This window comes from Magnolia sinica, chromosome 12, assembly GCF_029962835.1.
Source record: "Magnolia sinica isolate HGM2019 chromosome 12, MsV1, whole genome shotgun sequence".
Taxonomy (NCBI): domain Eukaryota; kingdom Viridiplantae; phylum Streptophyta; class Magnoliopsida; order Magnoliales; family Magnoliaceae; genus Magnolia; species Magnolia sinica.
The window spans coordinates 49,326,788-49,398,876 of NC_080584.1; the positions used below are offsets into that span (position 1 = coordinate 49,326,788).

General features: G+C 39.5%; 1 protein-coding gene across 4 annotated transcripts; it reads right to left on the bottom strand.

Annotated features, from left to right (window-relative positions):
- Positions 1–12,608: 12,608 nt before the first annotated feature.
- On the bottom strand, positions 12,609–54,891 carry LOC131221345 (probable LRR receptor-like serine/threonine-protein kinase At3g47570). Of its 4 annotated transcripts, XM_058216577.1 has the most exons (5): positions 54,858–54,891; positions 54,404–54,621; positions 28,998–29,086; positions 26,061–28,820; positions 12,609–13,344 (listed from the first exon to the last, which is right to left on the bottom strand). In XM_058216577.1, the coding sequence occupies exons 4-5, from the start codon at positions 28,795–28,797 to the stop codon at positions 12,947–12,949; spliced, it is 3,135 nt and encodes a 1,044-aa protein (XP_058072560.1). In that variant the 5' UTR covers positions 28,798–28,820; positions 28,998–29,086; positions 54,404–54,621; positions 54,858–54,891; the 3' UTR covers positions 12,609–12,946. The 4 variants fall into 4 exon arrangements, with proteins under 4 accessions (XP_058072560.1, XP_058072561.1, XP_058072562.1 ...); XM_058216578.1 differs by lacking the exon at positions 54,404–54,621 and having other exon boundaries at positions 12,610–13,344; XM_058216581.1 differs by lacking the exon at positions 54,858–54,891 and having other exon boundaries at positions 13,257–13,359; positions 54,404–54,830.
- Between the last annotated feature and the right edge of the window lie 17,198 nt (positions 54,892–72,089).

A 72,089-nucleotide genomic window follows, 5' to 3' on the forward strand; every position in this document is an offset into this window, starting at 1 on the left:
CTGGACAATGTTTGGATAGTGCTGATCATCATTAGTGGGCCATGTGCCCCATAGAATGATAGTGTACAGTGATACACATGTTACACCTACAACTATTGAAATGATTTTTGGTGTGGTCCAAGCCCACATAAGGCCCATTGGTGCGGCCCATCCATAAGGCCCATCATGATGTATATTTGAGGCCCATGTGATAGGGCCCACCTACCTTGTATTCGAGGCCCATGGGCAAGGCCCATTATAATGTATTCGAGGCCCATTGTAATGTATTCGAGGCCCGTTATATTGTGTATGAATCCCTTGTGTGGGCCACTCATTGGGAGCAATGTTGGTTAAATGACCACATTGATGAGCAATGATGGTTGAAAGTCCTCATTGTAACCTTCCCTTAGGCATTGTTAGGCCCATTCGCATCATTCTCTAGGTGGGTTGACCTTAGTCATTGGGCCCCATTTGCATCATCCATCTATTCTCATTGGGCTATCCCAAGATGTTGGGCCCCCATTGGTTGTTAGGAGGATTACTTCTTTTATTTTGGAGTCTATTTAGGACTCATTTGGGCCTCCCAGGGCATCTAGCGGGCCATGCAATAGTATGGTGAAGGAACCCTTTCCGGATCCTTAAGTTGTTGGTAGGCCGCTTAGGCCCAACCTTGATATAAGGGGGGATACATGATCATCATAATATGCTTAGTATAGCTCCACAATCCATGCCCATACACATCATATGTATGCGTAATATGAGGAGTAATTGATCATAGCACATGCCATTGAGCAGATTATTATGGTACTCCCTGATAGGGGGAGTTGCCCACATGAGCGCGTAATACGTGCAGGATTGCTGCATGAATGGATAGTGTGGTTCATGCATTTTGCATTGTGTAACATAATTACTGTATGCCCTAGTAACATCAGGGTCATAGCCTCCACAGGCATATCGTGGTTAGCAGGATTGGACACCAAAAATCTTGTTCTACATAGGGTATTATAGATGTCCTTGGGTGAAATTCCCTAAACCCTTATAGTACCAGGAGGTTACTCCAACATCTATAATGAGTGGATGCCAATATCTAGACTGAGTGGATGCATGAATGCTGAGTGCCGATTACCAGAAGGCTGCGCTTTCCACTGTGTCATGGTCAGTTGGAAGGGGGTGCGGCCTTACCCGCCCGAGAGGAGGGGGCAAAGCTAGGTTGAGTTTGACCAGCTTGAGGAATGTGTCCGCTATTAATGAGCCGAGCTCGATATTGACAGGCAGATAGTGAGGTCTCTTTCACTCATCTTATTGCGCGTGATGGGGTGGCAATTTGGTTTGGAGTGTACTAGACCCCGATGATATTCCAGAGTTGAGTTATATTGATATGTTGACTCAGATGAGGATTGGTATGCTTGAGTTACATCTCGCTTTGTATGGTCTTAGTATAGTTGACATCATTCATGCCTTGCATCACATAGCCTTGGTACGGCCAATAATATTCATGTATTAATCAGCATATTCCACATTACTCTGATATTGCATAATTGTATTACTACATTGCGCACACACTTTCACCACCCTCTAAGCTTTCCGTAAGCTTATACATAACTGGTACATGCAGGTGACGTTGGACCGCAGCAGCGCTGAGGCAAGAACGCATAGCAAATCATCTTGGAGCTTCTGTCTATCATCATTGTATTTCCCTTTATGCACACTATATTTATAAGTCTTTGATCATAGTGGAAATGTGATGGAGTTTTTGGTTGTTGTTTGTGGGTTATGCCTTTAGTTATGCTTATTGTGAATCAAACTGATGTTGAAAATCCTCCTTGTAGGATCCCAGGATCGGAACCTAGCAAATGGGTGTCAGGAGCCGAGAATGGGGTACTACGGAGGCTGTTGGTGCTGGATTCAGCGATCGGAAGTTTTATGAGCCCGATTTCCAAGTTTGGGGCGTGACAACTTGGCTTCCTTATACACACATGTGTGGGCTTAGGCACAACACTTGTAAATAAGCTTATTTTTTAATTCGTCATCTTTGGACCTACAATTAGATGGCTACAACTGTCTAATGGGGTATTCTCACGTAGCATGTGCACCGCTGAGATGCAGTTGGAATTGGATTTCAGCCGGAATTATAGAGAGGGGCATGGGTTTTTAATTGAGAGAGGGAGAGGGCTGTGTAGAACAGGAAAAAGTTTTTTTTCTTTGTATATTACAAAAAAAAAAAAGCCCTACTTGACGATTGGTGACACATATCTCCCACTATTAGCTTTTAGCTAACTATTCTGGAAGTTGGTTGGCTGAACGCGAGTTGCCTGTGCACCAGAGGATGTTCCTGTCGTTGAAAGCTACGTGGAGTCTACAAAGATTTCTAAGAAATCCACTCTGTTCATCAACTTCTTAAGACCATAATAGGATAGTGGTCCAAAAATTGTACAGATTTAAAATTCAAGTGGGCCAGACGACATGAAAAAAGAAGAATGAAAACATCCACAGTTAAAATTTCATAAAGCTAGTTGTGATGTTTATATCCAATCCAAATGGTTCATTGCTTTATTACCACTATGGTGAGCTTTGATTACCACTATTTCTTGTCATGTGGCCCACCTGAGTTTTAGATATATCTAAGGGCCTGTTTGTTAACGCTAAATTTTTGTACTTAACATGGAATTTGGAAAATGTTCCATGTTTAGTGGTGTTTGTTAACGTGGAAGAAGGAAAGCGCTCTACCATTTATGTAGAAATTTTTCTGTTGTAGAAGTCTAGCTTAATGGAGACTCAAGAATGCACTCCATGATTTTATTTTTTTTAAATTTAAAGTTGTTCTTTGCTACAAAGAGTTTCTCCCTTGCGTTATACACCTCCCAACTTTTAACATGGGGCACTTATCTGAGCCCACCATGATTTGTGTTAGATCCACACCGTCTATCAGCTTTTCTATATCATTCTAAAGCATTATCCGAAAAAAGATTCACATCCAAAGCTCAAGTCAACCACACCACATAAAGTAGTGGGATAGGAACAACTACCGTTAAAACTTTCATGATGTCCACCATGAAGCTTATTTGCCATCAAATCTCTTTACAAGGTCACATAGAACTAGATGAAGGAAAAACACAAAAATCAGCTTGATCAAAGCCTTATGTGGCCCCAAGAAATTTTCAATGATAGACACCCAAGTCCCACAGTTTCTTGTAGTGTGGCCCACTTAAGCCTTAGATTTGCCTTGTTTTTTATCTTAATTTCTAAAATTATATATATATGTATAAAATGAGTGGACAGTATGGATAAAACATATATATCATGGTAGGCCCCACAAAGCCCTTAATTGTCCATATTTAGGTAGATCTTGGTGGGGTAGTACCCAATCCCCTTCCAGATTTGGGGTATAAATTATGTGCAAATACCTTTTGTAGGAAGTTCCTGGGCTGGAATCTTAGGTGAAACCCACCGTTATGTTTGTAATAAATCTAATCTGTCCATCCATGTTTGAGATCATTTTAGGACTTGAGACAAAAAAATGAGGAGGATACAAGACTTAAGTGGGCCACACTAAAGGAAAAGATGGGTAGTAAAATTGCTATGGTTAAAGGTAGGGATTTAATCACAATTATTGCATAGGGGTAAATGTGTTAAATTAATATATTTCAAACATTTCAGTCGTTAGTTAACAAACAAGTTATTCTAAATTCACTATTAGTTTTTTGACTTTAGATTCAGATTTCAGATTCAGACTTTGGATTTCAAATTTAACAAACAGGCACTAAGTTTTGGAATGGTATCCTATTACAAGCTTTGGAAACTAATGGACATATTGGATTTCTCACTGGAGTCTATGTTAGGACCACGTAACTTCTGACCATGGTAACTTACATTGGTGGAACGAAAGTCTCCAAACCCAGTCTCATATCTAACAGTGAACCCTCTTATACCACCGTTAGGGCTAGAAAAGCTCGATGAGATCTTACATGATGTTTGCTAGTGCTAACAAAATGCCTATACAAGGAAGGGCTGACCACAAGAAACGGCCTGGCCGAACATTTACCAGGAGTGGATTAGGGTAGCCCTAGCCTCACCGAGATGATGCAGCCCTTACCATGGTTCCCGCCTTGATGTATTTATTGTATACCATGCCATTTATCCGTTTTGAGTCTTTTGACAGATTTGCTTATGGCATGAGCCCAAAAATGAAGTAGATCTAATCTCAGGTGAAGCATATATACAGCAGGAAAGAGCAGTAATTGATCAGATAAGTTTTAAACGCTAAGTTTATGATCAATCCAATATTTATTTTTCCTCCTCATCTAGGCTTTTGTGAAAATAAGCATTACAATGGGCCCTAATAAGTTTTTAATGGTGGAACGTTCAATCACCACTATTTCTTGTAGTATGGTCTACCTAAGATTTTGGTATGCTTATTTTTTAGGCTCATGCGCTAAACTGGTCTAGCAAAATGGATGGACGACATGTAAGAACTCTATTTAGTGGCCCTCACTGATCAACGGTCTGGATTGTCATATAGTTAGATTGGATGATTGAGTAGACTAGTGGGCCCCACTTCAGGTGATGTGCTGCGCAGTCTATCTGCGCAGTTCTGTGTACTAGGGCTGGAATGATATAGCTGTCTTACGCAGACAGCAATTTGAGTTGCACTAGGATGCTATAATGTGGAGCGTGGGAGAGAGTTGTGATGGGTTTCAAACTCTCTCCACAGATTCTATAAAAGAGAGTTGGGTCTCCGATCCTACACCACAACAGAAAGTCGAGTCCCATCTTGTGAATTGCAAAAAGGGTGTGAAGGAGAGGAAGATCCTAAGCTCTACAGGTTTTCTGGTATTCTTATCTGGCTTTCATGGCGACGCCTCAGCTAGGTAAGTTATCCAACCCCTGATCGCCATGTACCATGCACAGACAGATCCGTGGGCCTATTCTACATATAGATTAAGTCCCATAGTTGGTATTAGAGCTATCTGTGCATAGGTATGGATGATCACATCTAGCTATATTTGCTCATATCAGGGATTTCCGAATCTCTGAATCCAGAAATATTCAGATTAGGGATTTGAATTTCGAAAACCCTAAAGTCAACTATTCGAATTAGGAATTTCAATCCCCAAATTGTGAAATTAGGGTTTTCGATTTCGAATCCCCAAATCAGAGAATTAGTGATTTTTTCCTGAATTCAGAAATCAAATAAATAGGGATTTCGAATCCCAATTCCCATATTGGGGATTTCAGTTCCATTACCCTAAATCCAGTTTTAATTAGGGATTTTGGATCCAAACCCCAAATCCAGACAAACTGTTTGGGATTTTGATTCCCAAACCCGCCGTTAGGGTTTTGTTTTTCAGCCCTTACCTGTATCATCCATGATAATAGCCATGCTCGACGGCAACACCCGATGGATGCCGGAGATTCGACCACCCTTTCTGATCATGACCCTTTCATCCAAGGCTCTTGATAGTCTCGTCCTATCTCCGTCAGCCATCAACATCGTATTTTGTGGCCGTCCGATCCTTTCTTCAGCGGCTGGGTGCTGCTGCCATTGATCACGGCCACCTTCCTGGATCTGATCTTCTCAGACAACGGCGATACTCCTGCGGCTTATGGATTTAGCCACTAGATTCTAGCCGCGATTGCAGTTCGTCTCTCAGATGGAGTAGCACAAAACTCATTTTCGAAATATTACGGAATTAGGGCTTGCAGTGGCTGCTGGTATTTTTTTTCGAACAGATATGAGATTGAGATTATCCCTGCCTGCCTTTATTAATGGGCATTAGGACCCGATTGCTAGTCATTTGGATCTGCAATTCAGGACCCGAACCGGATATACTAGGATCCAGATTTCAATTAGTGGGCCCTGATATCATTCAAGGCCCATTGATATGATAATCTGGTCCACTTGATATCATTCTGTTATAATGTTTTTGGTCTGGGCCATCTATGGGTTCAATCATGAGCGTATAGTCTAACTCATTCAGGAGGATATGGACCATCTATTATGATTTGACCATTTATTAGTTTGGTCAGGAACTTTCATTTACTCATGTGTTCAAATTATGGATGGTCATACCTAGATCTACCCATCAAATCATCCAATCCAACTATCTGTCTATCATTAGAATGTCAGGAGCTTGATTTAATTATGCTCATTTGAACAAGTACACAGATCAAATAAGAGTCCTGATTCGGCCCTATTATTGGCCCATCACCCATCTTTAAGTATTGATGTGGACTGTTGGAATATTAGGTATGAAACCTATTTATAAGTTTCACTTTAAGGATTTACAAAAGGTCAGAATCAACTGACTTATGGACCGCATCGGACTAATTAAGATATAATCCATAGAGAGGTAGGATTATAATAGCAATCCTAAAGTCTATATTTGTAGTTTTGGATTCAGTTGTGTTAGCCACCATAGTGACCTGAATCGATGAAAACCTTACAGGTACAGACTCGTAAAATTGGGATAAGGAGGATTGCATACAGTTGCGTTTAATTTTTTCATGCGTATGGTAACGAAAACACAGATGATTACCGTTTGGCAGTCAAATGAACGGGTGAATTAAATGGTGCTGGTAATGTAAAGCTGAAAGACTCATCTCACTCACAGGTGTTAAGTGTCTCAGATTTACATGACTGACATCACTTAGCTTCATGTTCAGGAGAATCACTAGCATATTATTATTACCACCCACAGGAGGAATGATGATGATGTAACAGATTCTCACCAGGATGAGATGGTTGAGCCCATCGTCATCCTGGATGATTCATTTGATGCCTCCCTTAGCAACTGAATTGATTAACTTTGCCTGATATTTGTTTACATTCACTAAATTGATTTGTGAAATTATGAACTAATGTGAGTATAAATGCCTCTCTTTTATTTTAGTATCAATTCCAACTAACTAGAATCAAGTCCCTGCCCTTAATGGATCTAATTACGCTCAATGGAAGAATGTCATTGAAGTTGTACTGGGCTATCTTCAATTAGATCTTGCCCTGATAACACCAGAACCGTCAAAGCCATCTGATAATGCCACTGAAACTGAATATAATCGATGGGTTGCATGGTTTAGATCAAATGATATATGCCTGAAAGTTATTAAGTATTTAATTTCTGAATCAATAAAGGGTCATGCCTGAAACAGATAAGGCTAAAGTTTTCCTAACTGAAATGGGAAAACGATTCAAGAAATCTGATAAATCTGAAGTGGGCATTCTTTTGAATAAATTGACTCGCTCGTCCTACGATGGAAAATGCAACATCCGTGAATACATTGTAGAGCAGATCGAAGTTGTTTCTAAGATCTGTGCTCTAAGGCTTATACTCACTGATGATCAACTGGTTCATTTGATCATGAACAACCTACCTCCCCAATTCGGCACGTTCCTGGTAAACTATAACACTCTAAAGGGCATGTGGACATTGGATGAACTCATCACTTAGTGCGTCCAAGAAGAAGATAGGATCAGACAAATGATAAAAGTTCAAAATATTAATATGGTGACTTCAGGACAAGGGTATGGGCAAGGGAATAAAGGTAGAAGGAAGAGGAAACAAGGTTCTAATAATGGATTCTCTGGTCCAAATGAATCTAAACGCAAATGGGTTAAAGGCAAACCGTGCTTCTTTTGTAAAAAGACGGGTCGTCTAAAGAAAGACTGCGAAGGTTTTAAGAATTGGCTCATAAAGAAAGGTAATTATTCTGTTCTTGTCTGTTTTGAATCTAATCTGACCGATGTGTCAGCGGATTCCTGGTGGATAGATTCAGGAACTACTATTCACATATACACTTCTATGCAAGAATTACTACAGGCCAGGCCACCAACTGATGCGAAGCGCTCAATATACGTAGGCAATGGTGTCAAAGTTGACGTGGAGGCAATATGAGGCTATAGGCTTAAGTTGAAGTTTGGTCATTTTTTGAAATTAGTAAATACATTCTGTGTGCCGTCTATAAGGCGCAATTTAGTTTCAATTTCCTATTTGGATAATTTGAGATATTCGTTCCACTTTGGAAATAAAAGTTTTAGTATTTACTTTAATTCGATTAAAGTTAGAACCAGCTCTTTAGTAAACAACTTATATCAGTTAGACTTGATTGCCTCTCACGTCTATAATATTAATACCTTGCATGGAAATGTAGTGGGATTCAAGCGAAGACTAGACTATGAGAATTCTTCCATGTTGTGGCACAGGCGGCTATGCCATATATCTCGTGAGAGATTAGACAGGCTTGTGCGAAAAGGAATTTTGCATTCTCTAGACTTCTCTGACTATAAAGTATGCATTGATTGCATAAAAGGGAAACAGACTAAAATGAGAAAGAAAGGTGCAACCAGGAGTGTAGATCTATTAGAGGTTATACATACAGATATCTGTGGACCATTCCCTACAGCCTCATGGAGTGGCCATAAATATTTCATTACCTTTATAGATGACTACTCTCGCTTTGGGTACCTATACCTTATTAGTGAGAAATCCGATGCCCTGGATATTTTTAAAATCTATAAGGCCGAGGTTGAAAATCAACTCGATAAGAGAATTAAAGTTGTCAGATCTGACCGTGGTGGTGAGTACTATGGCAGATATGACGAATCAGGACGCAATCCAGGGCCATTCGCTAAATACCTGCAGGATTGTGGCATTGTTGCTTAGTACACTATGCCTGGTACTCTAGAGCAGAATGGAGTTGCTGAGAGACGTAATCGCACCCTTACGAAGTATGGTTAGCAATTCAACATTACCAGAATCTCTGTGGGGTGATGCGATTAAAACTGCAATTCATATATTAAACAGGGTTCCCAGCAAAGCAGTAAGCAAAACTCCTTTTGAGTTGTGGAATGGGAGAAAACCAAGTCTCCGATATTTACATGTTTGGGGTTGTTCTGCTGAGGCTAAAATTTATAAGCCGCATGAAAAGAAGCTTGATCCTAGAACCATAAGTTGTTTCTTCATTGGATACCCAGAAAGATCAAAAAGCTATCGATTCTACTGTCCTTCCTACTCCATCAGGATTGTTGAGACTGGGAATGCCAGATTCATTGAGGACACTGAAAGCAGTGGGAGCACGAACATAAGAAATTTTGTATTTGAGGAACAAAGGACTGTGACTCCTGTCATAGTCAATCCAGATCACGTGGACATTAATGATGCAGTTAATTTTGTAGTCACTGCAGAGCACCACGTAGAACCCCATATACAAACCACTGATGAGGAAATTCAAGATCAGACCCAACAAACTGAACTATTACGAAGATCTGAAAGAGAGAGAATGCCTGTAAATCGAGATGATTACATCGTATACTTACAGGAACACGATTTTAACATAGGGGTGGAAAAGGATCCTGAATCCTTTACACAAGTCAAACAAAGTGTTGATCCTTCTCGTTGGTTTAATGCCATGAAAGATGAGTTGAAATCCATGTAAGACAATAAAGTATAGGATCTTGTAGAGTTACCCACTGGAATAAGGCCGATTGGTTGTAAATGGATATTTAAAACCAAATGGGACTCCAAAGGTAATGTCGAATGATATAAAGCCAGACTTGTTGCCAAGGGTTTTAACCAACGTGAGGGCATTGACTTTAAGGAGACTTTCTCACCAGTATCTAAAAAAGACTCATTCAGGATCATAATGGCTCTTGTAGCTCATATGGATTTAGAGTTACATCAGATGGATGTAAATACTGCATTTCTCAATGGGGATCTGAATGAGAATGTGTACATGTTACAGCCCGAAGGTTTTGTAGCTACTGGCTCAGAACATTTGGTTTTCAAACTTAAGAAGTTCATCTATGGGTTGAAACAGGCATTGCAACAGTGGTACCTTAAGTTTCATGAAGTAATTTCTTCATATGGCTTTGTAGAAAACACTGCAGATGAATGTATCTACATTAAAACCAGTGGGAGTAAGTTCGTCATGATGATTTTGTATGTTGATGACATTCTGTTAGCTTGCAGTGATACCGGGATGTTGAGCGACACCAAGAAATTCTTATCTCAAAGGTTTAAAATGAAAGACCTTGGTGAAGCTTCTAATGTCATCGGCATTGAGATTCGTCGTGACAGAACACTTGGACTGCTCAGCTTGTCACAGAGGGCCTATATTACTAGGGTACTCGAAAGGTATGGCATGCAAAATTGTACTTCAGAAAAGTCGCCCATTGTGAAGGGCGACAATTTTGGTTTATTTCAATGTCCAAAGAATGATTTAGAAAAGAATCGAATGAAAGAATTTCCGTACGCATCAGTAGTAGGGAGCATCATGTATGCTCAAGTTTGTACGCGACCGGATATTGCCTTTATCACTGGAATGTTAGGAAGATATCTATCTAATCCAGGAATGCAACACTGGATAGCTGCAAAGAAAGTATTACGGTATCTTCAGAGAACGAAAGACTTCGGACTCACATACAGAAGGTCTGATCAGTTGGAGTTGATCAGATATTCAGATGCAGACTTCGCCGGCTGCGTTAATACTAAAAAGTCTACTTCAGGATACATCTTCATGATGGTGGGAGGAGCTGTGTCATGGAAAAGCGTGAAACAATCTACTACAGCCTCATCCACTATGGAAGCTGAATTTATTGCCTGTCATGAAGCATCTAATCAGGCACTATGGTTACAAAGTTTCTTCTCAGGTTTGCAGGTACTGGAGCATATCTCGAAACCATTGAGAATATTTTGCGATAATTCGGCTGCTATTTCCTTCTCTAGTAATAACAAGCATTTGTCAAGGTCGAGGCATATCGACATCAAGTATCTTATTGTAAAGGAAAGGGTTCAGAATCATCAAGTGTCCCTGGAATTCATCGGCACTAAGCAAATGATTGCAGATCCGCTCACTAAAGAGCTCCCTATCACGCCATTTCAGGAGCATGTAACATCCATGGGAGTCATTGATCCCACGGATGTTTTCAGTTAGTGGGAGTTGAGCGTACTTTAATTTTCACAGACACTTAGAGATCTCATTTTATACAGTTTGTTTGGATGATTTTGATATAAAGATTCATTTCTGCTTCTCTATATATATGCGTAAATTTTGAGTAAGTAGAACTACAGTCGTGTCTAGTTGGAGACATGTAAAAGCTTCAGACCTCTTAAAGATGGGCACATAACATCACACTAAAGTGCGTAATCCTTATACCACATTTCCTAGTTCGTGATCTATGTCGTTAAGATTGAAAGTATTGTGATCGCGCTTAGACTCACTTCGCCTAAATGTTGTGATGAATACTGCGTTTCAATACTGACTGTCTTGATGGACCAGATTGAATAGCATTACTCATACTGTCCAACTGTTTTCATTGGTTAACCATTTGGATATTTTCTTAAAAGATCAAAACTTGTTTTCTAAATAATTCTATATGACTATCACTAACGTTGCTCAATGAGGCCCAAGTGGGAGAATGTAAGAACTCTATTTAGTGGGCCTCACTGATTAACGGTCTGGATTGTCATATAGTTGGATTGGATGATTGAGTAGACCAGTGGGCCCCACTTCAGGTGAGCGCTACGCAGTCTATCTGCACAGTTCTGCGTATTAGGGCTAGAATGCTATAGCTGTCTTACGTAGACAGCAATTTGAGTTGCACTAGGATCTACAATGTGGAGCGTGGGAGAGAGAGTTGTGATGGGTTTCAAACTCTCTCTCCACAGATTCTATAAAAGAGAGCTAGGTCCCCGATCCTACACCACAGCAGAAATTCGAGTCCCATCTTGTGAATTGTAAAAAGGGTGTGAAGGAGAGGAAGATCCTAAGCTCTACAGGTTTTCTGGTATTCTTATCTGGCTTCCATGGCGGTGCCTCAGCTAGGTAAGCTATCCGACCCCCGATCGCCATGTACCATGCACAGACAGATCCGTGGACCTATTCTGCATATAGATTAAGTCCCACACGACATGGATATAGAATACATACATCAATTTGGGCCGACGATAAGGGCCACACATGTCTTGGGTAAGGCCGAACCAACGAAAAATCACTCTACACAAAACTACACAGAACCCAAACAACTACATGAACTAAAAAATATATACAAGAGGACACCACTAAACCAACCCACAGAATTCCATTAAGGGACTGAAAGGGAGGAGAGAATTTAGAGAACTTTGAAAACAGCTGGAGGCTGACTAGCAACTGAAACATACCAGAAAAGGGCTTCTAGGGATACGCACGCATTAGCTCCTCTAGCCACATTGCACCATGGCTAACAACACAGGTCCAAGTACCAACAACCTTTCTCAACAGGCACTTCAGAAACAGATTGAAAACCAAGCACCCAAGCATCCAATGGGAGAGAACTGGATATCCACCCAAGATTGAAGGCCAGAGAAACAGAGACCCTCTGCTCCATCCTAGAGGCGATACACCATGCCAGAGTAAAATCCCTACTAGCTAGAGCAAAGCAAACATCCGAAAACAGTAACACTCATGTCAAAGCAGCAACAAACAAATTACCTTACAACAAATAAAATCACATCAACAGATGTATTTTATTTTGACAATCAAGGTTCATAGAACTTCAGAAAAAAGGGACAACAATCTGGTGGGACTCAGTATAGATGCATATTGTTTAAAGAATCAAGGTTCATTCAATCGAAGACAATTTTCAGAATAGAGGTGAAGCATCCATGCTGCTGATTTTGGGCGGGAATTAGTTCCATCCAATTGCATTCTCAAGGTGACCAAACTTAGGCTAAATGCCTTAGACCTTCCTATCCCTGCCTCATTTCTGACTAAACAATTATTATTTACTACTCATTTCATTCTATCCATATTAGCTTTTAGTTTAAAAATCATTTCTTAGAAAGATAATATCTTACAATACAATCCTTTAATAAAATGCTGAAAAACTAAGTAGAACACTTGATGCAACTTACTATACACTACATATATATCTTTCATCCTTAGCCACCCAAAATATGTCAAGATTTACTAAGAAAAGATGAACCTTGGCCCCTCAATCGTGGTTGTCTCGATGGATCTCGAACCCAATATATAAATCCCTGATTGCATGCATTTCCACAACAATATCTCTCATGTTCATTCGTTCGCTTGGAGATTCCACAGAACACGCTACACCAATTTTAACTATAGAAACCAGGCACTCTTGCATTTTACTCGGGAAAGTGTTGCTTTGTTTCTTATTGCTCAGAGCTTGAACTTCTTCTGAGAGCAGTTGTCGGTCTACAATCCTCATCACTTGATCAGGCAAAGCCATTTTAGCAAATTCATGAAGGCTCAGGCCGTCTTTAAATAAGTAATCCGTTGGTCTCTTCCCCATGAACATCTCCAAAAGAAGGATCCCATAACTATAGACATCTCCACGTGTAGACACCTTTCCGCCCATTCCATACTCTGTCATTCATGCATCTTGAATTTTTCAGATATTAAGGTTTCATTCCAATAATTAAATAACAATGGAAGATAGTTTTGGACACAGTAGAAGTAGCAATCATTGAAAGCATATCAAACAATTATCCTATTAATTTTAAACTTTTGAAGCATCAAGTTGTGAAGGTACTTTGTAAGCTAATATAGACTTCTATTAAGAAATTAAGAAGAACTTTGAAGAGAATAGGAGAGTATTGATTTTCTTGTTGTATTGCTTCTTCATACTAAAAATGAATTACACACATATTTGTAGGCTTTTAGGTACATTTAACAAATAAAAGCTACTTAACATATGCATCAAAAAACTAAAAGTCACGTGCCTTTTCAACTAAGAGACATACACCCACAAATTTTTAAGCATGAATACATCCATATTCGAAACCCTTAGCATTATTCTCATGCATGTATTGGGGTAAATACATGTATTCTGTAATGTACATGTATTAGAACAAATACGTGTATCTCATAAAGTACATGTATTGGAGCTAATACATGTACCTCTTAAGTGAATTAATTTACCACTTCCCTTTAATGTACTTTCTAAATTAATTCCTACATCTCTTGAAGTTAACAAAACCTTTCTTTTAAGAGTGCCTTGGTGGATGTTAGCCATTTGTTCTTACATCTCGCAAGACTTCAAATCGATCTCGCCACTCTAAACAACTTCGTGAATGAAGTGATGCTTGATTACAATATGCTTTGTCTTATTACGATATTCTAGATTTTTTGTAATTGAGATGGTTGACATATTGTTATAATATATAGTGGTTCCTATCTTTTTCTTTTTACCCATATCTCCAAGAATTCTTCGTAGCCATATTGCTTGAGAAGCCACAAGAGACGCCACCACATACTTTTCTTCTCTTGTAGATTGAGCAAATGCACTTTGTTTCTTTGATGCCAAAGAAAATATGTTGAATCCAAGAGATAAAGTGTATGCCGATGTACTTTTCATATCATCTAGGGATCCCGCCCATTCGCTATCTATATATCCTAACAACTTTAAGTGTGGGATAAGAGTATACATGATTCCAAAGTCCAACGTTCCTTGGATGTATTGCAACACCCGTTAAGCAACTCTCAAGTCTGTTTTGGACAATTCATGAATCTCGAGAGTAAACTGGTAGCAAATATAATATCAAGCCATGCAGTAATAAGATACAAGAGGCTTCCAATGATACTTCTATACAATGATTCATCCACTTTCCTTGAACTATCATCTTTCACAAACTTTTTTAAAGTACCCTTGTTTGTCAATATACGTAAATGGTGAGTCCATCTTTCAAGTGAGCCCCAAATTGAAGATCACAAGTTCAAGACTCATCAAGATAAAGATGTATGAATGTGCTTAATAGGTAAACTAAGCTTCATCTCCCTAAACCAAACTCTATTAGGTATATGCCTCAAAATAAAATGAACATATATATCTTACCCAAAAACATATTTACAAACTCTGTAGTAAGTTTAGATTAGAGATATCTTAGAGTTGGTAGAGAAAGAAATAAAACAAGTAAAATTCATGTATTGATGATTACATCGTGCTGCAATCGAGGGAAGTTTTAATGCAATCGAACAATGTTCAATGGAATCGAAATCCATGCATAATTGTCTAGCAACATCTGTAAAATCAAGCTAGAATTATCGATTGCACCGAAGGAGGTATGATGACATCGAACCCACTTCTATTACATCGACCTTAACCACGTCCTCTATCAACTTTGATTTTTCTCTAAGTGTTATTCAATGTAATCGAAATCATTTCGATGACATCAAAAGTAAGTTATCGATGACATCGAAAGTAGATTTATCCCATCGAAATATGGACCAGTTTGTCCAGCAAGTTTTCTAGGAAAATCTAATATTTTCGATTGCATCAAAGACAGTTTGATGACATCGAAGTTCTTATCGATTGCATCGAAATAGGGACAAATTTATCCAGCAACCAAAGTAAATTTTACAAAGAAAATTAATCTCGATGGCATTGAAGGATGCTCGATGGCATCGGACAGAATCTGTCCCACACCTATTTGAAAAACCTTAGTGCATGAAGTCGATGGGATCGAAGACCTTTCAATGGCATCGACAAGAACATAATTTTACCTTTTTTTTACCGTTGGGATTCAACTTTATATAAACTCTTAGGTTGCTTCTTGGAAAAAAGAGCAAGAATTGAAGAGAGCTTGAGAGAGTTATTGTAATAGTTAATACCCTTATCCTTAAGCCCTCTTTCCCATAAGAGTTCATCATTCAATCCATTGCTCAAGCATTTATTGTCATATTTATTGCTTGGATTGAATTATGAACTATGACATTCATTAAGTTTCTATCAACACTCTTTAATGGTAAATCATTGTGCTAGAATCTTTGAATGCTTAGCTCATGGGATTCTTCTCTATCCTCGAAAGAAAAATCATTTATTAAAGAATATCACACCAAAACCCTAAACCAACAACATCAGAACATTGATTGGAGCATCAACAGACGGTTGCGATTTTAGGGAGTTGAAGACTCTTCATCAACACAAAGTTCTTCACCAACATGTACTGACAAGGGGCTCACTCACTTACAAGTAAGTAATAGAGTCCATAGAGTCTGAAGCCCCTCCCTTGTGTAGGATTGAGATTCAAAGTTTGTTCATAAGCTCATTAAGACCTTTCGTAGGCCTCCGACGGGAGAATACGTATAGTGCTCTTGTATAGGACCTATTGCCTTGTATAGGTATGTGTATTTGCTTTGTGTAGGCATATGAACTTTCCTTGTATAGGTATATGAACTTGCCTTGTATAGGTATATGAACTTGCCTTGTGTAGGCATATGGATTTGCCTTGTGTAGGTATATGAACTTGCTTCTACAATGATCCAAGGACTGAAATTCGATGTATACGGTTAATTTATGATACATAGTCATGGTGTAAATTTTCACATTAAATGGATTGTGGGAACCACGTGATCTAAAATTTAGTAGTCTAAGTTAATGGCATTTTTGTAATTATTGTTGATATGTGAGTTTTGGGAAATCTAATGACTCCACATAGTTATAAGCATGTTTCTAAGCAATTCTTACGAAAGAACATATATCTAATTTATTATGAATAGATAGTTATTCGTCATGTCATTCATGGGAAAGTACTTGCGTCAAATCACGTGATGGATAGTCTTGTCTTGAAATTAACAATCAGATGGTTAGATCTATTGAATGAAGGTAATTCCCAGTGGCTATTTTTGTATTAGGGCGAGAATGTAAGAGTGGGATGGTGGATTGGTATTGTATGCATATATATATATATATATATATATATATATATATATATATATATATATATATATATATATTGCATTCAATCAATTGTTAAAAAATAATCTTAGATACAAATATGTACAATTAAACCATATTAATATTCAGATCTATGTTGATGATATTATTTATGGATCTACATGCACTGACTTGTCTATTAAGTTTGTAGATCTAATGAAATCCAAGTTTGAAATGCGTATGGTTGGAGAACTAAATTACTTTCTTGGATTTCAAGTAAAACAACATGAAGATAGTATATTCATCTCACAAACCAAGTAAGCCTTGAATCTTATAAAAAGATTTGGGTTTGAGAATGAGAAAAATTTTAATACTCCTATGAGTACAACTCTCAAACTCTTTAAGGATGAATCAGGTAAGAGTATAGACTCTCGTTTATATCGGAGTATAACTGGTAGTCTTCTATACTTAACTGCTAGTAGACCTGATATTGCTTTTAGTGTTGGAATATGTGTTAGATATCAATCTGATCCTAATGAATCACATCTAATCGTTATTAAATAGATAATCAAATATGTTGCAAGTATAACTAACTTAGGTCTATGGTATCTGTATGATACAACTGTATAAATTGTCAGATATACTGATACAGGTTGGGTAGGAAATATCGAAGTAAAAAATCTACCAGTGGTGGATGTTTCTACATAGGGAATTGTTTAGTTTCTTGGCTCAGCAAGAAACAAAAATCTATATCGCTCTCAATAGCTGAAGCCAAATATTTCACAGCTAGTAATTAGCTGATCTAGATGAAAAGAATGTTATTTGATTATGGTATTGCGCAAGATACAATGACATTATACTGTGAAACATTATACTCAACGCAATTAATGTTTCAAAAAATCATATTCAACATTCTCGTACAAAACATATTAATATTCGATACCATTAAATTTGAGAATTAGTTGAGAACAAGAGTATTACGTTAAAATATATTCAGATTGAGAAGCAGCTTGCAGACATAATGACAAAACCGCTCGACAGGAATATATTTTTCAAATTAAAGCATGATATTGGTTTGTGTATTTTTAATTAACTAATCATGTTGTTTATGCATTTTCTTTTAATTGTTATATGTTTATAATGTTTAAATGCATAACATGTAAATAAAATTAAAATTTTTTCAACTTCGTTTTGCACATTAAAGGGGGAAAAATCACTTTTCTATTTTCATTTCCCACCTTCTTCTTCGACTAGTCGTGCCTCTCTCAACGAACCCATCTCCAAATCTTTATTGTAAGTGGTCTTTTTCTATTTCCCTTCCAGATTTGGGTTGTTCTTTGCTGTCTATCTTGTATTTGTGGTGTATTTGTGATTTATAACCTTTTTGTAGTGGGTTTTGAGAAAAAAATTTGATCTAGACTCAACCCATCTACTTTTCTTAATCTTCTCTTGTGCAATCACTAAATGGAGTATCGTACAAGGAGGAAGACAACTCACAAGGGCCATGGAGGCACCTCCTCTAGGTCGACTCCCATTAGCGTGAGAACCCTAAGGGGCCCCGAAGAAGATTCGTAGCATGTTAGGGATTTCCATACTAGAGAGATTATAATTGAAAGGACTGTGAATGTTGATCACATTGCACCATTTCAGCTTTTGCCTGTCCTTACCAATATCGGTTGGGAAAATATTCTTGGTTGGGGCGGAACAGCTTACCGTTCCACTGCACAAGCCATGTATGTGTCCATAAGCGACTTGTCCCTTAAAAATCTAACTTTTTCAATTAATTTTAGAGAAGGGATAGTCCCTATTGATTACCACTTGATTTCAGCTTTGACTGATGTAGTCGTCGCTGATGTGGCATTCTCATTGCCAGTCTCCCTGAAAAAATGACTCATATTAAGTGACGAGTGATCACTTGTAGACTATGTCACTTTAACGCTAAATGAAAATCTGGTAATGTTCTCTGTGCTAACCAGATGCTTCCCAAATATCGTGTCCTGCATCAAATTTTTACGTCTAATGTTTATCTAAGGTTTGAGAATATGTCTGAGCTTACTCCCTCCATGGCTCGTGTCCTTCATTCTATAGTAACTGGTATTCCAATATATCTTCCTTCCTTAATGTGGTATTTGATCATTTAATTCCATATTCATCCTGGTCATGGATCGATTCCTTTCGCCTATCTCATGACTTGCATTGTTATTTATTGTAATGTCATCATACCTTCGACTGAGGCTCCTGAGTCGAAGCTACCTTTTGATAATGTTAATTTGAATAAAATGAATCTGGAGTTTCTTCTCAGCCAACGAGATGAAGAAGAGGAGGAAGCACCTATACCAAAGGACACGTTGATGGACGATATATTTGATAAGCTTGATGAGCGGATGATCCATCTTATCTAGACTATCAACCTTCTCAGGTTGATGATCGGCTAAAATCCTTGGAGGAAAAGGTTATTGAGTTGAAGGTCTCTCAAGATAATCTGGCGTAAAATAAAAAATCTTTAATGAAATATATGCAAAAGTATTTTCATCAAATCCCCAAGGGATTGCACCAGATCGATCCTTCTTTGTCAGCTCCCTCTTCCTTTCGATCCGATTAAGTTCATTTATGTTTTTAAATGCTTGGTCTGTAAAACTTATACTTTGTGTGTTTACTTGATGACTCTCTTTTATAACTCTCCTACTTTCCTTTGAATGCTTATTTCCCTTAAGTTGACATTTTTCATATGCTTATCTCCTTATATATTCATATCTTTATATCTTCTTCTACTTTAATTGATATGGTTATTTGAATGTTTTATTTTTTCTCATGTCAAATTGTGACAAAAAGGGGGGGAGGATTTCTTATTATTGGTAGAATGAAGAATGATAAATATGAATGATAGATGATGATTATATGCTTGGAGAATGCGCAACGACTTTTTTGCCTATAAATTGAGGCTTTCTCTCAATCCGAAAATAGAATTTAAGTCTATCAAATCCTTCATCAAGTGAGTGAAAAGCCCTTGTTATATTCAAGCTATTGCACGGTATTTATTAAATATTTTTAATAACTTTTTGTTTAATTCTTTGATTAGTTAGTCTGTCAATTTTATTTTATAAAAAGAGTAAATACTCTTCTTTAAGATCTTAAAGGAATTCAAACAAGTAGTCATTGGTTTGAATCAATTTAATATCAATCTAGAACTTTGAACCCTTGTCTATATGACTGAACATTGAACGATCTATATTCAAGAGAAGTGGTTCTACGACTACATCGACAGATACGTTTTCAAGGTGAAGATAAGTATATAATTCTTTTGTATTTCGGTTTTATTGAGATAGTCAGAAAATCATATTTGTTGGATTTCCTGAGATAGCCAGAAAATCTCAGTGAGTGATTTTTTTGTTTGTGATAGCCCTCTAAAATCACAATTGTATCAGGTTTTAAGGTGCTCCTATAAAAACCTTATTTATAGTGAAAGCCAATATCACGTGGAGAGTGATTATTGGGAGTGGAGTAGGTGTGGCTGTTTGAGAACAATTGGTTGACACACCGAACCACTATAATTCTTAGTATTATGGTGAATGCATTTATTGTTTATGTGGTGAATGGTTGTAATCATTTTAAGATTATGTGGTGAATGCTTGTAATATATTATCTTTTATTTACTCTTGGTTGGTTTAGAATATTGATTCTAACCAGTTTTGTGAAATAAGGTTGTCCTACCTAAACTTATTTGGGTGAAGGTTGTCATATGAATCAGTTTGAATCAACGTTTCAATACTAGTGCAATTGAGATATATGATTTATTTATTATTTCTGTACTTTATTGAATTATTTGACATAGTCCTATTCCCCCCAGGACTGTTTGCTCTCCTTTTCAAAAACTAATTTAGAAACACAGAAAAAGTTAAACCTAATCTTATATTAATTCTAATACTAATGTATTTCAGAAAATTGCAACCGAAGTCCTTGGCAACAGTGCCAAAAACTTGTTGACAACCCTAACTGTAGGGGTATGATGTAGTAATAACTCGGTGAGACCGAGGTCATACCCATAGGGACTTGCTTTTGAGAAATTTCTAGAATACTTTAGAATCAGAACTAGAATCTAAACTAACTACAAAAATTATGTTTAAAAGATTAATGGTGTAAGAAACTATCAGAGATAAAATACTAGAGTGTCAAAGATCCACTTATAAGTTCTTTAGTGTTAATTTACTTGATTCAATCGGATCAAATAACCGGAATAAGTCCTATCCTATCCAACTGATAATGAAGCAGTTAAATCATTATTCATATATTTTAAAACAGATTTGAACATTCATTGAATTGATTCCCTCATAAAGCATCAATGTATTGATCGCAGGAAATTCAAAGCATCTATCATGCTCGGAGTCAACGATAGATTAATGGATTTTACAGAAAAACGATTGCAAAATATTTTTTAAAATAATTTAAAAAAAAAAAAAAAAAAAAAACTCAGTCTTCCTAAGCATCCAAAGTACCCGGAGTCGACAATGGATCAAAATAAACTAAAAATATTTATCCATTCAATCCAAATATTAATGAATTGTTTAACATGAAATCCAAATAACTTAAATCAAAATAAAATAAACATTAAGAAGAACTACAAGCTTCACCTATTAGCTTTAGATAAGAGATTAGCTGACCATAGATACGATTAAACTAAAACTTAAAAAAAAAAAAAAAAAAAAAAAAAAAAAAAAAAAAAAAACTAACTAGAATTAAAAGATTGGAGGACTCCTTGAAGCTCCACAACTCCTTGCTCTACTCTTAACCTAATTCGTGTTTAGAAACTCCTAAAATATCCCTTTATATAGGCTTGAGTCGCACTGACTTCAAAACTAACTTGATTTTACGCAGCTATCATTTTTTTGATGGCACCTTCAATGGGATCGATCCTCCTTCGATGGCATTGAACTCTTATCGAAGCGTCTGGGTGAAATCAGAAAACTGACTAGCAACGGACTTTTGAATTTTCATATTTTATCAATGTCGTCAAACCTCCTTCGATGGGGTTGAATTGGTTTTGATGGCATTGAACATGTCCTCGATGGCATTGAAGAATGCTCATATATGTCCAACAACAAAATCGAATTTTTCATTATTTTTGTGATGGGATCGAAGAGGCTTTGATGGCATCGACGCTTCCTTTAATAACATCAAAGGTGTCATCGATGTCATCGAAAGGTTGATTTTTACACTTCCGATTTTCTGTACTTTGACTCCTCGATTTTTTTCCTTCTTTACTTGATTTCCTTAGATCTTAGACTCTTGAATTCTTCAATCTTAACCTCCATATATATAATTCTTTACTTAGTAATTCTTTGACATTAAATTCATTCTTTAAGCATCCTTTTTCCATAGCTCTCAAAATCACATCGTTAGAGAAAACATGTATAATTAGATCAATTAAGCACATCCATATTTATAAAACCAATGTATAACAAGGGGGAAATATACAATAATTCACACTCAATAGTCGTCATGGTTTGTTACATTCATTGACGACTATTCCAGAAAAATGTGGGTTTATTTTATAAAAAATAAATTTGATGTTTTCACTAACTTTAAGAAATAGTAGGCAATATTGGTAAAATAGTCAGAGGGCGAAAGTTGAAAGTGTTGAAGATATAACTGTGGAGAATTCAATCCGTTTTGTAAGGATGAAAGGATCGTGAGGCACAACACAATGCGGCAAGCACCAGAGCAGAATGGTGTGGCTAGCTAGCTGATGAATCAGACTTTCTTGGAGAGGGCTCAATGCATGATGAGCAACATTGGGTTAGGTAAGTAAACATGAACTAAGGCTAATAACACAGATTAATATTTAGTGAATCAGTCCACTTCTATGGCTATTGATTGTAAAATTTCTGAGGAAGTGTAGAGTGGTCAACAGGTAAACTACACCATACTGCAAGTATTTGGTTATGATGCTTACTATCATATGACATCAATTAAGATAAATAAGTTGGACCAAAAGGCTAAAAAGTACATTTTTGTCCGCTATAGTGTTTGTGTGAAGGATTACATGTTATTTAATCAGGTCACACGGAAAACTATCCTTAGTTGTGACGTTAAATTCAATGAAGGATCCTTATTCCATAAGGATGAGCACAAGGATGCTGAAAGTTGGTTCTGGACATTCAGATAGACTCAAATGAGACAACCTGATACTAAGACGTAGGCAGAGATATAAGAGCAGTTGGAGTAGTCACCTGTGAGAAGGAATTTGTCAAGGGATCATAGGTTACTGGTGAGATATAGGGATGAGTCGAATGTTGCATTTGCCCTCATTACTAATGAGGAGGATCCGTCTACTTTTCAGGAGGCTCTTGACGATATAGATGCTGAAAAGTGGAAAACAATAATGAATGACGAGATGAATTTTCTATACGAAAATGAGACATGGGAGATGGGAGAGCTTTCCATCGGCCATAAACCAATCGGGTACAAGTGGATTTTCAAGAAAAAATATGATATGTATAAGGTAAGATTGGTAGCGAAGGCATACACTTAGAGAGAAGGCATAAACTTCACTGAGATTTTTGTTGAAGCAAGTATCTATCAGATTCGTGTTGGCACTGGTTGCCCAATACGATCTTGAGTTGGAACGGATGGATATGAAGACTACTTTTCTGCATAGAAAATTGGTAAAAGAGATTTACATGAAGCAGTCAGAAGATTTTAAAATACAAGGGATAGAGAACAAGGTTTGCAGGTTAAAGAGGTCATTATATGGCCTGAAACAATCGTCTAAATAGTGGTATAAGAATTTTAATTCTTTCATGACGAGTCAAAGGTTTACCAACAATGAGTATGATCATTGTGTCTATTACAAGACACTAGTGATAGGAAGTTCATTATATTGGTATTGTATATTGATAACATGCTTATCGCTAATCATAATATGTTTAAGATCAATAAACTGAAGGCTCAACTATCAAGGACATTTAAGATGAAAGATCTGCGGGCTGCAAAAAGGGTTCTTGACATTGACATACATAAAGACATAAAAATGAGCAGGCTATGGTTATCTCAAGAGGAATAATTTGAGAATGTATTGGTGAAGTATAGGATGGACAAGGCAAAGCTAGCCTGTTAGCATTCTCCACGTGGCTCATTTTAAGCTTTCTTATGAAGAATGTCCTTGAACAGATGAAGAAAAGCAGGTTATGTCTCATGTGCCTTATTCGAGTGCAATCAGGACTTTATGTATCCCATGGTCTGTACAAGATCGGATATTTCACATGTGTTGGGTGTTATTAGTAAATACATGTATAACCTTAGAAAGCAACACTAGGAGACAATGAAATGGCTACTTTGATATATTCAAGGTATGCAGGACTACGTCTTCACATTTGAAAAATCAAATAACAAGTTAATATACTATGTGGATTCAAATTACATTTGCAATAGGATGATAGAAGGTTGACTTCTAGTTACTTGTTTTTACCAATGAGTGAAGTGATTAGTTTAATATTGAAGTTTCAATCTATGGTAAATCTTTTCACAATCGAAGTTGAGTATATGGTAGTAACAGAAGCATTTAAGGAAGCGGTTCAGTTGAGGGGAATGATAAATTAGTTGGGGCTTTAGCAGGAAGCCGTGCCAGTTAATTGTGACAGCGAAGGCGGAATCAATCTAGCTAAAAACTTTGTTTATCACTCACATACTAAAACATATTGATGTGCCTCATCATTTTATCGAGCAAGTGCTTGAGGAAGGAAGAGTGACTCTAAAGAAGATCCACACAAGCATGAATCTCGTTGATATGCTTATGAAGGTGGTTTATACAGATAAGTTCAAGTTTTGTACAACTTCTATGGGCTTGGCAAAGTCGAAATGAGAATGGAGTATGCATGAGAAGTGATGATGAAGCTATGATAGAAGACAATTAGAGATAGTGGTGATCAAGGGCTATGGATAGTGAAGATTGAAGATATAGTGGAGATTGTTATTGACATTTTAAATCTGTATGTAAGATCCCTTCGAGAAGATGTCGATGCTATCGACAGTCCGGCCGATCCCATTAAGAAAATCTGGAAAAATCATATTTGCTTATTAGAAAGTTTTAGAAGTTGCTACTCGATGGCATTGAAGGATCTTCAATGTCATCGATGAGGCTTCAATGTCTGTTGATGCCATCGAAGGTCCTATTGAGCGCATGCGCAAAATTCCATAAGTGCAGGATTTGTTTCCTATTTCGGTTGGGTAGTATATATATCAGGTGTAATCGGGATTAGGAAAGGACTAAGAGGTGTATTAGGGTTTTCTAAAACGTTACTAAGTGTTCAAGGGCATAGCTAGGGTTTGAAGGAGATTCAAGGCTTGTTCAAATCAGTAAGATCATCTATTCGAGGCTGGTTTGAATCAGTAAGATCATCTATCTCTTGTAATTCTACTTTTATAGTATATTACTTGTCACTTTGTGTCATGGTTTTTCCCACAAGCATTCTTCCACATAAAAGTTGGATTTTTTTGTTGGGCCAGCTTACCCTAGGTGTACTTTGCTTGATTCCATTCCCTGTATTTCCAAGGTTCCTAACGTGATATACCATGAAATGTGTGCTACAATAACAGCCATATCTGATTGATTGATTGGATTGTCCACGTGTACTGAACCAACTAGGGGCATCATGACTTGTGTTGCTGTGTGTGAACTAGCAACAATTGCAACGACAATAGCAACAACACAAACAATGGAGACGAATTTTGCTAACTTTGCTGCAGTTGGTCTAGCTAGGTGGGGAGCCCCTCTCGATGTCGACCGGTATTTCGTTCTGTGGGAGATTCCCTTCTCCACCTGTTCTTCCATTTTTCATTGTCGGGGTTGGGTTGCGGAAGTTGAATTGCATACTGAGTTACTCATTTACGCTCTTATTGTACTAAGTAAACTTTATTGTGCCAACTGTGAATGCATGTGGTTTATCCATGCCGTCCATCCGTTTTTCCTGATCACACGATGACGCAGACATGGATGAAGGGAAAACACAAATATCAGCTTGATCTAAAACTTCTATGGCTCCCAAGGACTTTTCCACAATAGACGTTCTATTCACACTGTTTCCGGTGGTGTGGTCCACTTGGGCTTTGGATATGCTTCATTTTTTTGTTTTGATAAAGCCCAAAAATTATCTGGTTAAATGAAGGTACGGAGTGACAAAATGCAAGAATGTCGGGGGGCCCCACAGAGTTTACTCAGTACCCACTGAGTTACTCAGTACGTTCTGTATAGCCTTTTCTTGAATATAAATAAAGGTATTTTAGTCTTTTTATTTTTTTCTAAAGAACATAAGTGACAATAGCAGTAGCATTAAGAGCTACAGAATTTGTGAGTTCTAGCTAGATATCTCAAAACTTTTACAAAGCATTTATAAAAAGATAAAAGAACAAAGAAAAACCAAGAAATTATTACCTGGAGGAACATAGCCAACAGATCCCTTTATCCCAGATGACCTGGTTTGATCTTGAGAGGTATTAGCACTAGAAAGGAATCCTGCTATTCCAAAATCACCCACATGGGCGTGCATGTCATCATCCAGTAGGACATTGCTTGGTTTTAGATCACGATGAATGACCTGCATGTGGCAATGGTGATGAAGATACTCCAATGCAGAAGCAACATCAATGGCTATATCTAGCCTTTGAATAAGGTTCAAGCTCCACAACTCTTGCTTCCCATGTACACTTGGATGCAACCACTTCTCTAGACTCCCATTAGGCATGTACTCAAATACTAGAGCTTTGAATTCATTGCCTTCAAAATTAATGCTTGAGCAAGCAGTTATGATTTTAACTAGATTCCGATGCCGGATATTTCTCAAGGCTTCACATTCGACCATGAAACTCCTAGAAGCACCACGTTGTTGTAGATTGAAAACTTTCACTACAACACATGTTTGATCGTGATCTAGAAGCCCTTTGTATACAGAACCATAACTTCCCACACCAATCAAATTATCCAAAGAGAACCCACCAGTCGCTTTAAAGAGATCCGCATAAGAAACATTTAAAAATTGGCCCTCCAAGAAAAAGTCAGGCAAGGGCCTCTTGTTTGCCTTTCTACTCACCCGAAAAAGTGTAGCAAAGAGAAATGATGAAAGAATCAAACCCAAAACTACACTGACCATGGAGATTATTACTCTTAGAGAGATCGACATTCCATGTTTCTTAGGAGCTTTCCTTGGGCATGCTGGCAGCCGTAATTGTGGGACACCTCCACAAAGCTCCTTGTTTCTAAGGACTGAAAATTTGCTTGAATTTTGGAAAACCCCTTGAGTTGGGACTGGGCCATTGAGATTATTGGATGACAAGTCCAAGTACTCCAGAATTGGAAATTTCTCTAGAGCTACTGGAATATGCCCAGACAAATTATTATGAGAAAAATCTAGCAATTTAATACCTTTTAAGTTGCTCAAACCCGGAGGAATGGCTCCTTGAAATAAGTTATTACTCAAATTGAGGACTTCAAGGCTCAGACAATTGTTTATCTCACTAGGAATTTCACCCATCAATTTGTTGTCAGCAGCAAACAAATATTGAAGTAGTTCCGACTTACCAACGACTGGTGGTAGAGATCCAACCAAAGAATTCTGGTCTATATTAAGTGTGACCAGGGAATGAATACTTAAAATTTCTTTGGGTATGGTACCATTCAGCTTGTTTCTACTAAGAACCAATGTTTCAAGATGACGACAGTTTCCCAGACTCGAGGGGATGCTTCCTTGCAAACAATTTCCATCTAAATAGAGTTTAACCAACCGAGTGATGTTGCCAACGGAGGATGGGATTTGTCCTGAAAGTCTGTTGCTGTACAAATACAATCCCTGCAAATTTTGAAGCTTCCCAACACCAATAGGAATAATACCCATCACAAAGCTCCTATATACACCAAACCTATTTAAGTTGAAGAGATTACTAATATCTGTTGGGATGCTTCCAGATATTGGGTTTTCTCCTAACTCTAGTATTTTTAGGTGGATAGAGAGATTGACAATGCTGGCAGGAAGTTCTCCTCTCAGTCGATTGGAATGGAGATGTACTACTTCCAAATGACTGCAATTGGTCAAAGAAGTGAGGAAAGTCAAGTCATGATCTCCTTCTCCACCTCCAAGATGATTACCAAGTCCAAATAGGATATGGAGATCCTGCAATCTTCCCAAATTTCCAGGAACAGGTCCACTAAAATTATTATTAGCAAAACTAATAACAGCAAGTTTTGAAGCATTGGGTAATGAAACTGGTATTGGCCCCGTAAATGCATTTTCTGAAAGGTGAAGATATTTGAGATTAGGAAGGGTGAGACCGAGATTGGCTGGAACCTTTCCATGAAGTCGGTTAAATGTCACACAGAACTCAACGATGGATGAAAGGTTGTAAAGCGATGGTGGGATGAGACCAGACAGGTTATTTGAATATATATCAAGATTTTGTAACTTCACTAGCCGTCCTAGCTCATTTGGGATGCTTCCTTCCACACCATTATAATATAGATAGAGAGTAACAAGAGACGAGAGGTTCCCGAGTGGTGCTGGGATGTTACCGGTGAGATTGTTACGGCCAAGATTCAATGTCACGAGCTTTGACAGTGAGCTAAGCTCGACTGGAATTCTCCCCACGAGCTTGTTTTCATCTAAAATGATAGATCTGAGTTCCGAGCAGTTGGACAGATTGTCGGGGATTCCTCCTTGCAGCAGATTATGACTCAGATTAAGATCTCGAAGCCAGAAGAGCCGGCCCATTTCTCGTGGGATTTCACCATGGAAGCTGTTGTTCGAGAGGTTGATACTTCTCAGGAAGGTGAGGTTTGCTACGTGAGGTGACATGAGCCCCACCAATCTGTGAGACCCAAGATTCAAGGAGGTGACTCTTTGAGGATGCCTGCAACTGCATGTGACTCCTTCCCAGTTGCAGAAATGGAGGGAATAGTTCCATGAGTTGAAGACGAGGAAAGGATCTTCAGATATCCAATCCTTGAATGCGATCAAAGCAAGTTGATCCGTCTCATTTCCCAAGGTGGGGGAATCAATTCGTATGCAGTTCATGCATGGGAGAAGGAAGGGAAGGAGGAGTAATGACCAAAATCCCCGTTGAGGTACAAGTGCAAGCTCCATTCTTCTTCTTGAGATGGTCTGATTATTTGAATCGTCCATGTTCCAATAATCCGCTAGTTAAGCTGTAGCATTACAATTCAGAGATGATAGTAAGCTTTTATTTTCTAGAGTTGAATGCAATATATTGAAAATTCTCTTTTCATTGTTCTATAGTCAATGATACTAAAATTTTATTTTTCAGATATGATACAAACCTTTTTAGTATCTAATAATTCACAAATATTGAAGTCAGAAAGAACCTGGAATATTTTTGTTGCTACTGAATTGTATCATGGTGCAGCGCAGCGGGTGTATCGTTCTGCTGAATGTCTCGACTTGCTTCATGTCTCTGTTCAAACAGGATTATTTAGTTTAGATTCGGAAGTAATGTTATCTTATCCATGCTATTGTTTTGATTTCTGTCTGTAAAGAAAATAACAATTTTTTCATATGGTCGTCTGTCTTTTGGGCTACTGAAAATAACAATCTTATCCATGCTACTGAAAACCTCTTGCCTTTGAACTATTTCTCAAAATCTGTTTATAGTTTTCATTGTCCCGAATATTTTCTATTCCTGTGACCCACTTGAGCTTTTTAATCAGCTTCATTTTTGGTCCATGCCCTGAAAAGGGATGGAAAAATAGATGGACATAATAGATTTGTCACAAACATCATGATCGAGTGAGGGTTGCATGGAAATCAACGCAATTAAATGCGTGCTCATGGCGGCTCTTGTTTTGGGGTTGCACAGCAATCAAGTTCAGGTGTTCAAATGGGTCGGTGGACATTTAAGCCCAGGGGTGAGGGTTGCATGATCATAGGTGAGGCCACCATGATGTTTGTGACAAATTCACCCTTTCCATATGTTTTACCAGCTCATTTTAGGACACAGGCCCAAAAAAGAGCCAGATCCAAAGTGAAATTTTGGATGGCTGAGCTTTCTTTCCTACTATTTCCCGTTGTATGGTATGGCCTACTTGAGCTTCGGATCTGCCACATTTTTTGGCCCATGCCCTAAAGTGAGATTAAAAAATAATAATAGATGGATGGGTGGCTTTTTTACAAAAAAATCTGCGGCCCCACCTATATTTCAACGGTGGGCATTCAATTTGGGCCCATTCCCTAAAATGAGTTAGAAAACAGAGGAACAAGGTGGATTTGTCATGAACGTAGCGGTGGGCCTTGCGTACAGTCGAGTGAGGGTTGCACGACAATCAACAGTCAATTAAACGTGTTGAGAGTAGTTGGGGGTGGTTTGCACAGCGATCAAGGTCAGCTTAGTGTTCAAATGTTGTCGGACATTAAGTGCCTGTTTTGTAAAACTTAATTTCAACACTTATTATTAAAACGTGCTTTTTGTGATTTTTCCTTATTCAAATTGTTTGGTAAATTAAAAAATGTAAGTGCTTGTTGATGCAAATCTTGACGTTCTCCTTAGGTGACTTGAGACATGCAAAAGAAGACAAAGATAGAGACCATGGCTGCATCAGCCAAAGTCAGATAGGCAAGCTAGGTCTAGTAGAATGTAGGATTTTTGAGAGTATTTTATGGGTTGGATTGTGTGTACCTTTCACTATTGAGAGTGCTCTTATTTATAGATGAATGTTAGCAGTGGCGTAGAGGGGGATTCCCTATTTCGCAGGATCGTATTGTAGAGGGATTTGTATCCTAAACGTGTCGTGGGTATCTTCCCAGATCCTCGGCGAAGATCTTGGGCAGATTCGTGTTGCGATCATCTTCCAAGATTCTCTGCTAGGATCTTGGGTAGTTACAGTCAGAACAAGGTCAGAATCAGTAGAAGCATGTGGTAGGAGTCTGAGGTGGATGGTCAATCCGTAGAGAGGCTTTTTCGACCTGAATTCTTAGTGAGTTGTGGTCGATTCTTCCCGTGGCATTTGGCAGATTACCGACCTGCCGACCTACCCTTGGAAGTTGTGTCGGAGGGCGAAGACCGAGCTCCTTTCCTTAGTAGAGTATAGATGAGATATCAGGGATGACCATCCTCTTCATTTTTTCATATGGCGTCGGGTCGTACTTCGGTGGCTCTTGCTAAGAGATGTTTCGAGCAACAACTCAGAAATAGATGGGACCATGGTGGACCTTAGGGTCGTACAATGAAGTACAATATAATGCTCTTCCATGGCCATTGAGGAGCTCCTTGGTCATGACTGGTGTTAGTCGACCTCCTCGTAACGTGCATAGATGTCCGAGCTGGCCTCTTCTCAGTGGTCAGTCCATTTTTCACCCATAATAGTAAGCCCAATACTTTCGAGCTCGCCCAGTGGGCTAGGGAAGTAAGTCAGTTTTGGTGAGGTCGGACATTCTTGCACATGAGGTGTCGAGCCTGCTTGTTATCATGCGAAGTAAGGCGACGTGCACGGGAATTGGGACGTATATGCAATCATGATACTTCACGCTCGAGGTGGCATGCCTTGGCTTCTGGAGAGTCGAGTCAGCCGCCAACTGGGAGAGCTCCACTTGTCCAAACGTGGGCGTCGAGGAGCCGTTTTGGCTACCGCTTTAAGTGCGAGCATTAAATGCTCGTACGGATGGGTTTCCTATAAAAGGGGGGAGCCCTAATCATGCAAGGGTTATTTGCCTCGCTACTTCTCTCTGACTTATGTGATTTCTAGGCGATTTCCAACAATCCTCAAAAAGCTTCGTCTCTAGTGAGCTTTATCTCTCCCATCTTCCCTCCCTTTTTTCATTTTTCTTCTGGGCCCCTGATTTTTTACCATCATTGAGGCCAATCATGTCAAGTTCATTGAATTAGTGGGAGGAATCAATGGTGTACCAACGTGAAAGGGGCCCGAAAGACTTGGATTTTCTGGAGAATCCGCCGTCTCCTTTAGTGATGATGAGTGATAAGGACTTCTAAGCATCCTACAGGTTGAGGATGGCCACTCAGACCTCGGCTGAGCGACCAATGAACGTTGAGGGGTCTGCCCCAGCCAGGGAGAAGGTCGGTCAGTCTTCGTCAAAATCAAAAGAAACTAGGCTAATCGGATCGACGCTGATGAGATCTAACCTAGTACGGATCAGGTCAGAGTATCACATTCTAGACTCAGTGGTGCTCCGAGCTCCCGTACTTGGTGAAATTCCAAGTGAGCCCAAGGACAACGAGGTGGCCATATTCTTGGTCACCCTGCAGTGCAGCTTGAGGCTCCTTCTCTATCGTATGGTTAGGGAGGTCCTCTTGCGCATGGAGTTAGCTCCCGGAAAAATAATTCTGAATGCCTAGAGGGCCTTGGTGGGGTCGCTCATTCTTTAGGCCAAGCTCGAACAACCCAAGCTAACCATGAATGAGTCTCTCCACCTGTACTAGGTGAAGTACAACCCATACAATGAGGGATGGTATTACTTTTCAACTTGGCCACTCACGAGCAAGGCCATTATCACGGAAACCCCGACCTCGAATAAAAATTGGAAAAGTAAGTGGTTCTGGGCGTCAAGAGATTGGGAGGATGTAGCAACTTCCGGGCTACATCCTTGGGTTCCGACCCATTTTGCTCAACTAGGTCGGTATATCCAAACTGACTTTTTCCTTAGTTTATTTTTTCCTTTCTTATTTCTAACTATAGTTTTCTTTGACAGCTCTGCCCAATTATCCTGCTAGAGTGAGCGAGTCGGAGCGTGACCGAATATATGAGGCGAAGTTGGTAGATGCCAAGCTAAGGTCTTAGAGGCAGCTGATCACGCCCGAGCTTCTTAAAAAAGCAGGTCTTGCCTCGTCCATATCAGGTATACCCTAGTAGATAGTCAAAAATTATTTCATCTCTTTCTATTTGTTAATCATTCCCTTTTGTCGTGTAGGGATGCCTGAGTAGACTCGATCCAAGTGTCATGCTCCTTCTGAGGCCGAAGTGGTCCAGAAAAAACAAAATCCATCTTCGAAGAGGAGGGGAACCCCCCCCCCCCCCCCCCCCCCCCCCGGTCCACGGAGGTCAGTCGAGCTTGGCTGCCAACCCTGCCGCCACTCATGCCACCACCTATTCAGACCCGTCAGTGGTCTCGGGGTCAGTCAAGGTCGCCTCGCTGAAGGAGGCAGCCCATCTCAAATCCCAACTTTCTGAGGTTCAGGCAATTTCTGTTCCTGAGGCTTAGCCCTTCGCAGCTCGGGCTAAGGCAGGAAGTTCGGTTGATTGCCAAGAGAGTGAGGCCCGGGGGACCCTCAGGTTTGCTTCTGCCACGACAGAGGGCCTCTTATAGTGGGTAGCTCGGCATGTTCTTGATGCTGAGTTCACTAAGGTGATGGAGACACCCCCGTCAGCCACTTTTAGTTAGGTGGCTGTAATTTTTTACAAGGTAGGACGCTTCCCTCGCAGTAGTTACCTTTTTATACTTATAGATTTTTTGGTTTTTGACATGGGTCTATTTTTCAGTTCGGCCCAGCTATTTTGTCTTGAGATGTTTCGCGTCGAGGAGGAGTGCAGGGAAGCAAAGGTAGGTCTTGTGAGGAAGATTGTCGAGTCCGAGCAGCTCCGGTCTGAGGTCAACACCCTGAAGATCTAGATGGAGGTTTAGGCCGAAGAGGCTTGAAAGGAGTCTCAGGCGAAGACTGAGCTGGAATCGGTGGGTTCTCTTATGAAGGAGGCCCAAGAGAAGGGTGCCATATGGAAGGATGAACTGACCGATGTGAAGTTCAGTTTTGGAGTCAAACTAAAGGAAGCCAAGGCAGCTATTCTAGACGCTCAGGCAGTAGTTGTTTAGGAGTTCAAGGCCTCCAAGGAGTGGGAGGAGGAGAGGAACGTGCTCTATAATCTTAAGTACGACAAGTGCCTTGATGATGTTAAGTGGTTATACCCTGAGCTTGACCTGACCCCTCTCGAGGACAACCATGATGAAGAGCCGACTTTAACGGAAGCCGAGCAGCCAACCTCGACGAGACTATGTTCGAATTTTTCAGCCTCTTTTTGTATTCTCCCCATATGTGCATTTTTTTATCATTAATGGAAAAGGGAACTTTTTTATGATGATTTGTTGTGTGCGAGATTCTAAGTAGATTTAGTAGGTCAGTTTTTTGTACGTCGACCATACTAATGTACTGAGCATACTAGTCTGATAGGAACGTTGGGACAAGCTCTTGAGCCCTTCCTTTTATTAAGTGAACTTTGCCCTTGAAGAATAGATGGATGAACTACAATGAACCCTTAACATAAGGACTAGAAGTTTGATTAGGAGGATTATTTTCCCTTGTATTAAGAGATCCTTGTTGTAGATCACGCAATCCGAGTAATGTTAGTGGTTTGACCTCTTCTTTAAGAGTCGGACGGCTAGTAAGGATTGTTTCTCCCTTGCACTAAAACAAGTCCTCAATAGGCCATTTAGTAGAATTAATTGATTGCCCGACCTCTTCTCTAAGGGTCAGACGATTAATGAGAGGATAGTTTGACATATAGATTCCAACTTATTAGGTCAGTTATTGTAGTTTCTATGCAGCGGACATGTAGATTTTGACCTAAGCTCTAGTCAGCCTTCACGGGTATTAGATCTTCAAATGTTCGGCGTTCCATGGGTGTGGCAAAGGTCGTCCTTCCATATCTTTAACTCAATAGGTCCCAGGTCGGGCGGTGCCCGTAATAGTTCAACCCCAGAGTCCTTGAACCTGGCTCCTTAGTGTTTTGGAAGGTTCAACGGAGGACCAAATCTCCATCTCGGAACCTTCTCGTCCTCACTTTAGAATTATATAATCAGGCAACCAACTATTGCTGAGTTACAACCTTGAGTTGGGCTTGCTCCCTATTTCTTCGAGCAAAATTAAGGTCCAGTGTCATCTACTAGGCATTTTGGTTTTCATTGTAAGAGCGGATCTGAGCAGTAGGAAGCTCAATCTCAACTACGACAATGGCCTCCGCCCCGAAGGCCAAGGAGAAAGGAGTTTCTCATGTAGTCATTCCGGCAGTGGTCTGATAGCCCAGGGGACATGGGGGAGCTCCTCGGCCTAGGCCCACTTAGCATTCTCGAGCTTGGTTCGGAGGTGATTTTTTATGATCTTGTTGACTACTACAACCTGACCATTAGTTTAGGGGTGCCGAGGTGATGAGTAGGCATTTCGAATAATGAGGTTCCCACACATGCCTCATAACCGATCGTTGTTGAATTGCTTCCTACTATCCGAGACAATCATATGAGGGATTCTATACCAACATATGATGTTTTTTTAGACGAAGTTGGTGATTTTCTGCTTAGTAATCTTGACCAACGACTCAGCCTCGGCCCATTTGGTGAAGTAGTCGATTGCAACGATTGTGAACTTGGTTTGACCTTTATTAGTCGATAGAGGGCCGATGATGTCTACCCCCCATTGAGAAAACGGCCATGGGGTCAGTTGCTCAGGTGGATGATGAGGTATTACCGCAAATCTCTGGCATTTATCTCACCTCTAGGTGTATTACTTGGCATCTTTTTGTATGGTCAGCCAAAAGTATCCTTTTCGGATTACGTTGTGGGTGAGGGCACGACTGTCTAAGTAGTTGTCGCAAATCTTTGGTTTATTTCTCTCAGAACATACTCGGCCTTTTCAGGTTGGAGACACCTGAGATAAGGTAAAGAGAACCCCTTTTTGTACAGGGTGTCTCCATCCATGGTGTACTGAGCTGACATAGATCAAAGCATGCTTGCCTCGAGCCGATCTTCGGGTAGCTTGCCTTCCTGGAGATATTTGACTTTTGGGTCCATCTAGCTCAAGGCCAAGTTTACTGAAAGGACTACTTCTGGATTGGGCTCGTTAATACTTAGATCGGCCAGGAACTCAATTAGGATCGTCCTTAGGTTGTCATCCCCAGCTGTTGTGGCCAGCTTTGCTAGTGTATCTACTTTAGAGTTTTCTGATCTGGGAATAAACACTGAAATTGCACTTAGGGAATTTGCTGATAAGTTCTTAGGCCTTCTATAAGTAGGAGATCATTCTTTCCTCCTTAGCCTGGTATTAGCTAGTGACCTGGTTGATGACGATTTGTGGATCACTATAGACTTTTAGGTTCTAAGCTCCCATTGCTACTTCCATCCGAAGTCCAACGAGCAATGCTTCGTATTCTTCCACATTGTTCGATGTTTGAAATTCAAATCTCAAGGAATATTGTGTGCAGGTATGATTGGGAGCCTCAAAGATTACTCCGACCCCACTACCTTTAGAATTGGATGAGTCGTCGACGTATAATGTCTAGGTCAGCAGGTCGAGCCCAATCACCTAATCGTCCTTGCCGAGTTGGTCGGTCTCTCTGCTCGGATTGGCTTCCAAGTTTCGGCCTCAGGCGAGCTCAACAATGAAATCGGCTACTACCTGACCTTTAATAGTGGTCTGAGGTTGGTATTAGATATCAAATTTACCAAGCTTGATTGCCCACTTTGTAAGTCTCCCGGACACCTCGGGCTTCTAGAGCACTTGGCAGAGAGGCTGATTGGTCGGGACTATAATTACATGGGCCTGTAAATAAGGTCAGAGGCAGCGAGATGACACAAACAAACCCAGGGTGAGCTTCTTGATGTCCAAATACCTAGTCTGGCTAGGATCAGGGCTTGACAAACGTAGTAAACTAGCAGTTGTTTCCCTTTTTGCCCTCACGTAAGGGTTGAGTTGATCACTGCTGTCGAGACTGCCAAGTATAATAGTAACGGCTCTCCTTGCTCGGGCTTTGACAGTAGAAGGGTGAACCTAAGTATTGTTTAAGCTATTGGAAGGCGAGTTCACAGTCCTTGGTCCACTTTATCTTCTGTTTTCCTTTCAGTTGTTTGAAGATGGGGAGACTTCTCAGTGGCACAAGAAACAAAGCGGTTAAGGGCGACAATTCTTCCAGTGAGGCACTGAATTTCCTTCATTATTTTGGGCAAGCTTATGTCCAGCAGAGCCCGGATCTTGTCAGGGTTCGCCTCTATCCCCCTTTGGCTGACCAGAAAGCTGAAGAATTTTCCGAAGCTAACGTCAAAGGCACATTTTCTCGAATTTAACTTCATCTAGTATTTTCGCAGGATTGCGAACATCTCCCAGAGGTTGGTGGTATGACCTGTAGCTTTGATGCTCTTGACGAGCATGTCGTCGATGTAGACCTCCATGGAACATCCGATCTACTGAGTGAATATCTTATTGACTAGTTACTGATATGTGGCCCGAACATTCTTAAACCAAAAGGGCATGACCTTGTAGGAGTAGAGCCCCTTATCGGTGACAAAGGTCGTTTTTTGCTTATCGTGGGGATGCATAGCGATCTGATTATAGCTCGAGTAAGCATCCATTAAGCTTAGGAGCTCGTGCCTGGCCCTACTGTTGGCCATCTGGTCGATTCGTGGAAGGGAAAAACTGTCCTTAGGGCAATCTTTGTTCAGGTCAGTGTAATCAACACAGACCCACCACTTCCCATTGGACTTTTTCACCAAGACGACGTTGGCGATCCAATCAGGATAATAGATCTCTTCGATAAACCTGCTTCAAGGAGCTTGCTAACCTACTCACCAATGATGGTGCAATGTTCTGGTTCAAATGTCTGTCATGTTTGCCTCACTGGTCAATGGTTGGGGTCAGCGTTTAGTTTTTGGACCATCACTTTTGGGCCAATGTCAGGCATGTCCTGTGGGACCAGGTGAATACATCGGCGTGTCATCGTCGGAGGTACATGATCTCATCCCGTAGAGCTGGAGCCAGTGATGAGTTGACCTGTATTGTTCGGGTCGGGTCAGAATCACTGGGGGGGACGGTCATAAGATCTTCTACTGGAGACCCTCTTTCGACCAACTCTTCCCAGGGATCGAGGGAGGTGATGTTCATCGTGTGATATTGCATCCTTAGTGTCGTGGAGTAGCATTAGTGAGCCTCCTGTTAATCTCCTCAGACCTAGTCAAAACCGTGCTCGGTCAGAAACTTCATTGTGAGGTAGTAAGTTGATACCACTGCTGGCGGGGCATTGAGGGACGGTCGTCCGAGGATAACGTTATAGACGGAGGGACAGTCGACCACAAGGAAGTCGTTCATCATCATCGTTTAGTTCTGTCCTTCTCCTTCAGTGACCAGAAGTTGTGTGGACCCCCTCAAAGGTGACCCAGCATCCTGCGAATTTGAGCATTAGAGTCTTAATAGGTCGGAGTCGGGACCTTCCGACTCCCTTTTTTTGAAGGCGTCGGTGAAGAGGATATCAGCCGAGCTGCCGGTGTCCACCAAAATTCAAAACACCCTGCGGTTGGCTATAGTCAAGGCCACCACTAAGGCATCCTCATGGGGATGGTAAACACCTCGTGAGTCCTCTTTAGTAAATGTCAGTTCGCAAGAGACCATCTTCTGCTCCTTTGAGGGTCTGTATGTGTTAAGGGTCAAATATTGCATATTATCCCCCAATTATATCTTGGTTTTATGAATATGATACTACTTAATGTCTAATTTTACTCATGTTTGTGTTGCAAGGTGAATTTAAGAGCTTAAATTGGAAAAGATGCTAAAAGCATAGTTTTGACACCCAAAGGTCACCAAGGCAAAGAATGGATCTTAGGAGACAAAGATTAAAGATTTCAAGTTCCTAAGATTAAAGAAAACCAAGTGAAGAAGAAACGAAGTCGAAAGAACAAGTGCGGAATTCACATTGATTATATCATTGATCACCGTTCGATGACATCGAAGATATATTCGATGACATCAAACATGGGTCGATGACATCGAATTTATGAATGAAAATTGAGTTGGTCGCTGGACATATTGGGCACAATGTTCGATTACGCGAAGTCCTACTCGATGAAATCGAAGACACGTTCGATGACATCGAAAGCCTCTTCGATGACATCAAATTTATTGAAGAAATTGAAATAACTTATTGGACTGTTTTGGACACATTATCGATTCCTCGAACAATGCTCGATGACATCGAAGGTAGGTTTGATGACATAGAAGGTTACACAGTCTGGATGAAATTACAATAGCGCGAAAAAAGCACGGGTTTAAGGCACCTTCAATGACATCGAAGCTTCTTCGATGTCATCGAACGATTGCGTAGACTTACACAAAGGTTATGCGGAGTGCGTAAATTTGAGGCAATTTTTGAAATCGTTACATCAATTTGAAGCTTGGAGCACCCCAGTTATAAATAGGAGACCCCAGGGCATCCCTGGGTAGCTATCTAGGGTTTGGAGGAGCAAAGCACAAGGGTGGAGAGTCATTGCCAAGCGTTTTTCTTCTTTCTTCCTTAGCTTTTTATGCTTTCTTCTAGGGTTTTAGATCCAATCATGTCTATGGTTGGCAAAACCTCTTAGCTAGGGCTAAGAGGTGAAGCTTGTAGCATGATGGGATGTTCCTATTGCCTTGATTCATATTTATGTTGAACTCTCTTTGATTCTAATTTGATATTTAAGGAATACTTTCAGTTTTTAATGGTTTGTTGTGACTCAAATTACAATAAATCTGCAATAGCTTTGAGTATTTTCTTTTCATGCTTTGAGATTATGAGATTAGGAAATCCTATTGTTCACCATCGTCCCTTGGGCATGGTTGGATGATAGAATCCCTTCTAATCTTCATAATTCTCTAATGATTGGTTGTGGGATTGGTATATCCTATTGTTTGTTATCGTCCCCTAAGCATGGCTAGCTGATGGAATCACTTCCAGTCCTCACAATTCTCATTCGTTAAGAATTAGATCAATGGAGGTTCAGATTTGATCTTAATTGTTATATCTTCCATCTGGATAAGATAGGACTCCGATTCCAGTTGTGTCCTTGAATCAAGCATAGTATAACCCTAATTGCTGCAAGTGGATCCTTCGAAACCCTAATTCCCACCTTTGAATTCTTAAGTTTCTAATTAAACACTTCACAATTACCCCTTTTTTATTCCACGTTTTGATTCACATCTTCTTATAGTTCTACTTCTAATTTGCTTTTAAAATACACACGATATTAGTTCCTGTGGATTCGATATTGGTCTCAATGAGATTATTTCTACATCACAACCCTACACTTGGGGTTGTGAACAAGTTTTTGGCGCCATTGTCAGAGATTAACTATTGCCTTTTTTTTTAGATTAACTAATTTTGAAATTAGGTTAAGATTAGGGCTTGTTTACTTTGTATTTTTAAGGTTAGGGTTTTTCTGATTCATTTTTAGAAACTAAATTACTTTCTATTTTTCGAAACTTTCCTTTTTCTTTTTAGAAACTAGGTTGCTTTCTTATTTCTTTTTTAGAAACTAATTTGTTTTCCTTTTCCTTTTACATGATCCCAATATAGAAACTTCTAATTTGGTAACTTCTTTCTAACTCTCTCTCTCTTTCTATTTCTAGATTATTATTTTTTTCTCTTTTTAGGGGTTAGGGTTAGATTCTGAAATTGAGGGCTGAGAGTGTTTCATGCCCAAATGGGTCTGTGATAACACTCGATGTCTCTTAAGTGAAGGGGGATTGGTTGAGGGGTAATCTATCCATCACAGGATTAGACACCACTCGAGATCCATAGAGTTAATTGAACTTATAGCTGCCAATCAACCTTCAAATCTACCTCAACCTAGGGTTAAGGAAATTCAGGATGAAAATGAGGTGCATCAAGCACCCCTACCTCGTACTTTACAAGACTATTTACAACCGGCAAGGGTGAGCACACCTTCATGCATGGTTTTTTCAGAAAATATAGGACATATGGATATCAAGCCAGGGGTGATTCAACTCTTTCCAAAATTTTATGGACTTGAATCTGAAAATACATATTTACACATGAAAGAGTTTGATAAAAGAAGATGATGATATAAATGTTAAAGTGGCTAATCTCATAAGAAAACTCAAGGCCATGGAACCAAAGAATATGGAAACTGTTTGAAGTACGTATTTGTGCTTGCAACATTCACACAACTGAAAATTGTCTAACAATACCTGCTTTTCAAGAGGTACTGAATGAGCAATCTAATGATGTGAATAATCACCAAAGACTTTTTAGTGGATCCACTTCAAATACATACAATTATAGTTGGAGAAACATCCAAACTTCAATTGGAGGAATGGACAAATTGCTTCTCCTCAAGGATTCCCTAATCAAATTCTAAATCAAAGAAAACTTCAAGAGGATCCAATTCTGAAGCATCTTGAAAATCAAGAGTGTTTCAATTAGGGTATGCTATAAGCCTTTCAAGACCTTACAAATGTCATACAATGGCTAGAGACAAAAAATGTGATCGAGGAAAAAGGAAGCCTTCCAACTCAACCTCTTTCCAATCCAAAACAGTAACATAAAGTTAGCAACCCAAGCTCTTCAAATCAAATGGAGCAAGTTAAGTCTATCACCACTCTTAACAGTGGGAAAACAATTGACAAATCTATTCCGGTAAGGGATGACAAGTCTAAGGACCCCAAAATAGATGAAACTAATAAATATAGTAACACTCCATACGAGTTAAAATCGGAACTTCAGGATAAGCTGATTGCACTATTCTCCCAACGGTTGATTGCACCAAAACCTCTCTCTAACTCTCAAGACATTCTAAAGGTGTTGAAACAAGTGAAGGTCAACATTCCTCTATTAGATGTCGTTAAACAAATACTTTCATATGCTAAATTTCTAAAAGACTTATGTATGACCAAAATATGATAAAATATTCAAAAGAAAATCTTTTTAATGGAAAAGGTGAGTGTCATCCTAAAGCAAGATGTGTCACAAAAGTACAAGGATCCCGGTAGCCTAACCATCGCTTGTATAATTGGAAATTACTGAATTAAGCACGCACTTCTGGACTTAGGAGCGAGCGTAAATCTGATCTCATACTCGGTTTACGAACAATTTGGTCTAGGTGAATTAAAACCCACCCAGACTACATTACAAGTTGTCGATCGCTCAGTTCGTGTACCAAGAGGGATAATTAAGGATGTCTTGGTCCAGGTTGACAAATTCTACTGCCCAGTATATTTTATCATCCTGGATACTCAACCCATTATGGACATAAGCACTCAAATTCCCGTCATTCTTGGTCGTCCATTCCTTGCCACATCAAATGCAATCATTAATTGTAGGAATGGAGTCATGAATCTATCTTTTGGAAATATGACATTGGAGCTTAATATATTTTTTGAAATATGAGTAAACAGGAGGAGGAGGATGATGATTCCCACGATATTAACTTGATTGATTCTTTCGTGGAAGATAGAACACTGCTGACCTTATCCTCTGACTCTTTAAAGACGTGTCTGGCCCACTCCCATGATTTAGATGATGATATGATTTGGGAGATGGGTGTCATGCTTGACATTGTGCCGGTACTTAAAGTTAATCGGTGGAGGCCACAATTTAAAAAATTATGCCAAACTAATGTAGTGCCTCTACCGTCTAACCTCACGGCACCGAAACTTAACGTAACACCTTTGCCCTCTAAATTGAAATATGTCTATTTAGGCTATGATGAGATAAACCCGGTGGTGATTTCTTCCCACCTGGAGCAAGAACAGGAGAATATGCTTATCTCTACTCTCATTGAGCACAAAGTAGCCCTTGGATGGTCGATTGCAGAACTTAAGGGAATTGACCCTTTGATTTGTACTCAGCACATTTATCTAGATGATAATGCGAAGACCTCCTGGCAACCACAGCGTAGATTAAATCCAAATATGAAGGAAGTGGTTAAAGTCGAGATTCTTAAGCTATTGGATGTGAGTATCATATACCTTATATCTGATAGCCAATGCGTGAGTCCAACTCAGGTGGTTCCTAAGAAGTCTGGAATCATCATCGTAACCAATGTCGACAATGAACTCATGCCAACTAGAGTCACTGCTGGTTGGAGAATGTGCATTGACTAAAGGAAGTTGAATACCGTCGCGAGAAAGGATCACTTTCTTTTGCCCTTCCTTAATCAAAACTTGGAAAGGCTAGCTGGTCATTCTTATTACTATTTCCTTGATGGGTATTCGGGCTACAACAAGATAGAGATAGCCCCTGAAGATCAGGAAAAGACCACATTCACATGTCCCTTTAGCACCTTTGCTTACCGAAAGATGTCATTCAGACTGTATAATGCCCCCGCCACTTTTCATCGATGTATGATAAGTATTTTTTTCTGATATGGTGGAACAATATTTAAAGGTCTTCATGAACAACTTCTTTATCTTTGGTCCATCCTTTAGCAATTGTTTGGAGAATCTTAAATGTGTGTTAAAGCAATATGAGGAAAATAATTTGGTATTAAATTGGGAGAAGTGTCATTTCATGGTTCATAAGGGAATTATCCTTGGATATATCCTATCATTCAAAGGAATTGAGATAGATAAGGATAAGATTGATCTTATCTCTAACTTACCTCCACCCAAAAACATATGTGACGTGTGATCCTTCTTAGGACACCAGATTTTACAGAAGATTTATAAAGGACTTTAGTCACCTCTCTCGTCCTTTATGCAATCTACTTTAAAAGGATGTACCATATGAGTAGACTGAGCAATGCCAGAAAGCTTTTTCTACGCTCAAGAGCATGTTAACCACCACACCTATCATGCAGCCACCCGACTGAAACCTTCCTTTTGAAATTATGTGTGATGCGTCTGACTATGCTCTTGGGGCAATTTTAGGCCAGAGAAAAGAAAAGAAGTCATACGTTATTCATTGCATAAGTAGAACTCTAAATCTAGCCCAAGTGAACTAATCTACTATGAAAAATGAACTCTTAGTCCTAATGTTCGCTTTGGATAAATTTAGGTCCTACTTAATCGGATCCAAGATCATCATCTACACTAATTATGCAGCACTGAAGTATCTTCTTTCTAAGAATGATGCTAAGCCTCGCTTGATAAGATGGATCCTCCTAATCCAAGAATTTAATTTAAAAATAAAAGATAAAAAGAGAGCAGAGAATGTAGTGGTGACCACCTTTCTCACCTTAATCTCTCTAATTCACTTGAGATGACACATATAAATGACATGTTTCCTGGTAAACAATTGTTTAAACTCTCTCATTCTTCTTGGTTTACAGATATTGCTAATTATCTTGCCACAGGTTTCACGTCAATACATTGGACTGCGCAAGATAAGAAAAATTCGTTACTAAGGTATGTAAATTCTTCTGGGATGATCTATATTTGTTTAAATATTGCCTAGATCAAATCTTAAGGAGATGTGTGCCAAACAATGAACACTAAAGTGTCATCTCCTTCTTTCATTCTTAAGCCTGTGGTGGTTACTTTTTTGCTAAAAAGACCACGTCCAAAATTTTGCAGTGCAGCTTTTACTAGCCCCCTATGTTCAAGGACACTCATAAGTTTTGCAAAGCTTGTGAGCATTGTCAGAAATTAGGAGCATTGTTCCATCAAAATATGATGCCTTTGAACCCCATTTTGATCATTGAAGCATTTGATTGTTAGGGCATCGATTTCATGGGACCACCCCCCAAATCTTTCGAAAATTTATATATATTGCTCGCAGTAGACTATGTCATTAAATGGGTCGAAGCAATCCCGTGCTAGAACAATGATCATCAAACAGTCAATAAATTCTTAAAAGAGAACATCCTTTCTCGGTTCGGAACACCTCGAGCTATCATTAGTGATGGAGGTTCACATTTTTGTAATAGGCCATTTGCAAACTTAATGAAAAAATATGACATCTCCCACAAAGTGAGCACTCCATAACACCCACAAAAAATTGGGCAAGCTGAGATTTTCAATAGATAAATTAAACATATTTTGGAAATAACTGTTAATCCAGACTATAAGGATTAATCAATCCGATTAACCGATATCTTATGGGCTTACCGTACTACATTTAAGACCCCTATTGGAATGTCTCCCTTTGGACTTGTCTATGGGAAGGCTTGCTACTTTCCTGTGGAGTTGGAACATAAAGCCTATTGGGTTATTAAAATTTTGAACTTCAATTTGGACAATGCTAGCTCGCTATGCAAACTTCAGTTGAATGAACTTGAAGAGATCCAGAACGATGTGTACAAGAACTCGAGAATTTACGAGGACAGGATGAAGGTGTTCCATGATAAGAACATCCTTTAGAAATCATTCTTGACTGGCCAAAAAGTCATTTTGTACAATTCTCGGTTACATCTTATTCCGGGTAAACTTCAATCTCGTTGGACCAACCCTTTCACAATTACTCATGTTTATCCTCATGGGACTGTCAAGATTCAGAATCCAAACAATGGCAATATTTTCAAAGTGAATGGACATCGATTTAAGCCATTTGTTGATAAATTTGATTCAAAAGGACATGCACATACCTCTGATTGATCCTGTTTACCAAGATTGACCTCTTAGTCTGACGGTGGTATAGTTAGGTTTCTTGCTTTCATATATGATTATTTAGGATAGTTTGTTTTCCATTGTTTCAGATAGTTTTCTTTTCGCTGTTTAGGATAGTTTATTTTCTGTTGGTTTAATTCTTGTGCTAACCCATCTTCATACTAAGATCATTGAAAGAAAAAGCCTCAAAATTCCTTCTTCAGGTATTACCTTTCCATCACTTTCCTTTTCTTTTCATTGCTTCTTTTGCATTACATGCTTAATTCTTTTACATTGAGAACAATGTAGATTTTTAGGTTGGGGATGGGGAATTAGGTAAACCAATCAGTGTTTTCTCAGTTTTGAGCAAAATTTTTAAAAATTTTCAATGTTTCAAGTTGAAATCTATTTGGGAAGCAATGAATTGTGTACTTAAGAATGCTTTGAGTATGATAAGATAGAGATTGAATTTTGGATTGTTGGAGTTTAATCATTTAAGTAATCTATCACCTAAGTTCTTGCGCTCAATTGATTAAGAAGAAGTTTGAATATCATGATTAATCTAAATCACAAGACACATTCAATTTGTCTTTTGTATGACATACTAGAATTTCTGATTGTTGGTATGAGAATCATTGATAGATGGTGAGAATCGAGTCTGGAGAATTTTATCTACCTTAAAAGAAGAAAAGAACCAGTTAAAAAATAGGAGATCGACAAAAATGTCATGTATTATGAAAAAGAATAAAAAGAATGAAAAGACTGAAAAAGAATGCAAACATAAAGATTGAAAATTTACTGTCGATACAAAATCAAAAACTAGAAAAAAAGAATGAGAAGGGGATAAGTTCGGAATCAGTACTTGAGTTTCAAACCAGTCTTAAAGTGATGAGCATGACGACTATGATGAAAAGATAGTATTCGTATGGGGAGTAAGTTGATTTTCACTGAGCACATTGAAAAACTTGATATGCAAATTATGCTCCAATTTAATGTGCAAAGAATTTACTTGATTGGCTGCTTATGTGATTTGGCTCTAAGTTTTCAAAATCTAACTTTCGTATCTTATTTCTACCCTTTCATACTTGAGTAAACAAAATATTGTTTTCTTAAAGAGATTTTGGGCATTGAGCACTGAGATTTATTTCACACATACTTTGCTCAGGACTAGCAAAATGCTGGTTGGGGATTGCGTTGAGGGTCAAATATTACATATTATCCCCCAATTATATCTTGGTTTTACAAATATGATACTACTTAACTTCCTATTTTACTCATAATTGTGTTGCAAGGTGAATTTAAGAGCTTGGATTGGAAAAGGCGCTAAAAGCATGGATTTGACACTCAAAGGTCACCAAGGCAAAGAATGGATCTTAGGAGATAAAGATTGAAGATTTTACGTTCTAAAGATTTAAGAAAACCAAATGGAGAAGGAACGAAGTTAAAAGAACAAGTGCAAAATTCACATTAAATGTGTCATCGATCACCGTTCGATGACATTGAAGACACATTCAATGACATCGAACACGGGTTGATGACATCAAATTTATGAATGAAAAATCGAGTTGGTCGCTGGACATATTGGGCATAATGTTTGATTACTCAAACTCCTCCTCGATGAAATCGAAGACATGTTAGATGACATCGAAGGCTTCTTCGATGACATCGAATTTATTGAAGAAATTGAAATAACTCATTGGACTATTTTGGACCCATTATCAATTCCTTAAACAATGCTCGATGACATCGAAGACACCTTCGATGACATCAAAGGTAGGTTTAATGACATATAAGGTTACACAATTCGGATGAAGTTACAATAGCATGGAAAAAGCACGAGTTCAATGCACCTTCGATGACATCGAAGCCACTTGTATGTCATCGAATGATTGCGCAGACTTATGCAGAGGTTACACAGAGTGCATAAATTTGAGGCGGCTTCTAACATTGTTAAGTCGGTTTGAAGCTTGGTGTAAGGCCTGTATCCTAGTACTTTACCATTCTGCTAACTTCCACGATCCTCCTGGTCAAAATTTGGCGACCGGCGACCTATAGACAGCATTTGCGCGAGACCTTAAGAACCATCTTGAAGATCTGAGATGGCTTGACTCGAAACTTGTATCCTTGAGACTACACCGTCGCCGCGGTTCCAATGCCATGTCTTACGCACCAATGCGATGCCCAAACTACGAGTTGTGGGCCCACGTTTATTTCGAAGAAACGTCGCGCGTTGCGAATTCTGAGAAATTTCAGAGAATCTTTACCCATCCTTTCACATCAACTAGTCAAGTACAACTCATCACTAGTCATGTACACCATCATTTCAAACCCATGCCTTTCTTTCTCCCTAAGACAAGCAAGTCATCCCCTGAGTCAACTCTCATGTCACTCCTCTCTTATACACCCATCATTTCCTTACATCACTCCATCCCATCTCTCTTACACAAGCAACCCATCCCATCCCCTTGCTCTCTCATTTCTCTACTATTCCCAAGCAACTAAGAGGGGAGAGAAACGTCCAAGGAGAGAAGATCTGCGGAAAGAAAATATCCAAGTGTGAGGCCCATTCCTACCCCAAATTTCACATCCCAAACCTTCAATCTTCATCATCCTCCATTAAAGGTTGAGCCTAGGAGCTAAAGAAGCCAAAGAACTAAGAAGAAGAGAAATAGGTGGGTGATCTTAGGTTTAGATCTTGATTTTAATGCGTGGGATAAGTGGGGCCAACCGATTAATGGTAGAGATCCCATTTTGGACCCTAGGTGTGGCCAATGGCCCATCAAGATACATATGTTTATTCCATGATGGGGTCATTCTCCATGGACCCCACCATGATGTTTATTTCGATAGCCAACATGTAGTGGTCATCTAAACCCTTGATCTTGTGGTGGGGATGGTATCCCCACCTTGATTGCATATTTGTAGGCCCAAATGTGGTGGGACCCATTTGATGAATGTGTTGTAATGCGTAGAGAGGAGCTCATAGTGGCGGACCTCCTCTCTCTCTCTCTCTCTCTCTCCCCCTTGTATAATGGCCCACCTGATGAGTGTATGAGTTTTCTCCACGCTGTCCAAATGGTGGACCACATGGCTATCCAAACATTGGGACCGACCCACCTTGCTGCCTGATTTCGGGCCGGCCTGATGGTGGAAAAACCACAAATATCCACCACATGGACACCACCGTGATGTATGCATTCGATATCCTCACCGTCCATCATCTGACCATCCAAACACAGGTCAGATGGGTCGTGATCTGCTAGACCACCTGCTGTCCAACAGCAGGCGCTAATGAAGAGGGAAGCACACATATCAGCTTGTTCCTTTGCTGGTGGGCCACACTGACATGGACCCCACCTTGATGTACGTGATCTTTATCCACACCACCCAGAAATCAGGCAGACTCACTACATGTTTGACTGGAGTCCAGCAGCAGATGGGCCTGTTGCGTTGTTTATCCACACCGCCCTTATGTTCCAGGCCCACTTGGATGTGGCCCACTCTCAGGTGGACCGTTTATAGGTGGGGCCCACCTCCTATTTATGATTTATCTAGGTCGTCCAAGTGGTAAACGTCTAGCAAGCCCAGGTGGGCTGGACGTCCAGCCATTGGAGCCCACCTGTTGTATATGTTCTATATACACATTGTCCATTCATTTTCGAGAGCATGTGGGCTGTCCTGTAAGGCCCACCATGATGTATGTGTTATGTACACAATGTTTTCCCATCTTTCTGGTCCATGGGCTGCTCCATGAGGCCCACCATGATGTATGTGTTACACACACTATCCACCCATTCTTTCTACGCCATGGGCTGTTTCATGAGGCCTACCATGTTGTATGTACTATAAAGCATGCTGCCCATCCATTGTTACCAGTCATCATAGGGTCGTGGCCCCCATTGTGACTTAGATTCCAATCCCAAATGGGCCGCACCTTAGGAGCAATAGTGGTTAAAGGTCCACCGTTGTAAACCTCCCTAGGGCCCATTGTTAAGCCTATACCTTATTGTGACCTTATGACCAGATTAGATAGAAAATAAATGTTAGGGTGGGCTTTGGGAACTTTAATGGTGGAAAAATCACTATCTCCACTTATATTTGGGTGTGGCCCATTTAGTATGCATGGGGCCCAATTGGTGTGGTCCATTTGAGATACATAAAGCCCTTGTGATTAGGCCCATTTTGATGTATTCTAAGGCCTATGGGTTATGGCCCATTGCAATGTACATAAGGCCCGTTGGTGAGGCCCATTAATGCAGCCCATTTGATGAATGTAAGGCCCATGTGATACGGCCCATTTGATGTATCTAAGGCCCATGGGTCGAGGCCCAATGGGTTGTTCTTAGGGTCCATTGCAATGCGTGATTTCTCCATGGTTTGTGGCAGGCTATGCCTTGGGAGCAATGTTGGTTTGACGTCCACAATGCAAGTATAATGTTAGTTAAATGTCCACATTACGACTCTCCCTAGGGCCCATTGATAGGCCGTACTTTTGTGTAGGCCGTCTAGGCCCATCTACATTGTAAGGATAATTCATCACTTTATAACATGCTTAGTATAGCTCCATGATACATGCCCATATGCATCATATGTATGCTTGATATGAGAAATGTTTGATCATAGCATAAGCCGTTGGGCTGAGGCATTTATGGGACTCCTTATGAGACGGAGTGCCCCCACATGAGTGTGTGGTATGCGCAGGATTACTACATGATTTGACGATGTGACTCATGCATTCCGCATATGGGTGACTTGATCACTGCACGCCCTAGCGACATCAGGGCCGTGGCCTCCACAGGCACATCGTGGATGGTCGTATCGAACATTGGAAATATTGGCTCTAGTATTGTGAGCACTTAGGATGTCCTTGGGTGAAAATCTCAGAACCTTTTTGATACCAGGAGATGCTCCAACGTCTAGACCGAGTGGAGACACGAGCGCCCGAGTGCCGAATACCAATAGACCGCATCTCTCACTGTGTCATGGTCGGTTGGAAGGGGGTGTGGCCTTATCCACCGAGTAAGGGGGCTATAAGCTAGGTTGAGTTTGACCAGCTCACAAATGAGTCCGCTATCGACGAGCCGGGTAGGTATGGGCAGACTACTGGTCAGGCGGATAGTGTGGTCTCTTCCACTTGCTTGACTGTGCAACTAAGGAAGAGGCAGTCAGTGTGAGGTGTATTAGACCCCAGTGATATCCAGAGAGAAACTGTACCGATGTGTACTTGATGAGGACTGGCATGCTTGCTTTGCATCTCGCATATGACATTTGGCTACATAGGCCTCGCATCGCATGGCCTTGGTATGGCCGATAGCATTCATGCCTTGCATCACATCGTTTTGGTATAACCGATTGCATTCGTGGGCTTACCCGCATATTTCCGCATTACTCTGATATCATACACTTGGCGCTTGCCTTGCACACACACTTACACCACCCTCTAAGCTTTTGTAAGCTTATGCATGATCATTGCGTGCAGGTAGCATTGGACAGCAGCAGCGTTGAGGCAGGAGTGCGCATCAGTTTATTTTAGAGCTTTTTGATCACCTTGTATTTCCTTTTCCGCATTGTACTTAAATTTTTTTAATATAGTAGATATGTGGTGATGTTGTTTTGTGACTTAGTTATGCTTATGGTTATGCTCCATTATAAAAAAATTTCATACTAAAAATCCTCTTTTTGGATCCCAGGATCGGAATCTAACATGTGAGTGCTGGAATCCGAGAATGGGGCACTACGGAGGCTGTCGGCGCCAGATTCGGCGATTGAGAATTTTGTGAGCCCGTTTTCCGAGTTTGGGGCGTGACAACCAATTCGGGCGTTACGTTGAGGGGAGTGTAAGAGCTGAACCTACTCTTGGGTCATTGACTCCTAGTCAATTTGTCATCCCTCCTACACTTGTTGCCGTGATCAGACGCTTGCTCTTTTTTAGGATGTTTTTCCCTGGTTGATTTTCCTCCATTCCTTATGGCTTTTCGAGAGCTAAAGAGCTCTTCAACATTGGAGTACTTCTGACTCGGTTGAGGAGATTGGCTAATGTAGTTAGGTGATTTTTGCCTAGCAAGAAGAGGAATCTCCCCTCCATTAAGCCGGCCATCATGGCTGCTAAGGTGATCTGATCCGAATAACCCTCCACTTGCATCGCTTCTAAGTTGAAGCATTTGATGTAGTCCTTCAACAGCTCGTTCTCTTTCTAAGTGATGGTGAGGAGGTGAGTCATTAGCTTCAGTCTTTCCTTTCCTCTAATGAAATTAGTGATGAACGCTTTGCTGAGTTGTGTGAATGAACTGATGGATTGTGATTTTAATTGCTGAAACGACTTCTGAGTTGCTCCCAATAGGATTAAGGAGAATGCCTGACACATTACCGTAGTCAATGGCACCATGAAGCTCCACCACGCCCTTAAAGATTCCAAATGCTCAGCTGGGTCAGTGGCCTCGGAATAAGGGGCGATTTGTGACATCCGAAATCTGGGTGAGAGTTAAGTGTGCATGATGTCGCGGGGAATGACGGCTCACTTACCTGTAACATGGCTTCTATCGTGGTCAAAGCATGCGCACGATAGGCTTGTCATATGTCGCTGATCTGACCTCGTAACTCGTTGAGCTCGACCTCTCACGGGTTGTCCTCAGCCACTACTTTGGTTGGGTTGTCCTTAGCCACGGTCTCGGGAGTTTTGTCATGCCTCTTCTTCTCCAACTCATGACGTAAGTCGGAGGCATGCAGCATGACAGTGCTCGAAAAGTGAGAAGGTGCTTGTATCAGTGTTTCGCTAACCTATCAGTTCCTTTGGGATCCGATGGGTGCTTCAGTTCGTGTGGAAACTTTCGTGGCTGCCCGAGCAATAACTTTCTTAGCCCCGTGGTCAGGAGGAGGGATTTGTCGTTCTAGCATTCACCTTATTCGATCGATGTTATTAGTTAGGGCTTCAACTTGATGCTCTAGAGAGACAAGTCAATCTCCTAGATTCTCGGATCGTTGCGCCGGGCCTGCGGGCACAGAATCAGCCCGAAGTTGGGAAGATGAGTCCCGATGGTCTACAGACTGTTATGTCGGCATAGGGCTGGGCACAACAATAGTGGTTTGGGCTTTTTTTCTCCCATTCGCCATTGTTGAATCACTATAAGTGATGAGAACGACTTCTAATGTCGTTCCCACAGACAGCGCCAAACCGTTGATGTAGAAATTTGGACGTCCTCCTTAGGCCACTTGAGACCTGCAAAAGAAGACAAAGATGGAAACCTTGGCTGCAACAGGGGACCCTACGATGTCAAAGTCAGACAAGCAAGCTAGGTCTAGTAGAACGTAGCATTTTTTGGAGTATTTTCTAGGTTGGATTGTGCATACCTTTCACCATTGGGAGTGTTCCTATTTATACGTGAATGTGGGTGGTGGCGTAGAGGGAGATTCCCTGTTTAGTAGGAGCATATTGTAGAGGGATTCGTACCTTAACGTGTCGTGGTCTTCCGAGATCCTTTGCGGAAATATCGGGCAGATTCGTGCTGCGATCATCTTCCAAGATCCTCGACTAGGATCTCGAGTAGTTACAGTCGTAACCAGGTCGGAATCAGTAGGAGCACGTGGTAGGAATCCGAGGTGGATGGTTGGTCCGTCAAGGAGCTTTGCTGACCTAGATTCTTGGTGAGTTGTGGTCGAGTTTTCCCATGGCATTGGGTAGATTACCGACCTGTCGACTTACCCTTGGAAGTCGTCTAAGAGGGCGGAGACCCTACTCCTTTCCTTGGTAGAATATAGACGAGATATTGGGGATGACCATCCTCTTCACTTTGTCGTACGATGCGGGGTCGTACTTCGAGGGCCCTTGTAAGAGATGTTCCGAGCAGCAGCTCGAAAATGGATGAGACCGTGGAGGAGCTCGAGGTTGTACAATGAAGTACAATAGAATGCTCTTCCCTGGCTATTGAGGAGCTCCTTAGTCATGACTGGCATTGGCCAACCTCCTCGTAACATGCATAGATGTCTGAGCTGGCCTCTTCTCAATGGCTAGTCCATTTTTATCCATAATGGTGCTTAATTTGGATTTTGAGTAAAAAAATACATTTATTTTTAAGCTTTTCTCCTCTGACTTAGCAAATAATACCGAATGCAGAATGTTGTAAATGATTTCTGAGTTAAAATATTTTTTTTAAATGGCAGTTGTATTTCTTGAAGTAATCCCCGTTGCAAGGTTTTAAGGTTAATTGCCTAACTACTGTGTTGATGTATTAAAGTTCTTCTCTAGTATGCATCATTATTTATGTGTTATATCCTTCATCCATTTTGTTATATCATTTTTGGGCACTAGAAAAAACACGAGGCAGACCCAAAGCTCCAGCGGACCACACCACAGAAAGTTGTGGGGACAATGACACCCACCTTTGAAACCTTCCTAGGGCCTACTTTTAAGTTTTTTTTACCATCCAATCTGTTCATAATGTCACACAGATCTTGCTGAATTGAAACCAAAAATTTCAGCATGATCCAAACATATTTTGACTCCTGAGAAGTTATCTATCGTAGGTGCTCACTCTCCTCTGGTATCTGTGGCGCGGTCCACTTTATATCTGTCACACTATTTTAGGGAGAAGCAGATTGGCTGGTGTACCACACACCAGCTGTATAGTTTTTTGTTTTTCAACGCACGCACACACACGCCCAACACACTCACGCCATACTGGGCTTTCACCACCGATGGACACTCGAACCCTTGATCCGGTGTTGAAATTCCGGATAGTCTACCACCGGCTTTCACCACCTATGGAAACTCGAACCCTTGACCGGGTGTTGAAATTCCCGATGGTCTACCACCTATAGCCGGTGTAGATACGTGTCGTGCGAAGGCGAGCACATACGCTCCGAGTTGTACGAACGGTTCAAAGGAGATCAGAGTTACATGGCACAGAATGATGTATTTATTATATCCACACCGTTTATCCCAAGCATTTTAGAGCATTAGACAAAAATTAATCATATCCAAAGCTCAAATGGACCACACCAAAAATAGCAGCGAGGATAATAATTTTCACCGTTAAAATATTCGTAGGCCCACCATAATGTTTATTTTCCATCCAATCTGGTAATAAGGTCACAAATACATGGATGAAGAGGAAAAACAAATTTTATATTGATCTAAAACTTCTGTGACACCCAGAAGGGTTTCAATGGTAGACATGGTTTCAATGGTAGACATTCAATCCCCCACTACTTTATTCAGTGTGGTCCACTTGAGCCTTAGATCTGTCTTATTTTTTGGCTCAAGCCCTAAGACGATCTGGCCAAATGGATGGACCGTTTGGATATAACACATACCTCATGACGAGATCCACAAAACTTGCTGACGTCAATACACCAGCTATATAGCTGGTGTTCGTACACCAGCCAATCCGCTTCCCTATTTTTCCTCATAACGTAAAATAATATTATTAAAAAAAATAAGAAAAAAAACGTATAGACTATGCGGATATAACGCAAATATTATAACATAATGAATCCCACATAATTTTGCCACATCAACTCGGTATCCACGGAGGTGCAGTGTTACGTGTAGATTGGTACCGGTTTAGGTTTCACCAGCGGATGTTATCTTTACCGTGTGAGGCCCACCACTTTGATGAATTTTTTGTAGATCCATGCCGCTCCTCCGTTTTTTCAGCTTCTTTTAGTACGTTATACCAAAGCCTTAAGTTGTTGCAAATCTGAAGTCGGCCACACCACTGGAAAAGTAAAAATTAACTATTAAAATGTTTTTGTAGGCCACAAAAGTTTTGATTCAAGATGATATTTACGTTTTACCTTCATCCATGTATTTTTTTACTTCATCCACGGGTTGGATGAAGAAAACAGTGGGCCTAAGGAAGTTTTTAACGGTGGGCATTCAATGACTACGTGTGAGGCTAGTGCCAAAACCAGAGTGACTTTGCTATCGTGAAACCGTGATCAACTACTGTACCTTTTGGGTGATTATCTATCTATGCAGTGGTAGATGCAGTGGTGGAATTGTTTCAGGGCTTCGGCCGTGGTTTTCCTCTCCAGCTCCGCCTCCCTTTTTCTGCAGCAGAGGTCTAAGTCCCTGGCTTTGTAGCAGTAGTTGGTGTTTGCGATGGGCTCTGATACAGCTCGGCCTCCCTCCTATCGACTTGCTTCGTGTCTCTGTTTAAATAGGATCTTTCAGCTTGGATTCGAAGGTAGTATTGTCTTCTGGAATGGACGCTTTGTTGATGTTTTATTGGCGCTGATGGACGCGGATTAGCTGCTGACAGAGCCAATTTGGCTGCTTATGTGATGTCACCAAGTTCCCTGGGCCACCATAATATATGTGTTGTATCCACGCTGTCCATTCATTTGGAGAGATTACTTTAACGCATGACCAAAGAATGAGCCAGATCCAATGCTCAAGTAGCCTCCACAGCTGAAAACAGTGGGGACAGTGAGGCCCACCGTTGAAACCTTCCTGTGTCACCATTATTTTTTTTTTTTAGATCCAACCTATATATAAGTTAACACATACATGGATGAAGGGAAATCACATAGAAAAGCATGGTCAGAAACTTTTGTGTCCCTAATCATTTCCCTACTGTTTTGTGTGGTGGTGTCCACTTGACGTCTTAGTCTATCTCATTTTTTATCTAATGCCCTAAAATGATCCCTCGAGATGAATGAATGGTGTGATATAATACATACATTATGGTGGGGCCACATAACTTGGTGACGTCACTAATTCGCTACTAACTACGTCACTGGGTAATCCGCGTCCGGGGACGATGGGTCGCACTGGGGCCTCATAACTTGGTGACGTCACTAATCGCTACTAACTACGTCACTGGCTAATCCGCGTCCGGAGACGATGGGTCGCACTCGGACGCGGATTAGCTACTGAACCAGACCGATAGTAGGTAGCTTCGCTACTGAAGTATTGTCACCGCGTTACGTTCTGTGGGCCTCACCATGATGTATATGTTGTATCTACACCGTTCATCCATATGGATATATCATTTTAGGGCATTGCTCAAAGAAAAGGCAGATCTACCATAGAAAATAGCGGGGACAATGATGCCATCCGTTGAAACCTTTATGGGGCCCAGAATGATGTTTATTTGAGATCCAACCTGTTAATAAGTTGACACATATGGAACAAGGGAAAACACAAATATCAGCTTGATCAAAACTTCCGTAGCCTCGAGATGTTTTTAAGGGTATGAGTTCAATTCCCACTCTTTTCTAGATCCACTTGAGCTTTCGATCTATTACATTCTTTGTCTCATTTCATAAAATGGTCTCTCCGAATGGATGAACGGTGTGGATATAAGACATACATTGTCGTGAAACCTACAAAAACTTAGTGACATCACTTCGGTAGCAAGCCTCGCTACTGTCAGGTTCAATAGCAAATCCCCGTCCGTCGCACTGTACTTTGGCTTTGGCATCGCTGCACAGGAACCGGATTTACCGTGATCCCGGTTACATAGATGTAGCTGTGCCGGGATGTGTGGGGCCCACATTGATGTCCGTCGAAATCCACTCTATTCATCTGTTTTTAAAGACCACGGTAAAATAGATTTCTAAAAATCATACAAATCCAACACTGAGGTGGTCTACACAAACGAAACATTGGAAGAGAAATGTCTGTGATGTTTATATGCCATCCAAACCGTTCATCGTGGTACTACTTAGTAATATGAACTGTAGGAACGAATATAATCATGATACAAAAATTTTGTAGAGGCAAGGCGTCCAATCCCTGCCGTTTCTTGTGGTATATATCCTACGCCCCCACAACCAGTTTGGGATCTACCTGATTTTTAGATTCCCGTCTTGTTGGAGTCTGTTTGGGCGGTGGGATTAGAAAGGATTAGGTAGGATGGGATTCAAAAAATATAGTTATTACCCATGGCAGAGATTGTTCCCGTTGACATGGGATAAGATTAATGCCCGTCTGTGTTGATAATACGTATTGAGAATAACACACTTGTGTTATATCTTAACTGTTTATTTGTTTTGTAACCTCATTATAGGATCCAAAACTTATGTGGCCCCAAAGGAGTTTTCACCGGTAAGTATTCAATCCCTGTTTTCTATGGTGGGTCCACTTGAGCATTAGATTCACCTGAATTTTTGGCCCATGCTCTAAAATAACCCCGATAAACGAGTGGACGGTGTGGATATAGCTCACACATCATGGTGGGACCTACGACAACTTGCTAACATTGAGTGAAATTGCCACGGAACCCAATGCAATTCTATTTAATGTAATAGCAGGCTTTTCCATTTTTTCCAAACACGGAGTGAAATTGGCACGGACAAGATGAAGCCCATCCCACCTAATCCCTTCTAATCCCACCGCCCAAAAAGACTGTCTTTCAAAATAAATGACGTCGTACGCCCCCACAACCAGTTTTGATCTGCCTGATTTTTAGATTCCCGTCTCATTACGGTCTCTCAAAATAGATGACGTAGGAGATCTGCCAGAGATCCGTGGGCCTCACCTATCTCCTGCAGACGAATATCTCTGCGCCCCGGTCACTGAAAACCCTTTCGTCTCCTCGCGGTGTTTTGCCTTACATGTATACAAATTTTTAATGCCCGCGTGTGAGAACATTGAAGTTGCTCTGGCTTAACACGTGACGCTGTTTTCGGAAGCGGATTGGGTGGGAAACGGATTTGCTACTCCCCTGTCACCAGCCCGGCGGCTGATGGTCGGTACTCTATGGCCCCACCATGATGTATGAGTTTAATCCATTCCGTTCATCCATTTTTACGGATCATGTTAGTGCTTGGTCCAAAAAATAAGAGGGATATAAGTCTCAGGTGGACCATGCCACAGGAAAACAATAGTGATTGGATATCCACCGTTAAAATCTTCCTAAGGCCCATTGTATTGTTTATTTGACATCCAATCTGTTGATTAGGTCATAAAGATCCAGATGAAGGAAGAAAAGAAAAAGATCAGCTTGATTCAAAACTTTTGTGGCCCTCAAAAAGGTTTTAATGTTCGAAGTTCATTCAACACCGTTTACTATAATGTAGTCAACTTGATATTTAGATATATCTCATTTTTGGCCTCGTACCCTTAAATGATTTGGAAAAATGTATGGACAGCATGGATGAAACAAATACATCATGATGAGCCCACCGAGCACCGAATATCAGCCATTGGCCGGTGGCAGGGGGAGTAGCCATTACGTTGCGGATTAGGTGAGACCGACGCAGGTCGATGGGACCCTGACTGTATTATCAGGGTGATGTATGTGCCTTAAATCAAGGCCGTGGAAACATTTTCAAAGCTCATTTTAAGCCTGATCCAAAATAAAGCGTACCCAGATCTTAGGTGGACCGCACCATGGGAAGATTGAATCTCCACTGTTAAAAAATTCATGAAGTCCACCCGAATGTTTATTTGCCATCCAACCTATTAACAAGGGCACAAAGACCTATATCAAGAGAACACAAAAATATCATCTCAATAGAAAGCTTTTGTGGACCACAGTAACTTCTTAATAGTCAATTATTACTTTTTGCTTTACTATGGTCCATCTGAGATATGTATCTACTTCATTTTTTTTATCATCCTTTAAAATAAACTTTCAATATAAATGAACGGCGTGGATTTAGCCACGTACATCAAGGCAGGCCCCATAGTCAGCGTCCCACGCATGCACCTCGGTGGATCGAGATCCACCGAATACGCGCCCGCGGTTTTCTAAAACCACCTGTGGACGGTGGAAGATACGGAAGCCGATTAGGTAGCGGTGTCAACCTCCGTTGCGAGTTGCAGCGGCAAAGTATCATGGTCCATGTTATATCCTAAAAATGAGGCAGATACCAGAACTAATTATAACACATTACAAAAAGTAATTGGATTTCAACACCTACCGTTGAAAACTTTCAGACGGTTACACGAGTTCGGTAGAAGATGATATTTGTATTTAACCTTTATCTAGGTGTATATTGCTGAAATTTAGTTCAAATTTTCAAAATTTTGCTAGTAAAGTGCTTTTATGAAAATTACAAATCCAAAAGGTGCCGTGTGTGCTTTGTCCCACCTCAGGAATAGTTGAAATTTTTTTGTGGTTTATATGTAAACTTGTGAAAAGTATTCTTGGTGTTTTGGATGTAGAGATGTGTAAAGGAACGCGCTTGTGCTCAGGCACGGGCGTGGGCAATGTAGTTGTAATGGCGTCAGTTGCCGCCAACAATAAGAAATGGCTGGAGTTAATGATCGACGGTCAGAAATGTTTTCCAAATGTTCTGAACCATTGATAGCCCCCTAACAATGGTCCATTACTTTATGTCTATATAAACTGGACCATTCTAGTCCGATTTTCATCAGTTCAACACACCATCTCTCCCATCAGATTAGATACAATCTAGATATCCTTTTTAGAATAATGTGAACATCTCCACTGTTATGAGTTTACCAGAATAGATCTGCCGCCTTCAACTGTTCCATAGTGGACCCATCGTGATTGTTGCACGCTGGATCCAAATAAAGCTTGTCTTATCCTGGAAGCAATTCGCCTGTAACCCATCAGCAGTTGATAAGGGGGCGAATTATTCTTTAAGGACAGTGCAAATTTTTATGTGATTCAACCTAGTTAAAGAAATTTTTTTCACATTTTATTTCTATTTTAGGTGTATCCAAAAATAATTTTATAACAATCTTAAAGCGTAATTTTATAGACACCGAAAGTATTGCATCAGTCAAACTGATGAACCATGATCTGATCCGATTGGACCGATTTGATGGTTCAAATTTCACTAGATGGCAGGACAAGCTGAAATTCCTGCTGACAACTCTGAAGATCTTCTACATCTTGGACTCGACTCTCCAGCCTCTGCCTAAAGCGAAGGACACTGACACTCCAGAATAGGTTGTTGATAGGGTCAAGCGACAAAAAGATGAACTGTTGTGTCGCGGCCACATTCTCAATACTCTCTCTAATCGGTTGTACGATCCGTACACGGGGACCACATCAGTTAAAGAAATTTGGAGCGTGCTGAAATATAAATACAAGGCTGAAGAGGAAGTTACAAAGGAATTTTTAATTGTCAGGTATTTCGACTTCACGATGGTAGACAATCTGCTGCTGCTTGCCCAAATCCAAGAACTGCAGCTTATAGTAAACAACATCAAAGCCATAAAAATTGATCTTCCTGAATCCTTTCAAGTCAGAGCTATTATCACAAAATTGCCTCCAAGCTGTAAAGACAACATGAAGAAACTATTACATAAATCCAAAGAATTCACCCTGTAACAAATTCAAAAGCATCTTCATATTGAAGAAGAATCTCGTAACCAAGACAAGAATAACAACACTAATGGTGCATCCTCATCCAAGGTGAATGCAGTAGAAAAGACATCCCAAAATAATACCTATGAGAAAGCTAATTCCCTTAAACCTAACAAAGATCAAGAGAAATTGAAGAAAACTCAAAAGAAGAAAAATGACAAACCTAAGGGAGCTTGCTATGTCTGCGGAAAAACTAGACATTTCGCCCGAGTCTATAGGGACTGAAAAAAGCCTAAGAAAGAGACTAATGCAGTAGACAATGATATCGTAGTCATGGTAACAAAAGTGAACTTAGTTCAAGAGAAAATTTCTTGTTAGTGGTATGATACAGGTGTCATAGTTCATGTATGTAACGATCGATCTGCCTTCAAAACCTATGAAGACGAGACTAATGATTAAGAGGTTCAAATGGAAAATGAAGGACAATCGAAAGTTGCAGGCAAAGGAACCGTGGAATTACTCTTTACCCCTGGAAAGAAGGTAATTCTGACCAACGTACTACATGTCTCAGACATAAGGAGGAATCTTGTCTTAGGGGATCTCTTAAGGAAACCTGATATTAGGGTTGTGTTTGAATCAGACAAGCTCATCTCGTCTAATAATGAGAACTTTGTGGGTAAGGGTTATGCTTATAATAGGATGATTAAACTTTCTTTAAATGAAAAGAATTCTTCTGCTTATATAATTGAGTCTGTAATGCTATGGCATGGTAGATTAGCCCATATTGGTTACAGTACCATAAAACTCATGGCTAAGAATGGCCTAATATCATACAATGATAGAGACAAAGATAAATGTGAAGTATGCATACGGTTTAAATTAATCAAGAAACCATTCTCTAGCATTGGGAGATCATTTCAAATATTAGACCTAGTGCATACTGACATATGTGAACTAAATGACATTCTTACTCGTGGCAGTAAAATGTACTTTATAACTTTTATAGATGATTATTCAAGATATGTATGTGTATCTGTTAAAATCAAAAGATGAAGCATTTAATGCATTCAAGATCTACAAATTTTGAAGTAGAAAATTAATTAGTTAAAAATATTAAAATCCTTCGTAGTGACTGAGGAGGGGAATATTTCTCTAATGAATTTTCTACCTATTGTGAAGAACACGGCATAATACATCAGTGCAAAACACCTTATACACCACAATAAAATGGTGTAGTAGAGAGAAAAAATAGGACATTAGTAGAAATGGTCAACTCAGTTCTAATACAAGCGCAGTTGCCATTAAACCTATGGGAAGAAACACTGTTAGCTGCATGTTATGTTTTAAATATAATTCCATCTAAGAAAACCAAGACCTCTCCATACGAAATATAAAAAGAAAGAAAACTAAACATAGGGTATCTTAGAGTGTGGGAGTGTCTTTCATACTGCAGAACTCCAGAACCTAAAAGAACTAAGTTAGGACTAAGAGCTATCGAGTGCGTCCTTGTATGATATACACAATATAGTAAGGCCTATAGACTTTTAGACTTAGACTCCAATGTAATCATAAAATCTAGAGATGTAAAATTCTTTGAGAATTTTATATTCACGGAGAAAAAGAATATTGAGATTCAATCTTCTAATAAAACTATAAAAGAAACACAAATAGAAAAAAAAACTCTAAGTAAACCTCGTAGGAGTCAAAGAGCAAGAGTAGAGAAGAGTCTTGATCCTAATCATATAGACTCTCAACGACTCTCTTTTCATCTAGTTGAGGGTGATCGAGAAAATGTCATTAGGAAAATACATATGGTTTTAACTATAGAAGATGAACCTAAAGCCTTTAGTAAAGCTATGACTTTAAGAGACCCCATTTTTTGGAAAGAGGCCATTAATGATAAAATGGATTCTATTATATTTAATCAAACATGGGAGTTGGTAGATTTACCTTCAGATTCTAAACAAATAGGTTGTAAGTGGGTATTTAAGAAAAAATATCACACAGATGTACAATTCAAACCTTTAAAGCAAAGTTAGTTGCTAAGGGTTTCCGACAAAAAGAAGAAATCAATTATTTTGATACTTATTCACTAGTAGCTAGAATAACATCGATTAAGATCTTATTCACTATAGTATCCATACATCATCTTCATATCTATCAAATGGACGTGAAGACAGCATCTCTGAATGGTGATCTTGATGAGGAGGTATACACAGAGCAACTAGAAGGGTTTGTTCTACCAGGCAATGAAAGAAAGTGTGTAGACTTGTTAAGTCTTTGTATGGATTAAAGCAAGTACCAAAACAGTGGCATGATAAATTTAATTCTAAAGTTCTGTCTTATGGTTTTGAACATAATATTGCTAATAAATGAATATATTCAAAAGTGTGTAATGATTATGTTGTAATCATATGCTTGTATGTAGATGATATGTTAATAATCAGTCATAAAATAGAATGTATAACTGAAACCAAAAAGTTTCTCTCTTCAATTTTCAAAATGAAGAATTTTGGACAAGTGAATACCATATTAGGTATTAAAGTTAAAAAATATAATGGGGGTTTTGCATTATGCCAGTCTCATTATATTGAGAAAATTCTAAACAAGTTTAATCGCTTGAAAATCAAAGAGGTAAAAACCTTGTTTGATTCAAGTATCAAGTTAAAAGAAAATAGCAGAAGAACAGTTGGACAACTAGAATATGCTAGTGCTATAGGAAGTCTTATATATACAATGCAATGCACAAGACCGGATATAGCATACGCTGTGAGTAAACTAAGTAGGTTTACGAGTAATTCAAGTGTTGAACACTGGAAAGTAATAAGTAGAGTTCTAGGTTATTTTAAAAAAATTAAAGAACTATGGCTATTTTACTCGAAATTTTTAGCAATGTTGGAAGGTTATACCGATGCAAGTTGAATATCAAGTGCAAGAGACAATAAGTCCAATACAGGGTGGATATTCACCCTATAAGGTGTAGCTATATCTTGGGGATCTAAGAAACAAACTTGCGTAATATACTTAACTATGGAATCTGAGTTCATAGCTTTGGCTACTACAGGCAAAGAGGTTGAGTGGTTAAAGGATCTTCTATTAGAAATCTCGTTCTATGCGAAGCCTATACCGGCTGTTTTACTTCATTGTGATAGTAAAGCTAATCTAGCAAGAGCCTATAACGGTACCTATAATGAGAAGTCCAGATACATAAGTTTGAGATATGACTATATAAGACAATTGATTCAAGATGGAATCATTGTGATCTCATATGTGAAGTCGAGTAATAACTTGACTGATCATTTTACTAAACCTCTGACGAGAGAGGTAGTAAGAACAATATCTAGAGGGATGAGGTTGAAACTCTTTACTCAAAGTTTCACCAGTGAAAGAAACCTAATTCAAAATTAGAAAATCTCTAAAGATTGAGTTTAATGGGTAACAACAATTCACTGATAAGTGAAAAGTTTTAACACAAAAAGTTAAATAACCTCATCCAGGATGAAAGTGCTGGTCATTATAAAAGAGGGATGAATATTAAACTCTTAATGAAGTCCAGTAAAATAGGACAAGTGTTTTAACGGAAACACTAGAAGGATTTCACTTATGTGAACGTAGAAGTGGTGCCGCTTCTCATGAGAGTTAGAGTTATCTCGGGATCATTCATAAAACAGGATAAGCACATGGCCATTAAAAGTGCTAAGCGAGATTATGAAGGAACACGTAACGCAGGATCTATTATGTGTGTAGTATTTTCAGTTATGTCATATACGAATAACTAGTTCAATGTTGTGGCAACAAAAAATTTCGAAATAACTTTAAAATACTTATACTAAGTAAAGATTCAAATCGCAAGATATCTTTCTTTATGCATAATAACTATTATTATTCTGGCAGAGTTTTTTTCATTATTTAAAAAAACCAGTGGGGGATTGTTGAAATTTAGTGATTTTTTTGAAAAAATTTAAATTTTCAAAATTTCAGGATTTTGCCGCCAAAACGCTTTTTTGAAAATTTCAAATCCAAAAAGTGCGATGTGTGTTTTATCCCACATCAGAAATGGTTGAAATCTTTTTGTGGTTTATATGTAGACTTGTGAAGAGTATTCTTACTTGGTGTTTTGGATGTGGAGATGATCGGCTTGCTTGTTCCAGTGCTACGCATTGGAACACGCATGTGCTCGGGCTCGGGCATGGGTGTGGACGTGGGCGAGGGCGAGGGCATGAGCAGTGTGGCTGTAATGGCACTAGTTGGCGCACTTTGCACTCGCACGAGTGCCTCATGACCTTATGCGAACCATCGCGAGATGGTGCGATAGGTCTGGTCAGTGCCTATATGTGGTGGGGTCTGAAATGGTCTGGGTTTTATAAGAAATTGAGAACGATCGGATCATAAATCCGAAACGTTCAGTAGTTTCTGAAAATGGCTCTCTACCTGAAAACCTATAGCGGTCTGAAAATGGACGGACCATGATGATTCAACGGTCAGATCCTTTGATCCGACAACTAGAAACGGCTAAAGTAAATGATCAATGGTCAAAAACATTTTTCAAATGTTCTGAACCATTGATAGCCACCTAGCAACGGTCCACTACCTAATGCCTATATAAATTAGACCATTCTACTCCGATTTTCATCATCTCAACTCAACATCTCTCTCATCAGATCAGATACAATCTAAATCTCCTTTTTAGAATACTGTGAACATCTCTACTGTTTTGAGTATGCCAGAATAGATCTGCTGCGTTCAACTGTTCCATAGTGGACCCATCGTGATTGCTGCACGCTGGATCCAGATAAGGTTTGTCTTATCATGGAAGCAATTCGCCTGTAACCCATCAGTAGTTGATAAAGGGGCGAATTACGCTTCAAGACAGCGTAATTTTTTACGTGATTCAGCCTAGTGAAAGAATTTTTTTCACATTTTATTTTTATTTTCGGTGTATTCAAAAACAATTTTATAACATATATAACCTAAAAAAAAAAGGAAAAAATATGGAAAATAAACATCACAGTGTCATCGTAGACGTTGTGCGGATGTTCGGGTGTTTGAATGGCTATAATGGGGATAATGGGTTGCATGGTACTCTAGCATTTGCATTGCTGCACGTGAAAGCGGATTGGCTATTATACTATAGATATACCTGTGCCTAGACACGGATTTACTACTGACAGGTTGAGTTGCCAGACTCGCTATTGAAATGACGTCACCATGTCGTGTGGGCCCGCCATGATGTATGTGTTATATCGACACTATCCATCTATTTGAAGAGATCTTTTCGAGCATGATCCAAAGAATGAGGCAGATCTAAAGCTGAAGTGGACCCCACCAAAGAAAACAGTGGGGAGAGTGCTGCCCACCGTTGAAACCTTTCTAAAGTCTACCATAATGTTTATTGTTAAAACACACATGAAAGAAGATCGAAAACTTTTGTGGCCCTTACAAGTTTAAATGGTGTGCGTCACTCTCCCCGCTATTTTCTGTGATGAGTTCCACCCTTGCTCTGAATATACTCATTCTTTGGTTCCTGCATGCCTTTATATATATATATATATATATATATATATATATATATATATATATCTCTAAATGGATGGAAGGTATGCATACAAAACATACATCATGGCAGGGCTTACAGAACTTGGTGACGTCACTTCAGCAGCCGATCTAACTACTCAAGCTATAGGTAGCTAATCCCCGTTCCTTGTGCTTGGGAAGCGTGAGGCAACAGAGATGTCCTGGGCAAATCTACTCTGTTCATCTATTTTTCAAGCCCACAATATTACAACATTTTAAAAATCATACCGATCTAAAATTGAGGTGGGCCATACCAACGAAACAGTGGGAACAGAAACATGCACCTTTGAAACCTTCTAGAGCTGACCATGATGTTTATATGACATCCAAGTCGTTCAAAGGCTTACTAACATTCAGATAAACTGTAGGAACAAATATCGTCCTCACACAAAACTTATGCCACTCCAAGCGTTCAATCCCTACTGTTTCGTGAGGTATGGCGCACACGACTTTTTCATCTGACTATTTTTTAGAATTCTGTTCTAACGTGGAATTTCAAAATAGATCTGAAGTGAACGAAGAAATAAGATTTTAAAGATAAGGAATAAACCATAGATAAATCCAAGTGACTCTTCCGTAAATCCAAGCGATCTTTCGTAGTGGATATTTCAAAGACATCTTCATGGATTTTTCAAAGACATCTTTATGGGCATCACACTATTGCATAATATTGATTTTATAAAATATATTTTAAAATAAAATATAATAGAATATATTAAAAGTTTTGTAAAAAGCTTTTTGGGGGTTTTTAAGAATAGTCCCACATGGGAAAGGGAAGAGAAGATTTTATGGTTTAAATGAAAACAGTGGAGTATTATAATATTTGCTTACCTAGTCCAATGACTATGGACCTTGCATGTTCCAGTGCTAGAGCGTATGTTCCAGTGCATAACAGATCTGTAACAGCTATGCCATTAGTGTAGGGTCCAGCTGTAACTGCTGCATGGCTAGCCCAACAGCTAAAAAACGGCTAGTTGCTGTCTCACAACAGTTAGCATGCAGTAGCTTAATGGCCTATACTCAACAGTCAGAAAATGGCTAGTTTTCTCCAATAGCTAGAAAACGGTCATGAGATTTATTTCCCTGGACCATAACTCCCAACCACCATAGCCTATAAAAGGAGAGCCTAGATGGGTTTCCAAACCATCTCTCAACTCACTCTAGAAAACCCATACGAATTGAGACAACCCTCTACTCTTCTCCTATACTCCAGCAAGATAGCAAGGGTTGAACCTTTTCTTGAAGAACAGACCAACGGTGTGGTCTAGAACGATTCAACTAAACCAATGGCTAAATACTTGACTCATGCAGTGGTCTAAATCACATGTTTTCTTCTCTTTCTTTCTTCTGGGATTTTTCTGTTATTCTATTTCTACCAGACTAATTGTAACAGAGTTCTAATAGGTGGGCCTTCGTGTTTGTTGAACTTAGACCCACACCAGGCTCGTCGTATCCTAGAAGCGGTTTGCCTGTAACCTATCAGCATACTCAATTCACTTGAGTAGGGGCAAATAACGCTTTAAGGACAGCGTTTCAGACGTGCTTCAGCCTGTCCTTAGTTCTGATCATCGTGATTTTTCGGTTTCCATATTTTACAGAAATATTTTATTCTGTAAATTTTCCAACAATCTTAAAGCATTATTTGATGAAAGCCGACAGTGTTTCATATCCATCAAGTTGATGAATCAGGACTTAATACGTCTTAATCAGTTCGATGGAACCAATTTTACGAGATAGAAAGACAAGTTAAAATTTCTTCTGATGATGCTAAAGATTTATTACATATTAGATCCAAATCTTCAAGCACTACCTGAAGCATCTGACACAGACACACCTAGACAGGTGGCTGCTCGCACCAAATGAGCTGAAGGCAAACTCTTGTGTCGAGGACATATTTTGAATGCACTCTATGATCTGTACCAACATACGTCATCAGCAAAGGAAATCTGGGTTGCTTTGGAGTTCAAATACAAGGCTGAAGAAGAAGGAACCAACAAATTTCTCATCGCTAGGTATTTTGATTTTAACATGGTAGATAACAAACTGTTGCTGCTCTAAATCCAAGAATTGCAGCTAATAGTAAACAAAATCAAAGTAATCAAAATTGATCTTCCTGAATCATTTCAAGTCGGGGCTATAATCACCAAATTGCCACCGATGTGGAAAGACTATAGAAAGAAGTTGCTATATAAAAATGAGGGCTACGCACTGGAACATGCAAGAAACACCTCAGAATTGAGGAAGAATCCCGTAACCATGATAAAAAGAATGATAACGGGAATACCTTGTCCAAGGTACATGCAATAAAGAATACTAATAACAAGAATCCCATGAAGGACGATTCCCTGAAACTCAATAAAGGGAAATTCAAGAAAAACGTACAAAAGAAGAATGGAAAGTTTAAAGGCCCATGTCATGTCTGTGGAAAAATAGGGTACTATGCTCGAGTATGCTGATATCGCAAATCTAAAAAAGAGTCAAGTGCAGTAGAAGAAGGCAATAATATTGTGGCTATGATCACTGAGGTGAATACCATCCAAGGCAAAGTTCCAGGTTGGTGGTATGATACTGCTGCTACAGTACATGTGTGCTACGACAAATCAGCATTCAAAACCTATAAGAAATTAACCGATGGTAAAGAAGCCTAAATGGGTAATGAAGTCCAATCGAAGGTCATCGGCAAAGGAACTGTAAAACTGATATTCACCTCTAGGAAGAAAGTAATTCTAATTAATGTACTGTACGTTCCAGACATGAGACGAAACTTAGTTTCTGGAGATCTTCTAGGTAAACCAAGTATAAGGGTGGTGTATAAGTTAGGTAAACTGATTCTATCAAAGAATGAGAATTTTATCGGAAAGGGATATGCTTGTAACGGGATGGTCAAGTTTTCTCTAAATGAAAGTAACACTTCTGCGTATTTGGTTGAATCCGCTGGACTGTAGCATGATAGACTAGCCCATATAGGGTATAGTATCTTGAAGTTCATAGCTAAGAATGGTTTAATCTCATACACGGATAATGAAACCGATAAATATGAAGTGTGCATACGATCCAAAATGACGAAGAAACCTTTTCCATGTGTTAAAAGATCGTCTTAAGTATTGGATCTTATGCACAGTGAAATCTATAAGTTAAACGATATTCTTACTCGTGGAGGTAAGCGGTACTTCATAACCTTTATAAATGATTGCTCTAGATATGTGTATATTTGTCTATTAAAGAGCAAAGATGAAGGATTGAACATATTTAAAATATATAAAGTAGAAGTAGAGAATGAACTAAATAAGAAGATAAAAATTCTCCGTAGCGATAAAGGAGGAGAACACTTCTCAAATGAATTCGATAATTTCTGTGAAGAACGTGGACTGATACATCAATGTATAGCGCCATACACACCTCAACAAAACGGAATAGCTGAAAGGAAGAATAGAACATTAGTAGAAATGGTCAACTCAATGCTGATAAGAGCAAAGTTGTCACTAAATCTATGGGGTGAGGTACTGCTTGCAACGTGCCATATACTAAACAGAATTCCATCTAAAAATATAAAATATCTCCATATGAAACATAGAGAGGTAGAAAACCTAACCTATGATATCTAAAAGCGTGGGGGTGTCTTGCATATTGTAGAACCCCTGATTCAAAAAGAACTAGGTTAGGACCAAGAGCTATTAAGTGCGCATTCGTATGATATGCACAAAATAGTAAAGCTTATAAACTTTTAGACATAGAGTCTAATACAGTAATAGAATCAAGAGATGTTGAGTTCTTTAAGAACTCACTATCCTTGGAGTTAAAGGAGAATGAAATCCAAACTCCTAATAGAGAACCAGATAGCACAGCTCCACGGATAGTGGAAGCTCCTGTTGAACCTCGTAAGAGTCAAAGGACAAGAATAGAGAAGAGTTTAGGAGATGACTAAATAGACTCATAACACATCATTTTTCATCTTGTAAAAGGAGATAGAGAAAATATTATAAGAAAAATACCTATAGTGATGACTATAGAAGATGATCTTAAAACATCTAAAGAGGCTATATCCTCTAGAGACTCAGCTTTCTGGAAAGAAGCTATAAACGATGAAATGGAATCTATAATGTCAAATCAAACATGGGAACTAGTTAACTTACCTCCAGGTTCTAGACCCATAGGCTGTAAGTGGGTATTTAGGAAGAAATATCACACTGATAGGACTATCCAAACCTTTAAAGCTCGACTAGTAGCTAAGGATTTTAGACAAAAAGAAGGGATAAATTACTTTGACACGTACTCTCCTGTAACTACGATAATATCCATTAGGATATTATTTGCGCTAGTTTTCATACATCATCTTCACATCCACCAAATGGATGTAAAGACCACATTCCTGAATGGTGACCTCAATAGGAGGTATAAATGGAACAACCTGAAGGTTTTGTTCTACCAGGAAATGAAAACAAAGTTTCTAGATTAGTCAAATCTTTGTATAGATTAAAACAAGCACCAAAACAATGGCATGAGAAGTTTGATTCCAAAATACTATCTCATGGTTTCATGGATAATGTAGCTGACAAATGCATATATTTTAAAGAAGATGGTAGTTATATCATTATTATTTATCTGTATATTGATGACATCTTAATAATAAGTAATAAAATGGAAGGTGTGACTGAAACAAAGAGGTTTCCATCTTCTGTATTCAAAGTGAAGGATCTTGGACAAGTTGATACCATTCTAGGTATCAAAGTTACAAAACATTGTGGGGGTTATGCTTTGTGTCAATCTCATTATATTGAGAAGATATTACACAAGTTTAACCATCTAAATATAAAAGAAGTAAAAATCTCATTTGATCCAAGTATCAAGTTAAAAGAGAATAATGGAAGAACAGTTGCACAATTGGAATATGCGAGTGCAATAGGGAGTCTTATATATGCTATGCAATACACTAGACCTGATATCACATATGCTGTGAGTAAACTCAGTAAGTTTACTAGTAACTCTAGTACTGAACACTGGAATGCAATCAGTAGAGTCCTTGGTTACTTAAGAGCAACCAAAGACTTAGGACTATTTTATTTAGAATTTCCTTCTGTATTAGAAAGATATACCGATGCGAGCTAGATATCGAGTGCAGGGGATAATAAGTCTATTACAGGGTGCGTATTCACCCTAGGAGGTGCAGTTGTATCTTGGGGATCCAAGAAACAGACTTGCATAACGCATTCGACTATAGAGTCTGAATTTATAACCCTAGCTATAACAGGCAAAGAGGCTTAGTGGCTAAGGGATCTTCCATTAGAAATTTCTTTCTATGTAAAGCCTATATCAGCTGTGTCACTACATTCTGATAGTGAAGCCACATTAGTTAGAGCCTATAGCAGCACATATAATGTTAAAGTCTAGATATATCAGTCTTCGACATGATTATGTCAGACAATTGATTCAAGATAGAATCATTGCTATTTCCTATGTGAAATCAAGCAATAACTTGACAGACCCCTTTACTAAACCTCTACCGAGAGAGGTAGTAAATGATACATCTAGAGGGATGGGGTTGTTTCAACCAAAGTTCCACTAGTAATGGTAACCCAACCTAAAGTCAGAAAATCTCTAATTTTGGGTTTAATGGGTAAGAATAAGTCACCGACATGTGAAAAGTTTTCAGCACTAAATTATAAAACCTCATTCATAATAAATAAGTGTTGAGCGTTATGAAAGAGGGTTGAGTCTTAGAACTCTTAATGAAATCCAATCTACAGGACAAGTGTCTTATAGTAACGAAGACACTGGAAGGATTTCACCTATATGAACATAGAGTTGGTGCTGTCTCTCATGAGAGTTAAGAGTTTTCTCTCAGGATCGTTCACGAATTAGGATAAGCACATGGCCATTAATTGTGCTGAGCAAGATTGTGGGAACTCTAACAAACACATAGCGAATATGTGTGTGGTTTCTCCAACTCTGTTATCTATAAATAACTGGTTCAACACTACGGCTACCAGTCATTTCGACAGAGTTTTAAGATACTTACACTAAGGAAAGATTAAAATCGAAAGATATCTTTCTTTATACATATAAGCTGATTATGCTGGCAAAAATGTTTAACCGAGAAAATATATTTTAAAAAAATTAACTGGGGGATTGTTGCAAAATATTGATTTTATTAAATATATTTTAAAATAAATTATAATAGAATATATTAAAAGTTTTGTAAAAAGCTTTTTGTGGATTTTTAAGAAGTCCCACATGGGAAAGGGAAGAGAAGATTTTATGGTTTAAATGAAAAGAGTGGAGTATTATAATATTTGCTTACCTAGTCCAAGGACTATGGACCTTGCATGTTCCAGTGCATAGCATTGGAACACCCGTGCACGTACGCTCGCACTCGGGCTCGG

What these genes read in the sequence shown, in the direction of transcription:
- LOC131221345 (XM_058216577.1), bottom strand. Translation starts at nt 28,797, where the DNA reads ATGGACGATTCAAATAATCAGACCATCTCAAGAAGAAGAATGGAGCTT. An exon ending in TGTTGGCTATGTTCCTCCAG is followed by an intron (nt 13,345 to 26,060) that starts GTAATAATTTCT and finishes CATGAATGACAG; the next exon opens with AGTATGGAATGGGCGGAAAG.